The 72,089-nt window shown below is 29.2% G+C and overlaps 3 protein-coding genes across 4 annotated transcripts; 2 read left to right on the top strand and 1 right to left on the bottom strand.

The window, feature by feature from the left end:
- The first annotated feature begins 1,377 nt into the window (after positions 1-1,377).
- Positions 1,378-3,385, top strand: LOC122505445. 2 transcript variants are annotated; one of them, XM_043617056.1, is made up of 3 exons: positions 1,378-1,613; positions 2,203-2,336; positions 2,586-3,385. In XM_043617056.1, the coding sequence occupies exons 1-3, from the start codon at positions 1,523-1,525 to the stop codon at positions 2,820-2,822; spliced, it is 462 nt and encodes a 153-aa protein (XP_043472991.1). In that variant the 5' UTR covers positions 1,378-1,522; the 3' UTR covers positions 2,823-3,385. The 2 variants fall into 2 exon arrangements, with proteins under 2 accessions (XP_043472991.1, XP_043472992.1); XM_043617057.1 differs by having other exon boundaries at positions 2,203-2,340.
- A 31,251-nt stretch (positions 3,386-34,636) lies between these two features.
- LOC122505447 lies at positions 34,637-46,106 on the bottom strand. The gene is made up of 4 exons (XM_043617060.1): positions 45,662-46,106; positions 39,084-39,758; positions 34,957-35,076; positions 34,637-34,808 (listed from the first exon to the last, which is right to left on the bottom strand). Exons 2-3 carry the CDS (start codon positions 39,649-39,651, stop codon positions 34,958-34,960), a joined length of 687 nt encoding a protein of 228 aa, XP_043472995.1. The 5' UTR covers positions 39,652-39,758; positions 45,662-46,106; the 3' UTR covers positions 34,637-34,808; position 34,957.
- Positions 46,107-46,265: 159 nt separating this feature from the next.
- LOC122505446 lies at positions 46,266-50,505 on the top strand. The gene is made up of 8 exons (XM_043617058.1): positions 46,266-46,388; positions 47,711-47,954; positions 48,498-48,635; positions 48,811-49,014; positions 49,231-49,466; positions 49,823-49,982; positions 50,180-50,285; positions 50,362-50,505. The coding sequence occupies exons 1-6, from the start codon at positions 46,368-46,370 to the stop codon at positions 49,952-49,954; spliced, it is 975 nt and encodes a 324-aa protein (XP_043472993.1). The 5' UTR covers positions 46,266-46,367; the 3' UTR covers positions 49,955-49,982; positions 50,180-50,285; positions 50,362-50,505.
- The last annotated feature ends 21,584 nt before the right edge of the window (positions 50,506-72,089 follow it).

Genomic DNA, 72,089 nt, shown 5'->3' with positions numbered 1-72,089 from the left:
ATTAAAAATTAGTTAGGAAGCAAAAAAGCAAACAACTGAAGTTATTAGTTCAAATATGATTCTTGTCAAAAAATCTTTTCAAAGTAAAATTCAGTGCAAGAATTAAATTATTTTTTATAAATAATAAAATTCTCCTGAGGAATTCAATTATTTTCAATACAATTTTGATAAATTTTAAAAATCACATATTTCATTTTAGTTCTTAACAGACACGAGCAATTTACAAAAATAAAAAAATGATTTGTTTAATTTAATTATTTTTAAAATCTTCATTTAAAATTGTAAAAAAACTACATTATTTTCAAAAAAATTTAAACAAAATTCTTGCAAATAATTTAATCACTCACAAAAACTCTAATAAAATTGTTTTAAAGAGATTTCTATTAATAATCTTAAACCTTTAGTAGTATTTATTCTTCGAAAGAATTAAATTATTTTTTAAAAATGTTAATAAAATTTAATAATTAAATGTTTGATTTTAATTATTGAAAAACACGGTTATTTTAAAATCTTTAAAAAATTGTTCATAGAATTCAATAACTTTCGAAAATTTCAATCAGAATTATTAAAGAAACTCCATTATTTAAAAAAATCCAAAGAAATTAATCAATAAGTCTTTTTAAAAATTTTAATAAACATCTTCCCAAAATTTCAATTATTATTTTTATTAAAATATATATTCAATTTTAATATTTACCATTAGATATCACGTTACATATAATATTCTGACCGTTAATATTTTCGACGATTGCATTTTTTTCATTTAAATATATACTTTGAAAAATAATGTTTTCCTGGTTTGCCATAATTTCAACTGCAAAAACTTTTTGAAACAAAATTTCACTGCACTTCAATTTACTTTCGCGGAATTAACAAAACTGAAAACTCCTTTGCGTAGGAGGTTTTCGAAGCAAAGAACATGAGGGGAAATTTTTGAAAATGGAAGGGATACAAAAAACGGGGTAAAAATAGGTGAAAAATAGTAGGGATTGGATATATTATCTATTAAATTAAATATTAAAATATTTATTTATTAAAAAATTTTGAATTTAAATAAATTTATAGGCGCATAATACGGTAATATTAAAAAAATATTGTGCAATATACCTATATTATTATTCATTATTATTTGTGACAATTTGAAATAATACTTCAAATATAACAAAATTTTAAACTATAACAATATTTTTCTAACTTTAGGTTAAAAGTTGGATAATTTTTTATTAATAATTTTAAATTTCGGTGCCATTTGCTTGGATTTATAACGCTCGACTCGTGGGCAGAGTGCTTATATTTTGTTACGTCACAAACCAAATTCTCACACAGAGCGAAGCATGAAAACGTCTATCGTGACGTCACAAATTGCTCTTGCTCGGAACCTGAACTGCTTTGGAGCAAGTTAACAGCCACTCTTTCTCGGAGTAAGAGTATTCTCAGAGCAACATACCCGAATGTGCTATAAGAGGTTTTGTTATAGTTTTGGAATAAGTTATATTAATGTTTTAAAATTGATGAAATAATTATGTTTAATAATAAAAATAGTTCATTATATATAATTAATACAATTAATTTAATTGCATCGACGAATTTTAAAAATATCGGCTCAAAAGAAGGTAAGTTTACTTATATTTTGTAGAAAAAGTATCGCTTATTTACTTTATGTGTTTCACAAATATTGTAATTCAAAAAGTATTTGCAAATGCGTTGAGTAACAAGTTTGTTAATTGGAATATTGAGAGTATCTTTGTAACTTTCTATGAATTCTCCATACTTTTGCGGAGGTGTAAATGTTTTAAGAATATCAAGTTGTTTTGCTTTATTATATAATTGTTTTGGAAAAAAAGTGTCGATACTTAGCCAACGTAATAACAAATAAAATTATATATAATTTTCTTTATTATTATTCAGACAATTAAAAATAACCAAAATTTTAACAAAAAGTTTATCGCGGCATTATTGAAGGTGTGCGATTAAAGACGCTTCAAGATCGCGTGTCTTATTATTATTTTTAATCAAAGCAATATACTCTTTGGGTCAAATAACATGAAATTGTATCAAGTAATAGCAATCTGAAATTTTGTGATAAAAAATATTCGTCCTTCACATAAGGAGCAAAATTAATACTTTAAAAAAACAAATTTCCAATTTCTTTAGTTTACTTTTAAGTTGATTATTTATTAAAAATTTACATTTTGTTTATAGATTTTTATGCAGTCAATTGTCGTGTTTTTAATTCGGCTTGTAATTCACATGTTAAAACTATAAAAGAACACAAGAAGATACTGGAAAAGGGAGAAATAAGGAATATCACCAATCATCCACTTTTTAGAAAAAGAGGGAGTAAAATTTTTTTCAGATATTTTTAATTGAAATTTTTCAATTATTTCAATTTTTTAAACATTTTTATAAAAATAATTGAAAATAATTGAATGTTTTAAAATTCAATTAAAATTTTGGATTCAATTTTTTACAAAACAATTAAATTGTCCAGATATTTGATTTTTTCAATAAGCCCAAAAAATTCAGGAATTTAAAGAATGAAATGTAATAAACACTGGAATTAATTAATTATAATTTCTTTACAGTTTGGTGAAGCACGACTCATATTTACAAGGCGTCTCAAAAAGTGTAAAAGCTGTGGCGAAAGCAAAATTATGATGCGTTTGAGTTGGATTGGATCCGGAGGAAATGTATCGACTCGCTTCCAAGGACCTGATAATCTTAACAAGTTTTTTCTTGAACGAAGCGATCGCCACGTTTTATCGCTGTCAAAAATACGTGCATCCATTTATTTTCAGCCTGTCAAAAATTATCAGAATTGACATATTGGTTTACTTTTTAAAAATAAATTTAAAAAACATTTCTTGAAATAGTCATTTCAGTTTATTTTAAAGGTTTGAGCTAATTTAGCAATTAAGATTTTAGATTCAGAATTAGGAGGAAGAATCGCATAGAATTATACTTGTCTAGTGCAATCTGACAATTCTGAGTTCAGATTCAGATTCAACAGAAAAAATACATGGAAATAGACTAGTTTAGTAACACTTTTTTTCATTTTTGATTTTAATTCATGCTTTTTCAGCATTATTTAAAGTATATCTTAAAAATAAGAGCCAATCTGGCAATTCTGTCTTTGGATTCGGATTCAGTGTGGTAAAATACATGGGAATATACTAGTGTATTGTCTTGGCCAAAACAAAAATTTTTTTTGTGTGCCTGTGTTATTTATCCAAGTAAACAGGAAGCCAAATTAAGAGGTCTATCTACTTAAGACGCGCCAAAAAAGGATATTTTCATAAATTATTTTTTAAGATTTAAATTATGAATATTTACATAATAAAAAATGAGCGTCCTTTTTCGAATCCGTTGTCAAAAATAATTTTTATGCAACCCAAAATTAAATATGTTGATTTAATTTAAAAAATTACAAATGAATTTCAATTTTTTTCAAGTTTGATTTTTTTTTATCCTGAAAAATAATTATAAATGTTTATAAGATTTTAGTATAATGTTTCTAGATATGTAAACTGTCGACAAAAGTAATAAAAATAAAATTGATTTTTTTTTAAATTCTAAAGTTGTTAGAGCCTTCAAAGAAATGGACCGCGTGCGGACACCTTGTAGATTAAGAAACTTAAGTTGGCGGCCACGTCAAGGCCCACGAATACAATGTTTTTCGGTCCAAAATATCGAAAATATTCAAAATTGTTCCAAGTACAGTGGAAAATTAAGCTTTTAAAGACTGCTGAGGATTAACTGTTTCAGATTGAGAAACCAGCGATTTATCATTCGGACGTTGGTGCGATGTATCTGAATATTATTTTGAAAAATCGTTTGAAAATGCCAATGTTACTTAAAAAGTCAAAGCTTCCACTCATATTAGATATTATTCAATACAAATATTTTTAAATAAGGTGAAATTTTAGGGTTTCTCTTCTCTCATATAGAGCAACAATTTACTAAACTTAATTGGTTCAATAGTTTGTCACTTCTGTCCTAGATAGTTTGGGCTTTTTGGCCCGTATGTGACCGGATCTGAAAAAAGGGACCTACTTACCAAAAAATTGATTTTTTATGATGGTTCCTTATAGTTTAAGGTCCTAGAAATACAATGCAATCAGTCCTGATTGTTAAAAAAATTTTTTTTGGAATTGTTTAAACAAATTAAAAAAAAATTTTTTTTTGAAAATATAAGTAATTTTAAGACAAAAATTACACTTGGTTGTCTAAGTGTCAAAAATATTTCCCCTAAATCTTAAATTGAATGCCTAAACCATTTACAAAAAATTCGACTTAATTCCTCGAAGATGATCCCCAAGTATACCCGTCATCGGCAACCTGGTTGTGCAAGACAAAAAATAACTATGAATTATTGTAGAGTTCAAAATTATTCATTATTGTATCAGTTCTTTGCATAAAAAATTTCAGACCTCTAAGACATCCGGAAGTCTTTTAAATTAATTTTGAAAATTCTACAATTTGACTTTTGCAAAGTAAATTGTTTATAACAATTACAGGGTTGTTTGAATAATTATTTAACCATGAAAATTGGATTCAGCATAAAAAAATACATAAAGATCACTCATCATGTTAATTTAAGATGTAAAATGTTTCAAGAAATCTAATTTATTTGGATAGAAAACTTTAAACGCGTTTTTCTCGAAAAGTTGATTTTGGTAAGTAGGTCCCTTTTCTCAGACCCGGTCACATATGTGTAAGAATTTAAATTTAAAATTTTTGCAACATAAATTAATTAATATTATGGATTTTTTAAAATTTTAATAGATTAATAAGTCAACTTTCATTTTATTATGAAACTTATTATTTTATATTTTATTAAATTGTAAATAATAAAATTTTTAATTGTTATAAATAATTAATTATTTAAACCATTTGTTTTGACAAATATTTAAAAATAAAATTTGTAATATTGAATTGTTAAAGTAATTTATTATAATCATGATTTTAATTTTACTTTATAAATTATTTTTAACTACATAATGAACAGTCTCACAAAAAATTGCATATTCATTTTGTAGTCTATTAAAAGATTTTCAAAATGATAATTTATTACAATAAAAATAAAAATTAATATTATTTCATATTTATTTGATATATATTTCGATACACAACATTTTGCAAGTCTGATTATTTACTGTTCTGTAATAGTAAAAAAAATAAATAATAAAATTAAAAATATTTTATAATCAATTCTTATTTATTGACATAAAAAAAATTGCAAAATTCAATTAAAAATTTTGAATTTTTATTTGGCTTATATAATAACTTTTTGTTTTTTAAAACTTTTTTAAACTGTTAACAATTGAAAAATATATTAAATTCGATATTGGAAATTTTAACTAGAATTAGTACTTCATCCATGCATCATTATTGTCGAGTACGCAACGTAACCGTTGTAGCATCGATGAAATACAGTTGGCCACTATTTGATTAACGTGTCAGTCTCGTTCAGCCTTCTCCTGATCTTTATAATCGAACCATGTAATCTCACGTGTTTTTTTAATGGAGTTTAAATCCAGTGATTTGGGTTGTTGTGGCAAAAGAGTTAAATTAATAATTTTAAATGAAATTAAATAAATTAGACAAAATCGTTGAACTACTTTATTGCCATTTTCCCTCCGCTTTAAGAATCCTGAAAAATACAGATATTTATTAAAATTATTATTAATTATTTTATTATATTATTATTAAATTATTATAAAAATTATTATTTATTAAAATTTTATCCTCTTTGTGTATTTTTATTTTTAAATTTCACAACATAACTTATAATTCTTTGCATCTAAGGTCCCTTTCCTCAGAACGCATCACAATAAACAATTTCCTGTTAAATTATTAATCAAAAAATCTCAATAAGGGTGAAAAAAATTGAATAATTTAATTTTTATACATAACTCCATAAAAGGAACTCGATAATGTTGTTATACAGAAGCGAAAAACGATATATTTTACGTTTTATCATTAAATTTCAATTATATTTAAAGAAAATATAAATTTTTTCGGGTTCTGTACACCCTTTTACACGCAGATTACAGAAAATATACAGTTAACACGATTGGAGGTCATGGTTATGAGTGAGAAGTAAAGGAAATCGATTTTTTTAAAAATCCAAATAAATAATCCTGTCCTAACTCCTTTATTTTTAAAAATTGAGACCCGATAAGCTATTAGTATACAGTACCGGCCAAAATTGTCAGTCCACACATTTTTGAAGGAATGAAAAAAATTTTTTAACATAAAATGTATAAAAACTCAAATTTTTTTGGTTTATATTTTGAAAGACGATAAAATTTTGAAAAGAATAAGACCTCACAGAAGTCATTTGGCAAATATTTTTTCAAGATATTCTTAAAAAATCGTCATTTTCAATGTTTTACAAAAATTTAAATAACTTCTAAAATAATGAACGCTTTTTAATAATCTTAGGCTTATTTTAAAGGTCATTTTCTACAGAATAAGAATTACTTATAGGCATTAACCTGTAATTTTTTTCTTGGAATAAGCATGACGTCAAAGTTGGACAAAAAAATTAGAAAAATTTGAAATAAATTTTTTGTACTAAAAACTATTCTAGAACATATATAAAACATGATATGGTGTAGATTCTTCAAGAAAATTTAATAAAAAAATATGTTTGAATTTCAAAAATTATTTTTCTTTTAATAATATTGTTTCAAATTTTTTGAATTTTTTTGTCCAACTTTGACGGCATGCTTATTCCAAGTAAAAAATTACAGGTAAATGCCTATAAGTAATTCTTATTCCGTAGAAAATGACCTTTAAAATAAGCCTAAGATTATTAAAAAGCGTTCATTATTTTAGAAGTTATTCAAATTTTTGTGAAACATTGAAAATGACGATTTTTAAGAATATCTTCTACAAATTTTGGCCAAATGACTTCTGTAAGGTCTTATTCTCTTCAAAATTTGATCGTCTTTTAAAATATAAACCAAAAAAAAATTTAGTTTTCATGAATTTTATGTTAACAAATTTTTTTCATTCCTTTAAAAATGGGTGGACTGACAATTTCGGACGGTACTGTATATATATATACACGTATTTTTACGCGTACTTTACTGGGTCTAAATGCACGAAAAAATGTCAAATTTAACTTTATTTCCCAAAATGTAAATTATTTAAATAAAAGAAAAAAAAATTTTATTTATTCAAAAAAAAAAAAAAATTTCTCACACGATTCATATTCAGATCTGAATAAAAAAAATTAAACAAAAAGTTTAATTTTGAAAAAATCAAAAACTTCGTGTTGAAAAAGTAAGTGTAAAAACATATAAATTGACAATTTTGATTCATCATTATCTACCATTTGTGAAAAATTCTGGTTTTTTGATTCAGAATTAAAAACTTTAATTTTTTATTTAGAAAATTTGTATATTAGAATATATAGTTAAATAAGCGATAAATTTAAGTTTTGTCTAATGTTAAATGTTCCGTTATTTACGGCAAATAAAAAATTTAATTTCCTTAAATATTAGACTTATTTGAAAAAATATATGAAATGATAAAATTTAACAGTCATTGCTATTTTTAATGTCTAGGATGTGAATAATTAATTTTACCTCGAAAGAGAAAAGTTAGAATTTTTTTAAATATTAAATCTGGAAAAAAACTGAAAAACGACATATTCAATGTTTTTTTAATCATTTTCAGCTCTAGGATGTGAAAAATTTGTTTTGTCTAAAAAAATAAACATATAGATTTTTTTCTAAAAAATTGAATTCGAAAAAAGTGAAAAAACAATAAATTTAATGTTTTTTACTCCATTTCTTGAAAAAACTTTACATGTTTTGTTCTGCTGCTTCGTTTTAACTATAATATTTCATTGTTTCAATATAAATTTTTGTCCTACAAGTAAAAAATCAAATTTCTTTAATTATAATAATTTTTTTTTAAAAGTTGATAAATCATATAATCTAATATTCTTTTCGCTAATTCTTATTATATGACAACATTTATTTTCCCTCGAAAAAAATGTGGAATTTTCTTTGGAAAAATCGAGATTGAACAAAAGCTGAAAAACACCAGATTTGATGGATTTCCCTCGTTTTCATCTCTAGGTTGTAAAAAATTACTTGTGGAGATAAATATAGTAGAAAAATTTCAAAGTTGACGTATTTTAAAATCTTTTTTTTTAAATAGTTTTTTTTTTATTTTGGTGTAAACTTAAATTTTTCAAAAAAATGTAAAATTTAAAGTTTTCTTTTTAATTTTAATTATTTAAACAAATTTTTTTTATAAAAATTTTTTTCCTAATAAAATTTAAATTTTTTTATGTTTATAAAGTGAACACAATAAATTATACTATAGATTTGCAACTCTTTTTTTATTTGAATTTACCTTTTATAATAGTGCTGCATTTAAATTGTCCAGGTCTACTTCCGATAAGAAATCAACTAAATAAAATATGCAGTCATAGTTCAAGCCAGTTTTTTCCAGATTTGAAACAGCGGTTTTTATTTTCGTGTCTAATTGTTCAGCTCTTTCGAAGTGGTTGGTGAAAAGGCAACCGAAAATTTTAAGACCGGGCAGTTTCAACTTTAGAGCATCTTTAAATTTTTTGTTTTGAAAAATATGCGCAACTTTTCGAAAATTTAATTTTAAAAGTGAGCATATTGTGTGTTCACTACCTTCGAAAAAAATTTTATTTGCATCATTTTTCATTCTAAGAGTAAGGGTTTTAAAAATGACCGAGTTTTCCTTCAAAGTTTCCAATTGTTTTTGCAAACCTTGTCCAAATAGAAGTTCTTCATTTCTAAAAAATGTGAACGCTAAGTACGTCATATCCTTGATGCTTGGTTCTGTTTTAATGCTCAGAAGATATTCGATTACATCAAGGCAATTGTCTCTTCTATTTTGGGAGTTATTCATATTCCATAGTTGAGTACATGTAAAGGCAAATATTTGATCGCCCGTCAAAGTAGAATGTCCAAAAGTACTGATGCCGGCTTCGACTGCAGATTTGATGAATTCTATTGGCTTATCGTAAAGTATCATTGTTTGCAATAAGGTGTATCCATTTACGCAAATAGCAAAATCTCCCCAAAATGACCGCAGTAATGTTTGAATATTTGAAATTGACGAATCAAATTTTATAGCATAGTAGATAGCCAAAGTAACTATATATAAAATTCACCAGTTATATGGTCGACATTTGCCATTAAATAATTGTTAATCATGTTGAAGTTATTCTATTGGGCTAATCGGAACAAATTTTTCACATGAATATCATGAATTTCATTTGGGCAGATGATGTTCATCTTCGTTATCCTACAAACGACAAATAAAATTATAGAAAAAAGTACATATTTTCAAGATATTAACATAATAATAATTAGCGTGTCTAACGACCCGATAAATCAGAAAAAGCCTGTGAATTTTTAATTTTTAAGATTTTTCTTGTATTATTTAAAAATTATAATTTTTTTAATTCTTTTCGACCCTTTCTTAAAAAATTAAAAGTATTTAAATTTTTTTTTCATAAATGGTATACACGTAAACGGTAGAATTGATTTTATTTTATTAGGAACTACTTACAAATTTCAAGCTATAAATAATTAAAAAACAGATAATTTTTAATTGAAAAATGCTATAAATAATAAATCCTTAAAAAAATTTATTATTAATACTGCAAATGATTAATTTAAAATTTAATTGTAGATCACGATTTCAGAAATAATTGAATTTTCAAGAATTAAAGTCAAAATGGATTTAACGCGACAAAAATATAAATTTTGCTTTTTTGTGTTAATTAATAAAAATTGTGTTAACTCCCCGCCAGTTCCCTGAGGACAACGCGGAGCACACCCTCATCTCATGCAAGAAATGGGACTTGGAGAGGCAAGCCATGTATGAAGGTGTAAACAGTCAGGTTACACCGGAGAACATGGTATCGCTGATGACCCAGTCAGAAGACAATTGGCGGCAAGTCGAGAACTTCATAAACTCGGTTATGTCGAGGAAGGATCTCGACGGCCGCCAAAAAGCGTAATTTAAACAGCTTTTAATTCGTTTGTTTGTTTTTATTAATTTATTTTGTGACTTCTTTGTCCTTATACATTTTTTAATTGTTTGTGTTTTTTATTCATCTTTGTACAGTTTTATGTTTTCAATATTTTATACGCGTTTATTTCTTCTTTTTTTTATATATCCGTTTATAATTTTATCTTTTGACTTTTTACACTTTTTAGCATTTGCTTTTTTATTGTTGTGCTGTAAATTCCGCTTATACTTTGAAATAGTTTAAATTTTTTGTAACAGTGGACGCAGGATAACCGCAGAGAAAAGCAGAAAGTCGCACTAGCGACAGAGTTGGAGCGCCGCCCTCGAAGGCTAAAGTCTTACGACAGTTTCGAGGGAGGGTAAAGGGCTCCAGAAAAAGGGTTACGGGTTTTAGTGGGTCGGGCTGGTAGTAGGTCGCCAGTGTATTAAATTTAATTTTTTATAGATTTATTTTCTTTTGTTTTATCATACCAACCCCACATAACCTTGGAGCGCGGAGTCCAAGGTATCTGTAGGCAGATTTCCCAAAAGTCCCTAAGCAAAAAAAAAAAAATAATAATAATAATAATAATGAGGGTAAACTCTGAAGAGACACCAGGATGCACTCCCTTTTCGGAAACTTCCTGCTATCTTGGAGAGACACATCGACCTCCACGTCCGAACATACATGTTCACGTGCCCTTGGATATCATAGACGTCGCATCAATGCTCCGGCAATGCTATAACGTTTATGTAACTAACGGAGGCGGTTCAGGGCCCATCCTGGCCAGATGGTAGTACCCTGATTAGGCCCGATTGTCCCTCGACACGGGACAAAGAAATAAACAAAAATGAATGAAATGGACAAAATTTTAAATGAAATACTCCAAGTGGGTACCTCGAAAGAGGGTAATCCCACCACCGATTCTGATCGGGTGCAAGCCCCGATAGTCGGTGCAGATGGCTCCAAGGATTTTGGAGGGAGCCAAATAGATAGCCAGCTGACATGCTACGAATCAAATGTCGCAAATCAGTTCCTGGCTATTCCCGGGATTTTTAAGAGCGTGCACTAGGCATTCAAGCGCCAAAAGAACGTCAGTCGCGACATCCAGGATGGCGTGGCGGTTTTGGAGAGTGCGTTCTTAACAATTTGTAGGAATCCTCGTTTTATCCCTGAACCGTTCAGGGATCAGGAGCCACGGACATCAACTGTGGGAACTCCAAGGCAAAAGAGGAGTGCTGCTGCAACTCTTGATAGTGCAGCAGCTACAGATTCTAATAAGGGAAAGAACGTAAATAAGCGCCCCAGAGAAGGTATTAGCCCGGATAAGAGTCCCCAACAAGTGACTCAGAGCGAAAAGAGGAAACAGAGCTCTCAAAACGCCCTTTGAAGCTTAGAACCACAGAAGCGGTAAAGATCACGGCAAGAGACCCAAAATCTTATGAGGGTATCTTGCCGCTGATAAAATCAAAGGTTAAACCAGAAGACACTGGTACCGTGATTTATAAAATCAGGAGAACCTTTAAACAGGAGGTTCTTGTGATAGTGAAAAAGGGTGGAGATACCTTGAAGTTTGCGGAAGCACTATCCTCGGCTCTGCATGGCGCCTTGCCATGCGAGGTCACTGCTCTCGTAAATAAAAGCTCTCTTGAGATCAAGGAGCTGGATGAAACCACGACGGAGGATGAGGTGATTTCAGTTCTGAGAGATAAGCTGGGCAAACCTGATCTGAAGATAGAGTGCCACCTTTTGACGCGCTTTAGAAGTACTAAGGTGGCTCTAATCCGCTTAGCAGAAGCAGAAAGTGACATTCTGCTTAAACTTGGCCGAATCAAAATCGGCTGGATAAATGCTCAAATTCGCGAGCATGTTGAAGTAGCTAGGTGTCAAAAGTGCCTAGGTTACGGACACAGAACCCTATCTTGCAAAGGCCCCGACAGAAGTAAAAACTGTCGGAGATGCGGCGGTGAGGGACACCTCGCGAAGAGCTGTAACGTTAAGCCGAAGTGCCTTACTTGCTTGGACCTGGGGAAGCCGGAAACAGATTATGAGTCCGGAAAGAGAGCCTGCCCGGTTTACAGGGAAGAACTGCAAAAGATTAAAAGGGCAAATCCTTAAAATTTTTGCAAGTCAACCTGCATACAAGTAAGGATGAACAGTTGCTCCTAATGCAAACAGCAAGGGAAAATGAGGTCGATATCCTGTTCTGCAGTGAGCAGTATCAAGGAAGCGACCTCGCCCCTTGGTATCAGGATAAGGCAAAGAGAACCGCCATAAAGCTGTGCAACCCAGAATTGCGAGTTGACAAGTTTCTGGAGACAAGCAGTGGGTTCGTGTGGATAGAGGTAGCTAATATACGTATGTATAGCTGCTACTTCTTACCCAACGACCCACTGACAAACTTCGAAGCCAATATCGAAGACCTAGAAGCGAGCCTCACAGAATCCAGGCTGGATGTCATCATAACTGGCGATTTTAACGCAAAGTCGCCAGAGTGGGGTGAGACGAGACTCGACAAGAGAGGAATTCGTATTGGAGAAAAGATCTCCAGAAACGACTTATTGGTTGTAAACCAAAGCAATACATGTACTTTTAGACGAGGTGCGATCGGATCAATTATAGATCTAACGATCGCATCGTCTAAACTATTTAGCCGCATAAGCGACTGGCGGGTCTCTGAGGAATATACCGCAAGTGACTACCAGTACATTGAGTTCTCAGTCTCGATGGGAGACACACAAGGAGGAAAGAGACAGGATGTTCCTAGTCGCAAGACCTCCTCGTGGAATATAAAGAGACTCGACAAGGAAAAGTTTGGCCGGTCCCTAAGAGAAGCCCTTTTAATTGAGGACTTGGGATGGGTGAAGAGGCTGAGCAGTCTGGATGGGGAGGTGCGAGCGGTGAGGAACGTGATAGTCACCGCTTGCAATGCGTCAATGCCACGCAAAGGCGCCACTCCCGTAAGAAAATCCTTGCACTTGTGGTCAGAGGAGCTAGCCTCCTTCAGAAAGGAATGCCTCAAAGCAAGAAGGACATATACCCGATCTAAGGGAGATCCTTTGCTGAAAGAGGCTTTCGAAGGGGCGAAAAAGGACCTCAAAAAAGAGATCCGCAAGTCGCGACGCCGTAGCTAGAAGGACCTAATCGAGGAAGTCGATAAGGACCCATGGGGTCTGGCTTTTAAAATCGTTACTAAGAAATTAGCGACGAGGCAAAAGACAATCCCGATTGGGTCAGAAAGATAAAAAATTCTTTGTTTCCTCCTGCGGAACCATACCTTAGAAGGGACTGGAGTTTTTGCAAAGTCGAAGAGGAAGAACTTTTTACACTTAGTGAACTGCAAAAAGCAGGCAAAAGATTGAAAACAGGCAAGGCGCCTGGAATCGATGGGATAAGTAACGAGATCCTAAAGTTGGTAATCGACACTTCACCCCAGATTCTGCTTCGATGCTTCAATCTTTGCCTTGAGAGAGGAGAGTTCTTCAGCGACTGGAAGCGACAGAGGTTAGTCCTCCTAAGGAAAGGTGAAAAACCTCTAGATAAGGTTTTATCGTACAGGCCTATATGCCTGTTCACGGTGGTCTTCAAGCACTTTTAGGTTTACCTAAAATGAGTCAAAATTGTGCTAACGCAGTTTTATCGGGAATCGGCCCAAGATTCCAAATTTTCATTTCCGAAAATCGTAGCTGATTCTTTTTTCGAAAAAAACCAAAAAAACATATATATATGGGCAATTCCACGTGAGATTTTAGTCGACGTCTTGAAATCGACCAAAAATATTTTTTTTCTATTCTGTATTGAAAAAAACAGATACTTTTTTTTTTATTTTTGTTTAATTGTCCAAATTTTAGAGTTATGAATTTTCGAAATTTTGGACTTGTAATTGTAGACCTATATTTAGTAGCTTATAAGTCCGAAATTATTCAGTTTAGGAAAAAGTTGTCAAATAATGAAACTTTTAGTTTTCTTTCGACTTTTAAGAAATGTGAACAAAAAAATTTTTTGTTAATTTTTTAAAATTTTTTATTAAAAAAATTTTTTTTTTATAAACAAAATAATTTTTTTTAACTTTAGCCCGAATTTTTTTAATTTTTTTTAAATTTATTTATTCCTTATAATATATGGAAGATTTTTCAAAAAATCCCGAGGTGGGACTGATGTGTTGAATGAGTTTTAAAACATTTTCAAAAATCACTTGCAAGCATCACAGTGGGATTTTTTTACAATTAACTTTTTAAAACTGTCTACAGTGTATAATTTTAATCTATTTGAGAGTTCTTTTTTTAAATTAAAGGATCTACGCTGTATAGACAATTTTAGAAGTTAATTGTAAAAAAAAATCCCACTGTGATGATTGCAAGTAATTTTTGAAAATGTTTTAAAACTCATTCAACACATCAGTCCCACCTCGGGATTTTTTGGAAAATCTTCTTTATATTATAAGGAATAAATAAATTTTAAAAAAATAAAAAAAATCCGGGCTAAAGTTAATAAAAATTAATTTGTTTATAAAAAAAAAAAATTTTTGAATAAAAAAAAAATTTTTTAATAAAAAATTTAAAAAAAAATTTTTTTTAATAAAAAATTTAAAAAAAATTTTTTGTTTACATTTCTTAAAAGTCGAAAGAAAACTAAAACTTTCATTCTGTGACAAATTTTTCCTAAACTCAATATTTTCGGACTTATAAGCTACTAAATATAGGTCTACAATTACAAGTCCAAAATTTCGAAAATTCATAACTCGAGAATTTGGACAATTAAACAAAAATAAAAAAATACGTATCTGTTTTTTTTCAATACAGAATAGAAAAAAAATATTTTTGGCCGATTTTAAGAGGTCGACTAAAATCTCACGTGGAATTGCCCATATATATATGTTTTTTTGGTTTTTTTCGAAAAAAGAATCAGCTACGATTTTCGGAAATGAAAATTTGGAATCTTGCGCCGATTCCAGATAAAACTGCGTTAGCACAATTTTGACTCATTTTAGGTAAACCTAAAAGTGCTTGAAGACAACCGTGTGTTGGATACGATGGGTAAACTTCTAGAGGATTTGGTTCTGCAGAGAATGCAAAGCCACTTGACCGGAGAGAATAGTCTATCCGATCACCAATTTGGTTTCCGTAAAGGAAAGTGCACAGTTGATGCCATCCAGGCAGTTGTGGACATAGCCAAAGCAGGAAAAAACAAGTTGGGACCTGGAAAAAAGAAGAGCTTCTGCGCGTTGGTAGCAATTGACATACGCAACGCGTTTAATTCCGCAAGATGGAAAGATCTCATCGAGTCGATGAAAAAGAAAAACATGCCGCCCTACTTGTTGCGGATAATGGATAATTATCTTAGCGACAGGTAGGTTATATATGAGGGAGACACCTGCACTCTCAGGGAAGAGATGCAGCGTGGGGCTCCTTAAGGCTCGAGGGTGGGTCCATTTGTATGGAATGTATCTTATGATGATTTTCTGAGAATGGATCTGCCCGAAGGTGCGGTGATCATCTGCTTTGCGGACGACGCGTTGTTCGTGTGCACTGCCGAAAGTGAGAAGGCTCTTGGGACATTAATGAACGAATGTCTGCGACTAGCAAAAAGCTGGCTGGATATCAGAGGTCTTGAAATGGCCCTGGAAAAGACCGAGGCACTGCTGGTCACAGACAGACGTGGTTATGAGCTCCCACGAATCGTGATAGACGGATTCGAGGTCAAGTGGAGTAAACAAATTAAATACCTTGGTGTGGAGTTGGATGGAAGGTTAAACTTCCACCACTACATGGCTACGGCGTCAAATAAGGCGATCGAGTGTGCGGCTAATCTTTCACGGTTAATGCCAAATGTAGGCGGACCCCGTGAACAAAAAAGAAGACTGGTGGCGAGTGTCGCCCACGCTAAAATGCTCTATGCAGCACCAGCGTGGGTCCCATCCCTAAGGAGTAAAAGATGTGTAACCATCTGTGAAAATGTACTGTCTGCGCAGAGATCGATAACAACGCGTATCATCTCTGCATATAAGACGGTATCTACGAGTGCTGTGCAGGTCCTTGCAAGTGTCCCGCCAGCAGTTTTTTTGGCGAGGGAAAGAGAAGAAATGTTTCTCTTTTCTAAAGAAAGCAGTTCCTTAGATGAGGAAATAAGACCAAGCAAGGGCCTGATCCGCAAAGAAGCGAGGCACAGGCTCATAGAAAGATGGCAGGAAAGATGGGATGGTGAGGAAAAAGGTCGATGGACTTATCGCCTTATCCCGGCACTCGCCACCTGGATAAATAGGAAACACGGTCAGGTTTCCTATTATATGACTCAGGCGCTCACAGGTCACGGGTGTTTTAACTCGTACCTGTGTCGCTTTAAATTACGCGAGGACGAGGTGTGTGCATATTGCCAGTTCCCTGAGGACAACGCGGAGCACACCCTCTTCTCATGCAAGAAATGGGACTTGGAGAGGCGGGCCATGTTTGAAGGTGTAAACAGTCAAGTTACACCGGAGAACATGGTATCGCTGATGACCCAGTCAGAAGACAATTGGCGGCAAGTCGAGAACTTCATAATCTCGGATATGTCGAGGAAGGATCTCGACGGCCGCCAAAAAGCGTAATTTAAACAGCTTTTAAATTTGTACGTTTGTTTTTTATTAATTTATTTTGTGATTTATTTGTCCTTATACATTTTTTAATTGTTTGTGTTTTTTATTCATCTTTGTACAGTTTTATGTTTTCAATATTTTAAACGCGTTTATTTTTTCTTTTTTTTATATATCCGTTTGTAATTTTATCTTTTGACTTTTTAAACTTCTTAAAAAATTTTTTTAAGAAAAAAACCCTCGAAGGCTAAAGTCTTACGACAGTTCCGAGGGAGGGTAAAGGGCTCCAGAAGAAGGGTTACGGGTTTTAGTGAGTCGGGCTGGTAGTAGGTCGCCAGTGTATTAAATTTAATTTTTTATAGATTTCTTTTTCTTTTTTTTTATTTCCTTTTGTTTTATTATACCAACCCCACATAACCTTGGTGCGCGGAATCCAAGGTATCTGTAGGCAGATTTCCCAAAATTCCCTAAGCAAAAGAAAAAAAAAATTTGTCAAATGTTTGAAAATAAAAATCAACCCCTTGACTGTGGATGACGTGTATACACGTCATGAAAAAAACTGGCCCAAACAGTGGATGATGTGTATACACGTCATGGCCCAAACAAGGAAACATCTTAACGTATATTCGCAAAAATTTTAACTCGGGGGTTTTTGGGGTCGCTGATCACGATTCTGAAGTCAGATTTTCAAAATAAATAATTTTATACAAAACAAGTATGTAATCTCCGCTTTCTCGGCGCGTTTTTGAGACGCAAAGGATGCCTTTACTTTAAGCAGCAGTTTTACGGTCCTAGGACCGTAAAACTACTACTTGAAGCAAAGCCATGCATTACCTCTCAAAACGCACCGAGTAACCGCGGATTACATTATCGTTTTGTATAAAATATCCTGTGTACCTCGGACGCACGCATTTCTTGTCCTCGCTTGTTTACAGTACTCGGCTTCGCCTCGTACTGCAAAATCGAGCTCGGACGAGAAACTTGCGCTTTGCGTCCTCGTTGCACAATGTACTATTTCATCCAAAATGGCCGCCAAAAATTTTGAAAAATTTTAAAAGTGGATAAATTCTTTTAATAATTCTTACTCGGGGGTTTTTAGGGTCGCTGATCACGATTCTGAAGTAAGATTTTAAAAACAAATAATTTTTCATCCAAAATGGCCGCCAAAAATTTTGAAAAATTTCAAAAGTGGATAAATTCTTTTAATAATTCTTACCATTTAAACTTTGACAATTATTCGACAATTATTTTAAAAGTTGTAATGTAAATTATATTGAACGGAGATTCGATTTTGATGATTTTCAAAATAAAAACATTATTTTTAACTAGGAAGTATAATTTTCATTATAACTTTTAAAATATCTGTCGCTCCAATATTTTCTCAACAGATTTTGATTTCTTATAGTTTTAAGTGTATGTTAATATTTTTTTCAAATTTTTAAAAGGCGCAGAACATTAAAAAAATTAATTGTTTATAAAAAATTTATTAAATAATTATTAAAAAATAAACTTTTTAAAAATTTTCTAATTCTGAACGAAAGAAAATTTTTCACCTTTACATTCCCGCTTGGTTCATTTAAATCGGTTCATTCATTTAGGAGAAATCAAATTTTGTTTAAAAAGTTGCAAAAAAATTAATTTTGCAATAACTTTTATAAAAAATAATTTTTTCTTCTGTTTTTTGGTGGACACATTCTTAAGACCAAATAAAAATGTTTTTTCAACATTTCGATTTAAAAAAAATACTTTTTATTTTCTGTAAAAATTTCAAGAATTCTGACCCCATTGAAAGAATTTGAATACCTTTTTATTAACAGACATTTATTGCCTGTTACCGTAAAGGAATGACTGGAAATACAATATTTGAGATAAATCCGGTAAGAAAATATTTCCAGGGAAATAAAAAAATAAATAATAAATTTAATATAATAATATATAATAATAAATATTTCTAGGGAGTTGATTTTCATGAAATTCTCAAGAAATATGCTTGAAATTTAAGGAAATTTCCTAGGAATGAATTTTTCAGAGAATTTTCTGGGAATTAAATTCAAAGAAATTCACGAAAATTTTTCAGGAATTTTTTGTGTGATCAGCGCCACAAAAAAAACCCAGAGTAACAATTTTCATGCAAATTGATCAGATTAAAAAAATCAGTTTGCCATACTGAATCCGCCATATTAAATTTTGGAAATCTAACTTCAAATTTGTAATCAGCGACCCTAAAAACCACCGAGCAACAAGCTTCAATTCAAATTGATCGAATTTAAAGAAATTCTCTATCCATATTGGATCTGCCATATTGAATTTTGAAAATGTAACTTTAGATTCGTAATCGGCGACCCCAAAACCCCGTGAGTAACAAGTTTGAAGCGAATCCATTACTTTTTTATAAATTTGTCCGCCATATTGGATCTAACTTCAGATTCGTAATAGGCGACCCTGAAAACTCCCGAGTAACAAATTTCAAGTGAATTCTTTACATTTTTAAAAATATTTCCGTCATATTGGATCCGCCATTTTGAATTTTCAAAAACGTACACTCGGCATTTGAAAGTATTCCTTCTTAACTAAATTTTATGCGTATAGCTGGTATTTCTATCGCAAACCATTTTTGGAGAGCAGGTGGGTCAGAATGACAAAGAATGCCTCTATTTTGTTACAATATACTTACTTACGAAGGTTTAAATTTGACCTAGTTAATGACTATGTCTTTTCCACAGTGTTGCCAGACATGAATGATATGGTAACTGGTAATATAAAAAATTAGAATAATAATTAATTTTAAAATAACTAGGAACTATCTTTTGACAAAAATTTTGACAAAAATTATTGAAACATCTGCTATTTTTATATTTTAGTCGATTTTTCATTATTGGAGGTAGATTTCTATGCAAGACACCTTCTTTTTAAAAAGGAATTTGGATTTTTTGTTTCCGATTTTTCAATCTTGAGATAAACTGTCCGCAATTGAACAACTAACTTTTTGAAGTTTCGATCTGAATGCTGTCTGCAGATTATGATATTAAATAAAAATTAAAAACAAACCATTATTTTTATTCTCCAAATATGTACTAATATAGGCAAAAAAGTTTTTTAAATATTTATAATAAAAGACCTAAGAAATTTTTTTTTAAATTTGGTCTTTTAAGAGCCTTCTAAAGTGTAGTAGTACCTTAAAGTAAAACGCTCTACATAGACAGAATCGAAAACATAATCATTCATTGAGAAAGACAGGGTATGGAAACCTAATACTAAATATGTACCATAAGGGTACGTTTACATCTCTGTAAATGACGGCTAGAAAGAATACTAGATCAGGATGTTTAAGACTAGGTTCAAATGACTGCGCTTTTTAAACCGATTTAACTGAAAGGTTCTGGCACCTGGAATTTTCTTCTTGATTTTGATTCTAGATCATAAGTACATCATTTTCTAACAAAAACGAAAATCTTCTGTGGAGCCGTTTTTAAGAAAAGTTGATTTAAAAATTCAAAACAACGAAAATTCATCTTTTCTTCAAGAAATATATATTTGAGAAAGAATATCATGAGAAAAAACTTGTAGATATTAAAAAAAGCAATTTTTTATGGTTACTAATTCAGATTTTAAAAATGAAAAATGCTGGATCCAATATGGCAGACAAGTTTTTAAAATTTTTTGGATTTTTACTTTACTTGGTATCTAGGGGGTTTTCGGAGTCGCTGATTACAAATCAGAAATCAGCATTTAAGAATTCAAAATGGTAAATTCAATATGACGAACAAGTTCTTCAAAAATTTCCCGAATTCACACGAAACGTGATAATTGGGGGGTTTCAAATTGCGGATATTAGGGACTAATATTGCAAACAAGTCATTAAGAACCCTAAAAAAACACAGAGTAACAGGCTTTTTGTGAATTCGAAAGATTTTTTTAAAACTTGTTTGCAATATTGGATTCGCAATTTGGAATTCTGAAATCCTGACTTCAGACTCATTATATGAAATCACTAAAACCCCTGAGTAACAGGTTTCGTGTGAATTCGATAGATTTTTTAAGAACTTGCTTGTCATATTGGATCCTGCATTTTGAATTCTAAAATTCTGATTTGTAATCAGGGACTTAAAAAACTCCTGAGCAACATATTTTGAGTTTTCTCGGATGTACCGTAACTTTAAACTACTGTAGATAAAAACTGTACATTTTACCCATTTTAAATCATAATAAAACAATTTTTGAAAAAATGACCGCCATATTAGATTTTGAAATTCTGACTACAAATTTGAAATCAGCGACCCCGAAAACCACTAAATTCCAAGTAAAGTGATAATCCAAAAAAATTAAAAAATTTGTCTGCCATATTGGATCCGCTATTTTGCATTTTTAAAATCTGACACCAGATGCGTAATCAGCGACCTTAAAAAACGCCGACAAACAAGTTTGAAACGAATCTAATCAATTTTAAAAAATTTGTATGTTACCAAAATTATTACATAAAATCTGACATGTTTTTTGATGTTAGAAAAAAATCCTGACAGGAAGAAGCAAATCTGACTTCGGATTCGTGATCAGCCCACCAAAATACATGGAGTTATGGTACTATGATCTTTTGCGCAGGATACTTTTTTTGGGGTTGTGTTATATTTTATATTATATTATATTATATTTATACATGTTTACATAATTATAAATTACATAATATGTTACATAATATATAACTGTATTGTAACATTTTCCTAGATTATAAAATGTTATATTTCATTATTATTAAAAACTGTGTGAAAATAAAATTCTTAAAGCAAGTTGTTTCATTTTAACTAGTTTTTAATAAAGAAAAACTGAAAGCACATGCAAAAGGTTAGTTTTCTTCGTCTCTGACGTAAACTTTTATAATTTTATAGGTATAGGTAATCATATAATCATATATATCATATATATATATCATATATCATATAATCATTTATAGGAAATCATATAAAAATTGCTTTTTTATATATACAAGTTTTTTCTGATGATATTCTTTCTTAAATGTGTATCTGAATTTTCGTTTTTTTGAATTTTTAAATCAACTTTTTTAAAAAACGGCTCCACAGAAGATTTTCGTTTTTGTTAGAAAATGATGTACTTGTGATCTAGAATCGAAATCGAGAAGAAAATTTCAGGTGCCAGAACCTTTCAGTTAAATTGGTTTAAAAAGCACCGTATTCCACTACCAAATTAAATGAGAAATATGACAAATTACTCATTAGATAGTATACTTTAACTCACATATGCTCCTTTTTGCCCATTTTGATTTTAACAAGAAAAAAAGGAAAAAAAAATTTGTTGTAAATATTTTGTATGACCATACAATTTTAATTTTTTGAAAGACGTAATCTTAGACATAAATGCAATTCTTTAACATTGATTTTTGTTTAAAACAGCTTTGATTAAGCATGTTGAATGTGTTATTTTTTATTTTATTAAATATAAATGAGATGTTTTAAAGAGGTAGATTTAGGGAAAAAATAATATAATATAAAAATATTATAATATATAATATAATATATTATATATTAATATAATAATATATATATGGGGCATTCTTTCTGAACGGGAGACCCCTATCCATCCAAAAATAAATTTGACCTAGAGAGTTCTATTTGGTATTAAAATTTAGCTCTTTGTGTCTACTTTTGAATGCAAAGTGGCCAAACACGAAATTCAAGATGGCTGACATAATATGGCTGAAAATGTAATTAGAATTCATAAAATTCATTTTAAATTCCTATGCCAAAAAGATTTATTTTGACGGAAAAAGTTGTACGAGGTCTCAAAATTTAGCTGTTAATGTCTACTTCAAAATACAAAATGAAAAATTAAAATATTCAAGATGGCGGCCACAATATAGCGGCTAATTTTTTAAAATTGCTTAAATTCACTCAAAACTTATTACTCGGGGGTTTTTTTGGTCGCTGATTACGAATCTTGAGTTAGTTTTCAAAAAATGCTATATGGAGGATCCAATATGGTAGACGAATTTCTGAAAAAACTCACGAATTCGCAAAAAAACTCGTAATTCGAAAGTTTTTTAGGTCGCTGATCACGAATCTGCTCATTAATATCAAACACTAAAAACAGCGGATCTAATATGGATAGTTAAGTTCAGGTTTGTTAAGACAAGACTAGTTTTGGGCCAATAAGCTAAGGTAAATTAAGATCAGTGTCCAGGCAGTCAAATTAAGACTAGTATGGGTCCAACCAGCCAAGGTAACACAAGGTCAGTGCCTAGGCAGTCAAGTCAATTCTAGTTTAGGTCCAACCAGCCAAGGTTAGACAAGATCAGTGCCCAGGCAGTCAAGCCAAGACTAGTTTAGGTTCAACCAGCCAAGGTGAGACAAGATCAGTGCCTAGGCAGTCAAGCCAAGACTAGTTTAGGTCTAACCAGCCAAGGTTAGACAAGATCAGTGACCAGGCAGTCAAGCCAAGACTAGTTTTAGTCCAACCAGCCGAGGTGAGACAAGATCAGTGCCCAGGCAGTCAAATGAAGACTAGTATGGGTCCAACCAGCTAAGGTAAGACAAGGTCAGTGCCTAGACAGTCAAGTCAATTTTAGTTTAAGTCCACCCAGACAAGGTAAGTCAAGATCAGTGCACATGCAGTCAAGCCAAGACTAGTTTAGGTCCAACCAGCCAAGGTAAGACAAGATTAGTGCCCAGGCAGTCAAGCCAAGACTAGATTAGGTCTAACCAGCCAAGGTAAGACAAGATCAGTGCCCAGGCAGTCTAGCCAAGACTAGTTTAGGAACAACCAGCCAAGGTTAGACAAGATCAGTGCCTAGGCAGTCAAGCCAAGACTAGTTCAGGTCCAATAGGCCAAGGTTAGACAAGATCATTGCCCAGGCAGCCGAGTTTGTCAAGCCATTTTGTTACCCATCAAAAAATGAAAAAATGGCTTGACTGCCTGATCACTGATCTTGTCTAACCTTGGCTGGTTGGACCTAAACTAGTCTTGGCTTGACTGCCTGGGCACTGATCTTGTCTCACTCGGCTGGTTGGACCTAAACTAGTCTTGGTTTGACTGCCTGGGCACTGATCTTGTCTAACCTTGGCTGGTTGGACCTAAACTAGAATTGACTTGACTGCCTAGGCACTGACCTTGTCTTACCTTGGCTGGTTGGACCCATACTAGTCTTGATTTGACTGCCTGGACACTGATCTTAATTTACCTTAGCTTATTGGCCCAAAACTAGTCTTGTCTTAACAAACCTGAACTTAACTATCCATATTAGATCCGCTGTTTTTAGTGTTTGATATTAATGAGCAGATTCGTGATCAGCGACCTAAAAACTTTCGAATTACGAGTTTTTTTGCGAATTCGTGAGTTTTTTCAGAAATTCGTCTACCATATTGGATCCTCCATATTCCATTTTTTGAAAACTAACTCAAGATTCGTAATCAGCGACCAAAAAAACCCCCGAGTAATAAGTTTTGAGTGAATTTAAGCAATTTTGAAAAATTAGCCGCTATATTGTGGCCGCCATCTTGAATATTTTAATTTTTTATTTTGTATTTTGAAGTAGACATTAACAGCTAAATTTTGAGACCTCGTACAACTTTTTCCGTCAAAATAAATCTTTTTGGCATAGGAATTTAAAATGAATTTTATGAATTCTAATTACATTTTCAGCCATATTATGTCAGCCATCTTGAATTTCGTGTTTGGACACTTTGCATTCAAAAGTAGACACAAAGAGCTAAATTTTAATACCAAATAGAACACTCTAGGTCAAATTTATTTTTGGATGAATAGGGGTCTCCCGTTCAGAAAGAATGCCCCATATATATATATATATTATATTATTATTATTATTATTATTATTATTATATATAATATAATATATTTATTTTTTTTTGAAAGTTTTACCTGCAACGCAATAAACTCATTTTACGCTTTTTGTTTGTTGTGAAAACTACATTAATCGAATTTAAGTATAGAAATTCCTTTTCAGACGTGAACCAATCAGAGAACTTCATTACTAAAAGTAGCCAAGAGTCAATTTTTTTATTTAACTCAAATGATTTTTTTTCTTATTTTATACATATGCAAGTATGTAAGGAATCATTTTCAGAAACATTTAAAGAGAAGTTTTAGGTTGTTGGATCCCTAAAAGTATAAAATAGCTTAAAGTGAGATATTTACAGGGAAAAATAGTTTGTTAAATATTTTAAAATAATTATATGATCCAATATGGCGGACATAAAATTAAAAAAATTATTTAAATTTCATGAAACTTTATATCAGGGGATTTTCGGAGTGGCTAATTCCGAATATAAAGTCAGATTTTAAAAATTAAAAATGGCAGATTTATTCATGTTAATTTTATGCTTCGAAGCATAATAATAAATAAATATACCATTTTCAATTTTTTAAATGTGACTTTACATTTGTAATCAGCGACTCCGAAAACTCCTGATATCGTGTTTTAAAAGAATTGAAAAAAAAATTTAATATAATGTTTGCCATATTAAATACGCCATTTTGAATTTCTTTAAAATCTGACTTAATATTTGTAATCAGCGATTTCGAAAACCCCCTGATATAAAGTTTCATGAAAATTGATTAATTTTTTAAATTCGATGTCTGCCATATTGAATCCGCCATTTTGAATTTCTTTAAAATCTGACTTAATATTTGTAATCAGCGTCCCCAAAAACCTCCATGATATAAAGTTTATTGAAAATTGAATAATTTTTTTAATTTTATATCTGACATAATTACCCGCTATTTTGAATTTTAAAATCTTACTTTATATTCGTAATCAGCGACTCCGAAAACGCTCTGATATAATGTTATATGAAAATAAAATAATTTTTTTATCCCACATGGAAAAAATGGCGCTTTCTGATAGCAGACGACAGGGAGGAAAGTCATTCATTTCTACGACCGTATGAAAATGGCAGCCGTGTTCTCTCATGGGCAAGAAAATCAGCTGATCCCATGTATTTTTCTTGCCCATGGGAGAAAACGGCCGCCATTTTCATACAAGTTGAACAAGTGAATGACTTTTACTCCCTGTCGTCTGCTATCTGAAATCGACACTTTTGTGCATTAGGAATAAAAAATATCGTAAGTAACACGAGAATAAAGGCAGCTAATTTCTTTACGATGATTGTTATATGAAAATTAAATAATTTTTTTAATTTGATGTCCGCCATATTAGATCCGCCATTTTAAATTTTTTTATAATCTGGCTACATATTCGTAATTAGCAACCCCTACAACCCCCTCTAGTCAACAGTTCCGATTAAACGGTACTTACTTGAATATAAAGGAAGGAAAATATTTTGTAATAGGTATAAGATTTCAATGATACGCTATTACATCTAGTTAAAATAATATATGATTTATTATTAACAATTGTATATATTTAAACCAAAATACAATTTTAATTTTATATGCTTGTTATCAATTATAAAAAAACAATAATTTATTCTTTTGCACAATATCATGTAGTATGAAAATGAATGTGTAATTGTATAAATTGTGTACTGTGATGGACAATATTAAATAAACTCACCAAAACAATTTCATTTTATTCAACTTATTTCAGAAAAGTATCTTATTACTTCCTCAGGTGGAATGTTTAGTATACACCTGTTTTGAGATAAGTATTTCTGTACTCCAATTTTATTTCCTTGGTCACTTTTTTATTTTCAATATTAATCCTCATATATATTTATACTATTTGAAAACTCACGATGAAATAAATTCCTTTTTCTCTTTCACTGATTCGATACAATTGAATAAATATTCAAAACTCGGGGTCACCGGACTTAAACTTTATTCAATTGATCTATTTTACTTTTTGTTTAAATGCACTATATTTTTAATAATTAATCACTTTAAATTGTAATGCAAATTCCTTTCTATCAAAATAATGGACAAGACAAAATCAAAATATCAAATCGAAAAAATAAAATATCGCAGAAACTTCACAAAATATATATCTATATTATTTTATATAATCAGAAAAAAAACTCTCAATTCCCGAGAGCAACAAAGTAAATATACACAACTTTGTTGAGGGAGGAACCAAGTCAAACTCAATCGTTAATCTGCTCAAGTCTTGGATCACACCCTGAATTTCGTTAAATTATTAATAGTGGGGATACTATTACACATAGCTCATTGAACTTCTTGTTGCGAGGCAAGCTTTTCGCAAGCTTGCAAATTCCTTAAATGGCATGACATGAGTTCAATGACTTCTCACCACAGTAGTTTCACTTGTATGTGTCTTTTATTTAAAATATTTGACATCAATACATCTGAGTTTTTCGATGAAAAACAAGCTCTTTGGAAACTGTAATGAAATTCATTTTGAAATATGGGTGTTGTCCGTGACTTTCGCAATAATTTTATAAAATTGACATATCTAAATAATAATGAAACCAAGGGAGTTAAATGAGAGTTACTAATTTAATAGAATTGAAATTAATAATCTTGTAACGATGATAGGTTGTTTTGTCTGCCCTTTTAGTGTTTGTTGTATATGTGTACTTAACCTAATTACAAGATTCCCAATTTTAATGAAGCTATATAATATAAATAATTTTTAATTAATAAAAAAATTAAAAATAGTTACGAAGTCATACGTAACACTTGAAATTTTAAAAATGCAAAACTTTTGAGCAATAAAAATTAAGTTAGAAACCCGAACCTCGTAACAATAGACCATACTATTGTGAAAAAGGACTACGCACAAATTTCAAGTTTTAACGATACTTTAAATTTACCGACTATATTTCGGTGAGGGGCTGCAAATAAAAAAAAAGATTACAATACTCAATAATCACAATCCATAAACATCAGGATTCAACAGGAGCATAAAAAACCCTTTAGTCAGAATTAACCAAAAGCTTCACGAAACGTCGAAGTAGTCACAAAATTTCAAAAGTTTTCTCTTTATTCCTGTTTTTATTTGTAGCAGGGAAAAACAAAAGAATGTTTCAAAAATATTAAAATAATGTCACATTTCTATAAATTCTGGTCATTTCTGTCCAGTAATAATTAAAATTTTTTACCCTCGGAGAACACACATCTTTTTAAGATCATTTTTCAAAGTTCAATTTTAAACTGTTCATCTAGTCAAACTGACAATTTTTTTAAATATAATTTAACCTCTGTAAAATAAGTCTGTATACATGAAAATCCTTATTAAAAATATTAAAAAATAGATTAGATGCTTTTTGTCAAATAACGTGGGTTCAAAAAGAACCCATGTGTTCTCCGAGGGTTTAATTATAATTTCCACTGTACTTGTTTTAACCGAAAAAATTCAAAATCGCCATGAGTTGCATAAGAAATTCTTTTTTCTTATGTTTTAAATGAGTTAATTATAAAAATAATGTATAAAATAATAGAGTTTTTGAAGAATTAATTGTCACTTATTACATTTAATAAAGATTTTCTTTTTATTCATTTTACAGTGAAAACAAAAGCAACTAAAAAAAGGGGAAGACCTCCCAAATCAAAGTGGTTGAGGAAACCTGACAAAAATAATAAAGTAGAAAATCCGAAGACAGGTAAAGAAAATTTAATAAATAAAGATCGAGAGAAATGTGAAAAAAGAAGACAAGATAAATCAAAAATGAGAAGGTGGAAAAAGAGCGAGAAGAGAGACAGAGGAAAATGCAACATGAAAGAGAGAAAAAAGAGAAAGAAGAAAGACAAAAAAAGAACGAGTTGAGAGAGAAAGGAAGAAACAAAATGAGAAAGAGCGAGAAGAGATAGAAAAGAGAATGCAATAAGAAAGAGGAAAACAAGAATAGGAGGAGAGGGAAAAAATAAATCAAAATGAGAGAGAGAAAAGAGAATAAATGATGAAAGAGAAAAGAGAATGCATGAAGAAAGAGAAAGAAAGGAATGGGAGAAGAAGAAAAAACAAATCATGAGAGAGAGAGAAAAGAGAATGCAAGAAGAAAGATAAAAAAGAATGGGAGGAGAAAGAAAAGAGAAAGCAGAATGAAAGAGAGATAAAAGAGCGCCAAGAGAGAGAAAAGAAAATGCAAGAAGAAAGAGAAAAAACAGAACGGGCTGAAAGAGGAAATAAAAGACGAGAATGTTATGAAACAGAAAGAAGAGAGAGGGAGAAAAAGGAAAAAGAAGAAGGAAGAGATAATAAAAAAATAAAAAATTTGCTTTGGTGAAATACCCAAAAAATATGTAGATTTAATAAAATCTCAATTATCAGTTGCATAGAATCTTCAGCAAAGACTGGAAAAAGAGTTTGAGAAAGACGTAGGAAAATCTGAAATCACCGAGAGACAGGAAAAGAAGAAAAAGAAAGACAAAGAGAGAAAAAAGAAAGAGGAGCAGAAAGGAGAGAGTTCAATTTAAATCAAAGAATTGGAAATGAAAGTTGACTTATTGGAGAAACAGCTTCTTGAGCAGGTATCCAAACCTTCGAAGGAGGAGTACCTTCGGATGAGCGAGTCTCTTGTCAGTATGCGAGAACAGCAACTTCTTTCATCACAAAAAGTACCTATTGCTCAACCATCTTCTTTTTTGGTAAGATACATTTTGTATAATATATTGACTATATAATTAAATAATAAATATTAATAAATGAAATAAATAATAATAAATTTTTTTAGTATCGAAAAAACAACCTAGGACCACATTGGAAAAGAGGAAATTATCGGGAAGGTTACTGAGGAGGTTACAGACAAGAAACGAGGAGCCAACCTCTTCCACCACCACCACCACCTTCTCAGCCTTCTCGGTTTACATCGAGGCAATATCGATCACAACATTACATCGATACTTTTCCTCCTCCTCGTTATACAGCAAAACAAAATCGACAACACCCTTACAGCGATTTTTATTATAATAAAGGGCAATATAATAATAAAGGATATTATTATCAAAGTCGATACTGAAATTGTAAGTTTTCTAGAATAATATTTCTGACCATCACTGAGAAAATTTTAGGCAGACTGCAGGCTTTTCATGGCTAAAACTGGAGGCAACCGGAGGTTTCTGTTTCAGGACTCACAGTTCTTCGTGAAAAGGCGAGAATCTACTCCTCAGAAGCTGATGCTGTCCCTTTGGGACTAGAATCTCGTCTTTTCATGGCGAACTGCGAGTCCTGAAACAGAGACATTCGGTGGCTTCTAGTTTTGTCCATGAAAAGCGTGTAGTCTGCCCAAAATTTTCTCAGCGAAGATTCAAAATATTAGAAACTATTATTAGTAGAAAACTAACACTTGTTTTTCCAGTATTTTTGTTATTAAAATTTCACGTTTATTTTAAAATAATATTTATTTTCAAATTAAAGAAGCATCATCACTTAAATAATGTGAATCAGTTTTTTCGAAGAAAATGTAAATTTTGTGATGAAATAAAAATTTTCTACATTTATAATAGTTTATGCATGTTTTATTAAATATTTCACTATCTTCTTGCGTTATGCAACTTTTATAAATAATGGATTAACTAGAATATTATAAATATGAATTAATACAGAACATTTATTTTTAGTGTCTTTATATTTACAATAATTTTAAATTTATACGAAATACTGAAATCTCTGCATAAATTTCTAAGTTATGAGTAAATAATTTTACTTATGCACGAAAGATATTCAATGCATTAATTCAAGTGTTTCGACAAAAGTTTCGCGTTTTACTTAAAAAAGTGCTCATTTTATTTATGTTAATAATATAAAAAAATATGAGTTGAAAATTAGACAAATAATTATCTAATTACTGACATTTTCTTTTATTATTGGTTTATCCACCTATCTTCAGCCTTACATACTTGGCTTTACAAGTGTTTCTCTTAGAATTTTCTCTTACAAATATTTCTTATATACATTTCCTAATACTAAGTTTTCCGCCTGCAGAGCGACTTGAAAATTAGGAGTACTCGCATTTGCCTGGACCACCCGTCTAATAGGTTTTCTCGACAGTAGAGAGGGAAACTCTCCTGAGTACAACCGGTTTATCGACAGTCGAGTTCTAATGGTGTGTACCGGCCAATAATCGACAGTGCACATCATTATACCTCAACGTCAAACCTCCCGCTCAGTTTATCTCACGTGCCGGAAAAATACCAAGCCAAATGGGCGCGAATCAAGGGTACTTACCCTTGGTCCTTAAACGACCGCCAAGCGAGGCATCTATCCGACTGAGCTAATCTGTCGGTTTTAATTACTGATAATTTAAATTATTTAGAGATATTATACATGTGATTTTAAAATAATAAAAATTAAAATACAAGCGCCAGATAAGCGAACAATTGAAACACTGCATTTGAAATCTTTTGTCAGGGTTGCCACGATTTTGCTCATTTCAAAATTTCCTGACTTTTCCAGGTTTTCTAGGTTAAAAAACAAAATTTTTCCAGGTTTTTATAACTACACTTATTATTTACCAAATTAAATCTATTACATTTATTTAAGAATTTCTGTAATTTTAAAATTAATTGAAAAAGTGAATTATTATTTTTTCATAGGAAACATTTTGTAAATAATTAAATTCCAGTGGAATTTTTATCATATTTAAAAAAAATTAAATATTTACGTAGAATTTTGTTAAAATTTTTTTAAAATGATTATTTTAAAAAAATTCCACTCAAACATTTAATTATTATTTTAGAAAATTTTATTAAATTAACTGATATTGAAAATAATTATATTTAGAATTTTGGAATATAATTGAAATTTTTGAAAAAAATTTTATTAACATTTTGGAAAATAATTTAACTTTGGAAAAGCATTTTGTTATTTTTAAAGACAATTGAAATTTTAAAATTTTTGGAGAAGAATTTTATTATTTTTAATGATAATTGAATTTTTGAACATAATTGAATTTTTGCGAAGAATTTGATTATTTTTGAAAATAATTGAATTTCTGCTATCATTTTTAACTTTTCTAAAAAAATTTAATTATTTTAGTGTTTTTAACTAAAATTCATATTTAAATTTATTTTTGATTCATTTATATTTATTCATAATAATTTATTTAAATATTAAATTAATTTATTTATATTTAAATTCATTAAACATTGAAATTTAATAAAATTTCATATTAAAACTTTTTGAAGCTCATCTATTTATGAAAATTATAAACGCGTACTCTTTAAAATTGTTTAATAAAACATTGAATTTAACAATCACTCCGAATCAGTAAAATTAAAAGAAATTTAAATTCTTTCATTTAATTCATTCTTTCAAAATTGAATTAATTTTTAAATACTTAAGTAAAATTGTTCATTAAATAATTTATGAATAATAATTTTATGACAGTTGTTAAAGATAATTAAATTATTTTCAGAAATGGAACAAATGACAGGTTTTGTATTAGAATTCGTGGTAATTTCCTAGCTTTAACAAAAAAACACTAAAAATTCAAAATTTTCTTAAGAATTCTAAAAATTAATTAAGAATAATCACAATAACTTGAGAAAATAATAATTTTCAAGGATTTCGATAAAATTCCCTGACTTTTCCAGGTTTTTTCAAGGTTTATAAAATTCCTTGACATTTCCAGGTTTATTTCCAAGTTTCCAGATTGCGTGGTAACCCTGTTCGTGTATGACTAAAATAATTTACTAATAATCAGAAGGCTAATTATCCAGCTACTATCTATAACCCATAATTTTAGGCGATCGTCTACTGTTACCCAAAATTTTATTAAAATACTAGAAACTTGTAGACACCCTAAATAATGTCATACATATGTTTAAGAAAGAAAAAAGATTAATCGGTAAATACAATACATATTATTAAGACTTTTTTTGTGATACAGGGACAGTTAAAGAAGAAAAAAGAAAACTAAAATGTATTTCTTAAAAGACATGTTTTTTTAAATAACCCTGGTAGGAGTTTTATTATTTTTATTTTCAAATTTTTTTGTGTCAATTGGAAGACAAAAAGCCGATTTTCTCTATAAAAAATCGGCTAATTTGTTATTGTAAAATAAGTATTTTTTTTTAAAAAGCTTTTAGAAATATCTGAGCAATTATGTAAAGAAATAATTTCAGAAAAACGGTTTAACCTGTAAGGATCAGACTCACAGTACTTGAAAGTTTGGCATTATTTTTAAACATTAAAACGCAATTTTATGTATTTGAAATTTTAAATGTTTGATTACTACATCCCACTTCAGTTTTCCACTTTGTTATTAATTGCATCATATCTGCAAAGTAATTGATAGCAATTTTCCTCGGAAAATCCTGCTACAAAGTCAGTCAAATTTCGTCAAAAAATAAGTGTTAAATTAAATCTCCGACATTTGTCAATGCTTTGTTGAAACATGAAATTAAAATCGCTTCTTAAAAATTAAATAAGTGAATTTCTGATGACTGAATTAGTAGTATAGCTAGGGGGCTTCTGGCACAGGTTCTGATCTCGACTAAAGTACCTACAGTCGTTAATGCAGATTCCTATATAATCAACAGTCAGTATGATAGGTATCTGTCATGAATTCAAACTCGGTTGGTAATTGATGGATCTGTTTTACCGACAGAGGTGTTGGCGGGAGATTTAAATTTTATTGGATAATTTACAATTGCTTGGACGCCATCCTGTTTCTTGAGATTACACTCTCTACAATATAGTATAATGCGGTCGTGAATTATAAGGCAATATGCATCTGTATTGGCTGAAAAGTTTTCATTTGCTTCAAATTCCAATCGCACATCTACATATGTTTGTTTTAGAAATTCGTTTTGTTTTGAGCAATCAATAACAGCCAATTGTGCATAATATTGAAAGTTATTTTTAGTTAATAAAGGTTCAGATTCTTCTCCATAGTAGGACGGTTGAAAATTACAATACATTTTATATAGTATGCAAAATTTGTTTTGAGTAAAATTTAAATTTAAATTTCCATAAGCATAGTACTGTGAGTTTAATAAAAGTTTAACATTGATAAGATTAGAGATATCAAATAAATTTGCATACCTTTCTTGATCTTCTTTTCGATTTGTTTGAAAACCAAGAATAACATATCGAAGTTTTTCAACTTGTGTTGAAGTTTTCACAGTCCACACATGCTTTTGAGTGTCATGAATCATATGATACTCATACAAATCTCATTGTTATAAGTGATTTTTTTAAATGTATTTTAATAATTCAATTTTTTGTCTATCATTTACCGTTAAATGTGGAATTAACCATTCAACTTTAATAATTATAATTATAAATTCTTTACGCTTAGCTACACCAATGTTTACTACAGCATTTAGATCAGTACGAGATCTTGTTAAACTAAGTTAATGTTTTGAATTTACAACCATCTTTCGATAGTCTTCAGCAAAACCAATAATCATACTTAGTGGAATATTTACATCAAAATATCCAGGATTATTTGTTACTCTGCTATCATTATCATAAGGTAGATAACCAGCACTTTCAGAGTAAATCATTTGATTGGGTGTTTGAGAAATTATATTTTTCATTGTGGTTGTAATACCAACATTTTTAGAGCGATTAATTTCAACACCATTTAATTCATAACGAATCTCATTAAACAGGTAGGAAATACCATTGCTAATTAACTTTGTATTAGTTACAAGCGTATTGTTAGGCGTAACAATTCTTCCAGTGACGTGTAGAGTACTTTTAGAGCTGGAAGAATGAACAAGTCTTGATGTTGAACTGCAATTCGAATCTCGTCACTGTTATTAAATGCTGATGACACGTATGGTTGATGTGCATGAATCTCATAGTGTGTCACAGAATTATCAAATTTAACTGGACTTAGAATGTTTAAAATTTCTTCCATTTTTATTACAACAACAAATAAAAAGTATGTGTACAATTAATTTTTTCCTTTGTTTTTCTGATAAAATGAATGACTTCTGACATGGCAACTCTTTTATATAGCTTCCACCAGTTTTTCTATGAAATAAAATTTCCATTACGTTGATTTAACGTGTAATCGAATTGTTATAGTTTCACCTCTAAAATTTATTAAATCTCCGTCTTGATCAACGATTTTTATTTAAATATTATGTATTATCTTCACGGCGATTGGAAGATAAATAACGTGAGATGGAACTTCCACAATCTTATTTCAGCTTGAACGATTGGAAAAAACTCGTGAATTGTGTGTACCTTTTTATTATTTATGTATGCACCAGTAGTAATGTTACATTCAATTCTGAATCCTATAGGATTCACATTATTATAATAATTCACCAATTGAATCGTTTTGTTTAAAACTCACTTCAAAGCTGCTTGTTATTTCACTACGAAAAGTATTATTGTTAGGTTTGATTTTCACAATTTCAGACCCATTTTCAATAGAGTTTTGAATATATTTTTCAATATCTTCAATTTCATAACTTTTAGGGGGAATAGTAATCACTTTATCACCAATATAAAATTTATTTTTACCTTAATCAATATTAGGAATTGAATTGGAAGTTAGTAATTCAACTAAGCCAAGTACATATTTTTTATTAGATAATAATTCCATCGGAGGAAAATATTCTGCCTCCAGTGTAGATGAATTGCCTGAAATAGTCAGAGTAAAGGATTCTTCCATGTTAATGCCTTTTCGTAAACTGATTAGGTGGAATGACTTACAATAATTTATATAGAATATATTTTTGAGTTATTTCAAGCTATCCACATAAGAATTTTAGACATAAATGACCACAATTAAAGCTATTATAATGTTGATAATTTTGATGATTATATTGTATTAAACTATTGTAACCTAAGTAATTGACAAGACTACTTTATTATTAACTTTTTTATATGCAATCCAATACGTTCCAGAACCATCTTTATCATGTAACTTAATAATGGCTGATTCATTTTTTCGAGGTCCTCTTCCCAGCAAACACTGTTACGTAACTGTTATGTAACGGTTACGTAACAAAGAGAAACTTGTGATTTTTTTTATTTGTAACGTGTGAGTAACGTGTTAGTAAAAATGTCTACCACACATTAATCACAATGTTCTGTATCAATTATGTAACATTTACGTAACAAAGTTACACACATATAAGCAACATTTACGTAACAAAGTTACACACATATAAGTAACATTTACGTAACAAAGTTACACACATATAAGTCACTTTTACGTAACAGAGTATACACATATAAGTAACATTTACATAACAAAGTTACATACATGTAAGTAACATTTACGTAACAAAGTTACACACATATACGTAACAATGTTGTAACATTTAAGTAACATTTACGTAACAATGCTACAAACATGTTAGTAACAATTTTGTAACATTGTTATAAGCAGGTGAGTAATCAGTGTGTTACAATGTTACATTAAAGGAAGGAGTATGAGATGTCATTATTATATTATATGAATAGACTTTAAATACAATATTTTTTTATATTTAATATCAAACAATTATTTACAGCGTACACAGGTGATTTAAAATATAACTTTTTAAAGTATATACAGAAAGCAAACCTCAAACAATATATAAATAATTACAATTACAATCGGTTTATCATTTAATTTTTATAGAATAGTCAGAATATTTATTTTATACAAAAAATAGACAACGGAGAACAGTAATCATGGAAATATTACAAATGATTACCTATGATATTATGCCATTCGTAGTAGATAGAAATTAAAAAAACGGGAAATTGTTTTTAGTTTAAATTTCAAGGCTCAAACCAGTGAAAGTATCTAAAAATACGGACTTTACGGACCAAAAATAAAAAATTATTAACCAATTGCTGACAAAATTATAAAATTATTGTTTTGAAGAATTTTTAACTAAAACTCTTCTTAAAATCTATTATTTTTAATAATTTTCGAAAAAGTTCTATGACAATTTTCAAATCCATTTTTTTGCAATTTTCAATTTTACGAAATTTCAATTATTCATAAATTCTTCAATTAAATATATATATATATATTACAAAATAAAAACTTCAAATAATATTTAAAAATCTTCAATTAAACTTTCTTTAAAAAAATTAATTCCACAGAATTGTTAGAAATATAAAAAATTGAAATTTTCAAAGATTTTATTATGAAATAACCTAAACCTATTCAAAATTCTATTATTTCTAAAAATTTACGCTCTACTGCTTTTAATATTCAATTATAATCTAAAATTTTAACTGAAATCCAATAATAAATTAATTTTTATAAGAAAATTCTACTACAATTCAATTATTTAGTACAAGAAAAAACTATTGCATGTTATAAAAAATAATTGCATCTTTCTTAAAATTGAATTCTCATAAAGAATTGTATCAACACATTTTTAAATAATTGAATTCTTTTGACGAATTTTAATAAAATTTTATTTTTTCGAGGAATTTCATTAAAATTGTATTAAAAATAATTGAGATTCTGCAATGAGTTTGATTATTTATCAAAATAATTATGAATTCTTAATAAGAATTTTATAATTTACCAAAATAATGAAATCCCTGTAAGAATTTTATTATTTGTGAAAATAATTAAATGATTGCGAAGAAATTTATAAAGACAAATTCTAAATAATGAAATTCCTGTAATATTTTTATTTTTTAAAAATAATTCAAGGATTGTGTAGAATGTTATTACATTTTTTTATAAGTAATTGAATTCTCTTGGAAAATTTTATTTGAATACTAGGTAGCTATTAAAAATCTCTTACTTGAGGACAATTTTTGAATTTAATTGAAATTTTGACAAGAATTTTATTAAAATTTTTAAAAATAATTTAATTTCGGAGAAGAATTTAATAATTTCTAAAGATAATTTAAATTTTGACGAGAATTTAAAAAAAACTTTGAACATAATTGAATTTTTGTGAAGAATTTTATTACTATTGAAAGTAATTGAATTCCTACAATCATTTGTAATTTCTCTAAAATTATCCAAATTATATTGTACAATTTACGGACTTTACGAACGTTTTTCAATCAAATTACTGACATTACGGACCTTTTTTCAAAAAGACGGACTTTTACGGTCTTCAAGCAAAATTACGAAATTATTATGTAGTAAAATACTATTTTCGTGCAATAGTGGAATAATGACAAAAGTGATATTTTTTGCTGAATTTTAAGACATTTTCTTTTGATCTCTGAAGGAGTAATTTGTTTGCTAACTGAAAGAGATGCTTTCTCAACTTCAACAATTGAAAATTTTTTGGAATTGCATGGTCTGGGAAAAATGGTTCGCTTTTTTCAAAGTATTTTATTGATAAAAGTATGTTATCGCGTTCATTATGAATTTTTTATATAATTGCAATTGTACCATCTTTCAACAAACAGCAATTTTCAATTTTTTTTGAAGAAACACGAAATCCTGAAAACTGTAAATACAGTTCGCCGGCTACATTTGACTTTAAAACAGGATAAACTTTTTGATAAGAAGAGACAGGCCTTTTATTATCTCTTTCGGAAATTCAATTGACCAATTGATGTAACGGTCTGCTACTGGTTTTTACAAGTCCCTTCACCTTTTGCAAGTGGTTTTCAAAACTGAAAGCACTGAATTTGTCTAATGGACCGAAAATTTCGCAGCATTGAGGTAAGTGACTTGTTACATGAAAATTGTAAGTGACATATTCTGGACCGTAAAGAATGGAAACATTTTCAACAAACCATTTAATAAGTTTATCCGCATAAGCCCTTAACGCTGGGTTCAAATTTAATTCCTCATCAATTAAAATCCGCATAGAAATACTAAGCGATAAAAAATGTGCGTAAACATCTTCTGAAAGGATTTGTTTTAAAACAACTATTCCCGTATATAAAAGGAACTGACGACACTCAGTAGCTTTCCACCTTTCAATGTCATTAAACTGACCTTGGTTTACGAGCGAATTCACAAGGTATAAACAGTTTCATATTTATTAAAGTCTCTGAAAGAGTTTTAATCCTATCATCTTCTAATCGCACGTTCCTTTTACCCTTAATCCAAAACCACACTAATCTTCGGACAATACCAAGGCAAACACAGTGCATATGATCGATAGGTACTTGATCAATTACATCTTCAAACAATTCTTCTAAACAAGAATACCCAGTGTGATGTTCCGGCTGAAACCTTTGTCGAAAAGAAGTGTGAAATCTTAAACTCGATTGAGTTTCAGGAAATGTCATTTGATTATTAATATATTCACCCTCTTGAATACACTTTGGACAAGCAAAGTGGCCAGTATGACCCTTAGTGCATGTTACAAAAGCTTTCGCTGGTGCATCACAAATTAGAGCATTCAGAGTAACTTGTACTATTTTACCATCTACTTTAACACCTAATTCTCTACACTGAAGGAAATCATTAACAAACGGTCTAAGAAATTGATTAACATCTTTTGGTTTCGTTAAACCATGGTAAACTCCAATTTCAAATGGTTCTGTGTAAAAATCAGCTGCTATGGAGCCCAATATTGTCCAAAAATTACTGTTCGAACTTTTCACTAAAGGTACCCCATCAATATTTACATTTATTTGTACCTTATCTGGAGTTAATTTAAAATACTTTTTTATTGAACGTACGACACAAGATTCAAGCCCAAAATGGTAATACTGACCTTCACCAAGTGGATCTAGCTCAAATGAGATATTCTTGGGAGTTTTCATCAGTGTCCGTCTATCTTTCGGAAGTTCGCCATGACCATACTTTCGTAAAACTCGGAGTAAATTATTTGTAATTTTTTGACTTAAATGACCTTCTGAAACAATGTCTTGTAATTCACTAGCTAAATCATTTTCGCTGTTACAACTACTATCAGACTCATAATTACTGTTATATACGTCTTCGTCGGACAAATCACTATAAACAACATCGCTGTCAAAATCATCTAAATGGTCCAAAATAGCATTCTCATTAACACTCTCATTTATTTCAGGTAAGACATCATTTGAATTACTTGGTACTTCGGAACAGGCATCAATAGAATATTCAAAATTCCCAGTTTCTACATCTGACATATCGCAATCATTAACAAAAAAATTTGTTGCAGTAGAGGCATCGTTACATACTTCTGTTTCTTCATTTCCGTCGATTTCTAGAGCTAAAAAAGTTGACAAATTTGAAACTTCTTCTCTAATCAAACGAGATTTATGTCGTTTTGATAACTGGCTGAACTCCTTAGACATTGTTTTTATATACTCTTCATGTAGATGAAAGATATTTCATGAAAGTAAATTAACTCGGAGAATATCGAGTTTTACGAGACCGAGACTCTCAGCGATATTTTTAAAAACTAGAAAAAAAAGTAAAAAATATTATTACGAGACTTAATTTATTATATTATTCAACTTAATTTATTCATTTATAATTTTAATTAACAAACTAATAGTTTTTAATGAACACTTTTGTTATATCCATTAATTACACAATTTTCTGGAATTTAAAAGTTGTGCTGGATACGAGTAATCAATTTTGTCTAGTTTTAAATGTTTAGTTATGTTTACTCTCTAAATCAGAATTAGTAAAAAGTTCTAAACAAACGACGATAAGTATTCCACCAAATAATGTATTAATAGTCGATAAAACAGTTTCAATAATTAATAATAATAAAGTACATGTTCCGGTAATGTGTTTACAGTTTAAAGTTGAAAATAATTTCTAATGGCTTCTAATATTAGTATCTATAATAAATGTGAAAAAAAATTGGATCTGAGGCGGGGAAATTGTTACGTATTATATTTTTCGTCGAAAAAACGTTGGTAACTTCAGTTTCATTTTTTTTATTAACTTTTTAATAATTTTTCTTTTCAAATATTTTCAATTTTAAAATTAATGTACTAAAAAATCATTGAATTGTTCCAAAGAATTTTGTCAAAAAATTTGATAATAATAGAATTCCTTCAAAGAAGTCTATATTATTTAGAAAAATAACTGAATTCTCGCAAAGAATTGAAAATTGAAATTGAAAATTTTGAAAGCAATTGAAATGTATGAAGAATAATTTTATTAGTATAGAGATGTGCAAAAAGCTCGAAGTGCCGAGCCGAGCCGAATTTTTTCAAACCGAGTCCGAGCCGGCTCAATGTATCGAGTACTCGAAAAATTTGAGTACTCAAATAAAATCGAGTACTCACAATATATATAAGTACTTGAAATTATTCAAGCTTTTTGCCCAGCTCAACTCGAGCTCAAACTGATTGGGCTCGGCTCGGCTCGAAAATTTAAAAGCTCGAAAAGATTATTATATTATAAAAGATAACTTTATTAAAACTGAATTGAAAATAATTGAATTCTTGCAAAGAATTTTACTATTCATAAAAATAGTTTAATTGTTTCGAAGAATTTATTAAAATTTTAAAAAATAATTGAAATTTATGGAAAAATTTAAAAATATTTGAATTCATCAGAGGAATTCAATTAAAATTGTTTTGAAAATAATTGAATTCCTGCAAAGTATTTTACTATTTATAAAAATAATTTATATTATATTAATTTTAACATTTATAAAAATAATTGAAAATTTTCGAAGAATTTATAAAAATTTTAAGAAATAATTAAATTGTTATGAAGAATTTTATAGAAATATTTGAAAATAATGAAATATTTTCAAGAAATTCAATTAAAGTTCTTTCGAAAATAATTCAATTTCTTTGAAGAATTTTATTAAAATTAAGTATATTGAAAATAATTACATTCTTGCAAAGAATTTTACTATCTTTAAAATTAATATAATTCTTGCAAAGAATTTTACTATTTATAAAAGTAATTGGATTTTTTCCAAATGTGTTAAAAAATTTTTTAAAATTGAATTCTTCTGAGGAATTCAATTAAAATTGTCTTGAAAATCATTGAATTTCTGTAAAGATTTTAATATTTAAAAAAATAATTGAATTTGTTTAGAATAATTTATTAAAATGTTAGAAATTGAATTCTTTCGTGAAATTTTATTAAAATTTTTGAAAATATGAACAGTTATAACAATAATAATTAATTTTGTACCAAATAAGTAAATTTTTTAAATTTATGAAATTGGTTAAAAAAATTATATTTGACAATAATAAATAGAACATCACGTTCCACGCACTAGCGCGTGTAACATTTGCTAAGAATTAGTTTTATTCACCAATTGCTACTTATCAAAAAGAAGAAAAGTCGTGCATAAAAACAATTAACAATTAGTAAAATTTTACTGTTTGTTAGTAGAATTTTACTAATTCAAAATGTGGAGAGTAAGTTTCTAGACTAAATGTAGTCTGGAAAAAAGATTGGGGTACAGAAGTGCCAAAAAAGTACCAATCCAAGTATTCCAGGATGTTATTTTCTTCAAGATAATTTTCATTGAAATGTTTGTAATACAAAAAACCATCAGCATGTAAATAAGTTTTTTTTACCAACGAGCAATAAGTCTGACATTTTTACATAAAAATTTAATATGTACTGTTACGTCAAAACGATAGGCCTTTTTAAATATACCTAGCGTTCCTCGTTTTAAATTAGTTTCATAAATAAATCTAATTTGGGATGAGGATAAGTCAATGAGCCTACTAAATGTGAGAGAATAATTTATTTAAAAACCAACAAGAAAGAAAAGAGTTGACAAAATTACAATGAGTACAAAATTATGAATCTTACTTAAAGAATAACGATTACTGGTGGTGTGATGATAATCTCCTGTCTAATCTCAATGGTGTTGAGCGCTAGACGAAAAGGGGCCTTTTGCTTGTTGTCCTTAATGGTTGGGTATTAATCCTCTTGTTTACACTAATGATATAGTGTATTGTATTTTGAAAATATCTGCTTTCTTCCAGACGGTTGTCGCCTCTTGAGCAAATTTCGATGGTTCGAAATTTGGAATGTGTTGTTTAAATATTAGATCTTCTTTGATTGTTGAGATTATTTCCAATTTAATAATTTTGGAAATTGTTTAAAAATTTATATTTTGCAAATTGATGTATAATAAAAGGTTGATTTACAGTTCACTTCAAATTTAACACTTGGGGATATATTGTTCACTTTCGAACAATGCACTTTAAAAAGAATACTTGGAGATATACTGTTCACTTTCAAAGATGTACTTTGAATTCACTTGTAAATTATGTGATGTGTTAACGTTGACTGAACGATGTAAACTGGTTGATTCCCAAAAAATTACTCTCTAGTCTCTTGTACAGAACGATGTGTTCAGGTTGATTTCTAAATAGTTACTCTCTGATCTGAGTAGAACTCATATCCCCTTTTATATAAAACTGTCTTCATCAATTCTTTGGAATCATACACGTGTCGATGTTGCTTGGATTTTAAGGGGGGTTGGAGCGACTGGCTGCAATGCTGTGAAGACTGTCTAAGAGGCGTGAGGAGTGATTATTTTCTCTCTCAGTTGTGACTGCTAGGCGACTGTTGTCTCTCTCTTTTGTGGCTGGTAGGTTGCAATCCAGAGCGATAGTTTAAGGGGGGTTGAGGGGCGACCGTTGTACCTCTCAGTTCAGATTCCAGAAATTAGACACCTGCCTGCTTGTTTTATACACTCCAATGATTATGGGATTATATTAATCTGCCTGATGGATTATCGTTATTCTTTTTACATGAAAAGTATTACCCATCTTTCTTGGATTTGTTATAATTTATAAGTTTGTTTAAATACATATAAAATTTATAATAACAATTACCTTCTTATAAAATATATTGAATATAATGCAATAATATGAAGAGATTGTATGAATACGTATTTCAAATACGTTAGTATAATATATATGTATAATTCAATATGTTTAAAAGAAATACACACCTAAATATTATAGATAATTTAAGTATATTAAGAAGTTACGGACGTAACAGTACTAACAATTATTAACAGTTTAATGAAATAAACCGAAAATTAAATTTACTGTTAACCAAAAAGAATTTTTGGAAAAGATATCCATTGAAAAAATAATAATTTTAGAAATTTGGCATTAGCACTTATGTTTTGGCACTTTTGACTCTCTACCCTGGAAAAGAATTGGATTATAAATTATTAAATAATAAATTTTATAATATCAAAGAATTTGATAATTGAATTTACATTTTACAACTATATATATTTTGTAAACAGTTTTCTCTAAGGCAACTCTAAATTTCTCAAATTAAGGTAAGTAGATTTATCGAGACCGAGATCGAGACCACTTTTTTCGAGACTGACATATTAAATTTTAATATTTAACGAGATCGAGACGATGCTATATAAAATCTCGTCTCGTTTCGTGGGAAGCACTATTTTCGCGTAATAAAAAGTAATTCTTTTAAATAAAAATAACGAAACATACATAAAAATAGAATTTTGGTAGTTTATTTACTTGTGCATTAACACAATTAAGGCATTTAATAAAATTTAGTTATTTTTGAAATTTTCAATTAAATTTGCAAAAAATATAATATTTTCCATAATAAAGGAGTCGTATCTTAAAATGGCACATGCTCCAATTTCTGATTTTTTATGGCCTCATTTTTAAATTGTTCAATAATAAATTTGAAAAATCTCTTTCTATTCTTAAAATTTTAAATTAAATAATTGAAACATTTACTAAAAATGCGTGCCATTTTAAGATCCAAGATGCCTCTATTATTTAAATAATAAATAAATAAACTTTTTGAATTCAATAATTTTGTAAATTTATTTATAACTTTTTATTATACAGAACTACTGACAGTTTTTTGAGTAAGTTAAGTATTTTATATTTAGTATATTGCAAAAAAAGAAATTGAAATTATCACAACTTTTTACAAAAATTCTTTTGTAACAGCAAATAAAACATTTTGATTCGAATTACAAATAAAATTATTTTTTAACAGAGCTTTCTACTGTAAAATAATCGATATATTAAATAGGTTATGCTTAATATATCTATGTTTTAATATGTGTTTAATATGTTAAAATATGTGTTTTTATTGTTATACATATATTTCGTGATACTTATTCGTGAAATTACAGATGAAGGAAAACAAGCGAAAACATTCGAAATCGGTTAACCACTTCACTGGCGGGGCGTTCCAAATGGCGTTCCACGCGCCGAGGCCCAGACTGGCAAAAACACCGAAATGGCGTTCCTAATAAAACATTATTTTTAAAGAGTGTACACTACTTTTAACTTATACAAAGCAATATTTCTATAGTTTAGACATCATGGAACAAGATTATCACAATAAAAATTTCAGTTTTTGGGATTTTCAATGTTTTTTCAAACAATGAAATAGTCAATTTTTACCACTTTTCACCAAATGGCGTTCCACTTTTTTTCAATTTTTACACAGTAAAACTCATATTTTTTATTTAAAAAATATATTTACATACAAAACATTATAATATAATAATGTAATAAGTAAAAAATAAATATAAATAATTAATAAATAAAATTTAATAATTATTAATAATAACAAAAGTGGAACGCCATTTGTTAAAAAGTGTTAAAAATCGACTATTTCAACGTTCAAAGAAACATTAAAAATCTCAAAAACTGAAATTTTCATTGTGATAATCTTGTTCCCTGATGTCTAAACTATAGAAATATTGCTTTGTAGTAGTAAAAAGTAGTGTACACTCTTTAAAAATAAAGTTTTATTAGGAACGCCATTTCGGTGTTTTTGCCAGTCTGGGCCTCGGCGCGTGGAACGCCATTTGGAACGCCCCGCCAGTGAAGTGGTTAATAGATTTCGAAACAGTGGAGTAAACCAATTTTCTAAAAATTTATTTTCCGAATATTTTTGTTTATCTATAATTGATATAATTGAATTTATTAACATATACGATTGTATAGAAAAAAACCTGCAAGAATTTTAGTCCTTTTTGCAATATATAAATGAAAAAACATTTCGGCTACCCACAATAACCACTGCGGTAGTCCACGTACAAAAAAATACTTGTCAGCGCAGAAGTTATAGTCTTTAAAATTATACTTATAAAATTATTTAAAAACAATTTCTATATTTGTCTTGTAATACTTTTCTAGTTTATTCTCCACAAAATATTATGTCAAAATTGTAACGCAAACAGAATTTTCTATTGTTTAAAATAATCGAGACATTAAATAGGTTATGTTCAGAATGTTGAATTTGAAAACAAAAAATATATTATTATATTCATAAATATTGTAAATTAATATATTAATTTTTATTCGTTTTAAAAATTGGAAACGTTTGAGAATACATAATGAGTATGCTTACCTGAGTTTTCAATTTAATTTCAACGTTTACATCAACGTCAAATTGTCATGAAAAGAAGGATGAGAATTAACATACAAACAGTGTGGACGTATTTATTATTACTTCCAGCAAAGGCCACATAAAAACATGACTATGGTTTTACTTGATAAATTCCATACAACGTGTATATTCAATATTATAAAGTTTTAGGTTATTAAATGGTCCTGTCCCCAATCGTTGAAATCAAACCATGAATCAAACATGACCTACTGTAATATTTTTACTATTGAGACGATACACGTGTGAAACCGTATATAAAGGTTAAGGTTAGGTTAGATATGGAACTGCCTGTCTTTGTCCAACTGCTTATCAGAGAATATATATAGATATCAAAGACTTGTCCTCTCTGTTTAAGTGTTTACTGTCGTTTGGTAGCTTTGGTAGCAAGTGTTGATATTATGTTCAGATCTTTAAGACGGTTCTACAATGGGCACGTCGGACGTGGTCGTCTGACGACATCCATGCTATTCAAATGGGTGACGTCAGTACGGCACGTCAGACGTTCACGTCCAACGTGCCCATTGTAGAACCGACTTTACATATACATATCGTAAACAAAGTCATGCTTTAACCTACTCTTGCCGCTCGACAAATCTTTCTTTCATTTATCTAAACGTGTCGATGTGTATTTGCTACAATTTGTTTAATAGACGTGAATAGTGTTAAAATGGATTTGGATTACGATTTGGTAAGCAAAATAATTTCAAATAATATAGAAATAAATGTAAATGTAATAAATCAGGGTTGACACGCAACCTGAAAACCTGGAAATGTCAGGAAATTTTATATACTTCGAAAAAACCTGGAAAAGTCTCAATTTTGGTTGTAATCCTGGAAAATTATTGTTTTCTTAAGTTATTGTGCTTATTCTTGAAATCTAATTTTTCTTTAATTCAAATTTCTTAATTTAATTTTAAAAGAGTTGTCTTCACAATTTTTCTTCGCAATAATTTAATTATTTTCATAAATAATCAAATGTTTTTTACAGAGATTTAATTATTTTCATAAATAATAAAAAACTTTATAAATTAACTATTATTTTCACAAATAATAAAACTCATTGCTGAATTTCAATTATTTTTAATACAATTTTAATCGAATTTCTCAAAAAATGTAATTATTCTGAAAATTTTTATTAAAATTCGTTGATAGAATTCAATTACTTGAAAATTTGTTGATAACGATTCTTTATGGGAATTAAATTTTAAGAAACATTCAATTATTCAATAAATTACTTATTTTTGTATTTAAATATTTAAATTGTCGTAGAATTTTCTAATTATAATTGATTCAAATATAAATTTCAGTTAAAATTGTAGATAATTGAATTTTGATCTTTGAATGTTTTTTCATACTTTAGCTAAAAGTTGTGTAGATTTAATTTTTTTTTAAAGTTCAATTGAATTTTTTTTAAGTTATTTGAAGTTTGTATTTTCTAATATTTGATTGAAGAATTTTCGACTAATCGATGAAATTTCGTAAAATTGAATTGTAAACAAAAGGATTTGAAAATGTTCAAAGAAATGTTTTAAAAATTATTAATAATAATTAATTTAAAGAAGAATTTTAGTTACAAATTTTGGAAAAGAGTTATTGAATTAAAATGATGAAAGTAATTTTGAACAAGTGACAGTACCAGTAATGGTCAATTGTGTCATTGATAATGAACAGTAAAATTCTACTAAGTAATTATAAAAATCTAAATTATCATAAATGTATGTTATTTATAAAATATGTATTTAAAATTAGTAAAAGAATATCAAATTAATTTTTTTTACAAAAATGTAAATTATTTTGCTGGTATTGTACAAATCCCCGTAATATAAAAAATATGTTATTTTCTGTTTTTCAATTTATTGTTTTCTATAAAGGTATATTCAGTAAAAAGATGTAAACTCTGACTAAAGAAAGATATAACTAATATAAAATAACGTTTAATATTAATTAAATTTTAGTATGTAATATAATTTTATATTACATTACAATTAACTTTTAAGTTTTTCTTTCTAGAGACCAGTGGAAAGCCTTAAAGAATTTGCTGTTGTTAAGTTCTTACAATCGGAAAATGAATTGGATCAATATTCAGAAGTGCTGGTAAAATGGCTACGATACTTTAAAGATATAAATGATAAAATCATTTATAAATGTTGGTGGCCTCCTACTATTATGAATGTTACATCGTTGCTTTTAAAGAGAAGTGACCACGATTCTGCAACTTGGTTCTTATTGGAAGTAGAAATTGATAAATTCTGTTGTAAGTATTTTTCAATTTAACTATAAATATATGTTTATCAAATATAGGAAACTTTTAATTTTAACTTATTTTCTCAATTTCTTAATTTGAATTTAAATTTTGTTTGGAGTAACATGTATGCACGGAAAAACTTTGTTCAATAATAAATGATTCCAGAATTTATTCAAGAATTAAGGATATGAACTGTTTGAAATATTATTTTAAGCTGTTAGAAAATAACTGAAGTTAATTTCTTATAAACTCGTTGAACTTTCATGAAGAATTCTGGAATTTGTTTTAGAATCGAAAAATATGAACATAAAGAAAGAAATTTGCCTGCTTGAGTACTTGAACTTAAGGTCCAAGATTACAAGATCTTCTCATACCGCTCGACTACGGAAACAAATTACGATATTACAGATCCTCAATTCTTGAATATATTCTGGAATAATTCTCGAACAAGGTTTTTCCAAGTACTTTAAAAAGAATTGGAAATGACAAAATTTCATATTTTATAATTCATTATTTGTAACATAAATGTACAGCACTATTTTTTTATTACAGCTTCAATGACGTCGGCTAGAAAAAGAGCAGGCAATGGAAACTACAGTTCTACAGATCATGAAACCCTAGGCAAAGGCTATCGTTCTAAAATTTCAAGAAACCTGTCGGTTGATGAAGATATGGAAAATTATACGCAAGGTTAGGTGTTATACAATTTTTAATATTGAAGAAAAATTATATTTCTACATGCAGTAATAGGATACATAAATGCATCACCATCGAAAAGAGAAAAAAAATTTTTTGAACAAGAGTATAAAAATAATATAAGAGAATAAAAAAGGAAGATTTTGTTTAGATTTTGTATGTTTTTCAGCTCCAAAAAAGAAAAAAGTGCGACATAATAGTTCTAATTCAATGAATTTTCATAATACTGATGATGATGAGCAACTTAGTACCATCCTTGCACCTCTACCAGAAGAACCTGACTTTGGTGATAAAGATTTATTAACACAGGCTGATACATCAAAACATGCAAGCTATCGTTCTGAAGATGTCTTTGAACATAAGAATATTGATGGTTTGTACTTTATATGAAGATTTATATTTAATTATTATTTTACGATCATTGCTTTCCATAAAATATTGAAATTTGCAAGAAACAGGAAAAGTCAGACCTCAGTCAATTCAAATTTTTTTAAAAATTACATTAACTGAGAATCAAAATTTAATGAACTTATAATAAAATTATTTTTTGTATTTATTGATTAATTCTAATTTTATATGATATTTTTAGATAATAATGGAAAAATACAATCACACATAGAGAAAGTAGTTCGACTATGTGCACACATGAGATTAGAGCTCAAAGATGTAAAAAACCGTCTGTCGCTGGTAGAAAAAGGAAATAATGAGAAGTCGATTCTTAATGAAATGGAAAACATTAAAGCGTTGCTACCACTAAGGAAAGTCGCATATGTGGATGAATTCAATAAGAAATTGAAAACTTCTCAAGAAACTAAATTGCTTTTTGTAAGTATTTTTAATGTAGGAAAAATTTTAATGTTCTTCTTTATTTGATACACAGATAAACGAAATAAAGTAACTAAAAGTAATTTTATTGTAAAACTTAAACTGTCAGGAACTTCTGCGCTTTTTTGACAACTTTTACTATCTTCGGAGTAAATTTTTCTAAGTTTAAAGTACAATTTTGTAAAAAATTAGTAAAATTTACTTCGTCAATAGGAAAAGCCAGAAATGCGCAAAGAAGTTCCTGACAGTCTATAGGTTTTACTATGAAAGTAGTAAAAGTTATATTATTTTTCTCCGTGTACATCTCAAAAAGTAAAGAATTTGACATGCTAGATATTTCATAATATTTTGTTTAGGAAAAATACATTCTTCGAATTGGTGGACCCTCTGCAAAGGAAAACATATACAACGTTTTAAAAACTGTTTTTTCGAATAAATGTTGCAAATATTACACATGGAAAGAAAGAAAACAAAAACCAGCAGCTTAAAAATTACGACTAGTTAATCATGTTAGAAGTATGTATAAGAATTTTTTGTTTTTTTATAACTAAATTTCTGATCGTAAAATTTTGTTCAATTATTCTATTATTTACAGTGAACAATATTTTCTCAATACAATTATCTGCAACTTTATAGTTATAGTACGGATTGAAATTTTCTTTTCATTTATTTAATAAAATAATTTTCTAAAGCATTATTCATATTTGTTATAGCGCTACTCTGCACTACTCACGCGTCTCTAAAAGAGTCGGAGTTCGACAACATTGCCAAAGAGTGGTTTCGCGTATCTATTCAACGCTACAAGAGGGAAAAAGCCAAGTACATTTACCATACTTCCAATTTGTCTAATCTACTTTCTTCAATTTTAATTAACTTTTAATTTTTATATTTTTAGGAATCATAGAAATACACGCAGTGAAAAGGAAGCTGAAGAATAACGATTATACTTACTATAATTACTTATATTATACTTCATTATGATAAAATGTTGTTGGCTCCGCATTCAGCGAGACTCTGCTATTATACATTTTTATTTCACTTTGACAAATCCATTTTTCTTTACGAGTTTAAATAAATTTTTTCTTATTTTTCAAATTAAAATTTCTTTTATTTATTTCTAGAAAATTTTATAGAAAAAATTACAATGTTCTGGAAATTAACGGACTACATTTTCAAAGAACGTTAAAAAATTTAAAATAAAATTAAAGATTATATCGATATTATATTAAATATCTTAAAAAGTTTCAAGATAGCTTATTTTCACCCTACTTCATTTTTACTTTTTAACCCTTCATCCATCACAGGTGAGGGAAATTCTCACCCTCATAAATTAGTTCAAACTTGTTATGAAATGCCCAATTTTTTTTAATGTTTATTAGAATTTATAAACAACATATTGGCAGTAAAATTAACCTTTATTTTCTTTTAATTATTAAAATAAAAAAATAATGACAAATGAAATCAACTATACGCGATCAGTCGCACGGTGAGAAGTTTCGTCACTTTGCGTCAAAAATTCCCGACATTTGTTACTTTCAAATTCAATAACAAAAAAATTAAAATATAAAAAAACACAAAAATTGTTATAATATAAGAAAAAAGAGTACTGTGAAAGGTACTGAAAATATGGAATTATAATTTTTCGTATTTTAAGAGTTATGTACAAATAAAAAAACAAACTGGACAGTTACAGAACATTGTTACTTTCATGTTACATAACAGTTATGTAACAGTTACGTAACAGTTATGTAACAATTACATAACAGTCATGTAATAATAACATAACAGTTATGTAACAATTACATAATTTTGTTACGCAACAGAGAGACTACACTTTGACACAACAGGTTTGTAACGACATTTGATGATGATGAAAATTACAAAAGAAGATATTTTTAAAACTTTAATAAATCAAATATAACTTATTTTTTAGTCATAACTATATAGTAAATTCAAATATCGTAAATATGATATTTGAACAAACTGTATACTTATAAGTAAAAATAACATATGTTTTGATGATTTATTCAAATTTTGGAAGTAATGATGATAAAAATAAATTATGATGATGACAAAAATGGTGCTTTTTAAATTTTAATGAATAAAATATAACTTATTTTTTAGTCATAACTATATAGTAAATTCAAATACAGCAAATATGATATTTGAACAAACTGTATACTTATAAGTAAGAATAACTTATGTTTTGAGGATTTATTCAAATTTTGGAAGTAATGATGATAAAAATAAATTACGATGAAGACCAAAATGATGCTTTTTTATTTATTACTAATATCTATGTAGTAAATTCAAATACTGGAAATACGCTATTTGAAAAAACTGTATACTTATAAATACAAAAAAAATTATATTTTTAAATGGTTTATTAAAATTTTGAAGTAGTGATCATAATAAAAATAGTGCTTTTTAAATTTTGATTAATTAAAAATAACTTATTCCTTACTTGTAAATGTATAGCATATTCCAATATAGTGAATATATACGATTTTATTATATTATAAAATATTTAAAATTAAGTTTGAATTACACTGTGATGATTTTTAAAAATTTATAAAGTAATGATAATTCTTATATTATCTTTATAGTTATTAATGTCTATTTGTATTAATATTTTTTTAATTTTCTTTTTTTAAGGTCATAAATTATTTTCAATTTTTATAATATATAAATATATTTCATTAATTTATTATTATTGGTGTTACTAAACTTTTTATTTTTGCAGGATATTAACCCCTTCAGTGTGTAGCTAAAATATAACAAAATGGTCCCAAAATGTGTAAGATCTTCTTGTACATAAATTTTCATGACAATAGGTACTAAGGGGTTTTTGGGGTCGCTGATTACGATTCCGGTGTTAGTTTTCAAAAATTCAAAATGGCGGATCCAAAATGGCGGACACGATTTTGAAAAATTCATTGGATTCGCTTAAAAATCGTTACTCGGGGGTTTTCGTGGTCGCTGATTACGAATCTAACATTAGTTTTTTAAAATTCAAAATGGCGGATTCCAAATAGCGGTCACGATTTTGAAAAATTCATTCCATACGCTTAAAATTCGTTATTCGGTGGTTTTTGGGGTTGCTGATTACGAATCTGTTATTAGCTTTTCAAAGTTTAAATGGTAAAAATTATTAAAAGAATTTATCCACTTTTGAAATTTGTCAAAATTTTTGGCGGCCATTTTGGATGAAAAATTATATGTTCTTAAAATCTTACTTAAAATCTTACTTCAGAATCGTGATCAGCGACCCCAAAAACCCCCGAGTAAAAATTTTTAAAAGGATTTATCCACTTTTGAAATTTTTCAAAATTTTTGGCGGCCATTTTGGATGAAAAATTATGTATTCTGAAAATATGACTTCAGAATCGTGATCAGCGACCCCAAAAATCCCCGAGTAAGAATTTTTAAAAGAATTTATCCACTTTTGAAATTTTTCAAAATTTTTGGCGGCCATTTTGGATGAAAAATTATTTATTTTGAAAATCTGACTTCAGAATCGTGATCAGCGACCCCAAAAACCCCTGAGTAAAAATTTTTGCGAATATACGTTAAGATGTTTTCTTGTTCGGGCCATGACGTGTATACACGTCATCCACTGTTTGGGCCAGTTTTTTTCATGACGTGTATACACGTCATCCACAGTCAAGGGGTTAATATTTCAAATCATTGTTTGAATTTATTAATTCGAGAGGATTGCTAATTGATAATTTGATAAAAGTTGCTGTAAATTAATTAAAAGTAAGTAAAATATATTTTTTTTAAATTACAGTGAATAATTTCAATTATCATAAAAAAATATTATTTTCATTACAGATTGTTTCTATGGCATTGGAAAGCGAAGAAATGTGGATTAAAAATGCATCAATACTACTAATTATATTTGACTTGATGTGAAAGATATTCACCTTTTGATAAACGTTGCAATATTCCAATTAATGAATGGAATGAAAAGATGTTCGAGTCTCAATTGTATCATTGGTAAGATTTATTTTTACTCTTTCATTACAGTAAAAAAATGTATTATTATAAAGGTTAATTATTTTTTAAATAATTTCCAACGGTAATGTATTAATATAAAATTTTTTTATTATGTAGATTTTGCTTTGTGGTCCGGATAACAAACACTTCGCTTACCAGGATGACAGTACTACTACAAAAAACAAAATTATTTTTATCTTCATTTTGCATTTTTGGAATATTAAAGCCGTACTTGGAAGATTCTTATTTGACATTTTTCGGATAAACTGTCGATTATTAATATCGATAAGAGTAACTGTTCTACAAAAAATTTTGGAATCATTAAAATTTTCTGCATTATTGTACATTTTTTAAAATATTAATTAAATATTTTATTATGTATTATTGTAATTTTTAATAATATCACAAATAATTTATATTTTTAATATAGAAATGTTATTATTATTAATAAATTTTTGTAACTCTTAAAATTTAGAAATACTAAATGTACAAAAAAGTTTGCCCCGTTTTATATGTTCTAAATAAATAAATTATTTTATTAAATACAAATAGCTGTTTGAAAATAATTTTTAAATTAATCGATCTTACAGTTTTACTATATATTTAAAATTATTTTAAAAACTTGTTGTATTTAAAAACTTTTATTTGAAAAATTAAATAAAATTTTATATTTGCATTTTAATAAAAATAAAAATACTTATAAATTATAATTTTTTAATTAATAATTAAATTTCAGTTTTTCAAATTAATATAAATAAAAATAAATAAAAAATAAATAGATGTAGCATATATTATTATTAAAATAAAAATAATTTTTTGACACTTACGAATTTTACCGGTTACTTTTCCAATTTGATTAAAAGATATAAGCGGTACATCTTCCAAAATCCTTTCAGGCACTTGAGACACGTGAATTCCAAAAGTAGTTATTCTTGTATGCGATTGGCATAATAATTCTACAGGTATCGTTCCTTTATTAAAAATTGCTGGTGACGGTCTTGGAGATACTCCATCTATATACAAAATCTGAAAAAAACAATTAATGAGGAAACGAAAAATATTTATTATAATTAATTATAATATAATAATATAAATATATAAAATAAATACCGCATTTAATTTTATTTCTGAAAAAATGTCGTTAATTTCTTCATTCCAAACTGAAAATTGAATTCGTGTTCCTTTATAATTGTTCAAGTAAAAGCGAAATACTTTTCGATTACTTTTTCCAACACTTTCCACATCCCGAATTTCGTCCACGGCACCAATAATACCACTGAAAAAAAGTTTTTTTAAGTAAATTTTATGCATTAAAAAATATTTTTGATTACATTTTAAGAAAGTATGGTTTACTTACACGGTCGAATCGTAAGCTATCAAATTCTTGCACATTTCGTTTGAAAAATATTCTAAAGGTTTTATTTCAACCTTAAATTTATTTCTTAGAATATTTAAATCCATTTTTTTCTCGTTGATTATGTGTATGCTGAAATCTTTGTAAAGATAAAACTGAAAAGTAAACTGGTAAACGGAAAATCCAAAACAAAAGAGTGTTGTCACTATGACAACCAACCGGCACATATTTTTTTTAAATATCACGTTCATTACCCAAAAGAAAAAAATTGTTTTTTGGGCGAGTTTAATTTTAAAATCAAAATTAGAATTCCACGTATAATTTACATTCATTTTATTTTTCACACAATAAGTAATCTACTAAAAAATTGAATTCAAGTCTCTAGATATTTGATTTAATTATTTTAGCGAAAAAAAGTAAACACAAACATATGAACTGTTTTACTGTACGTCGATAATGTAGATTTAAAATATTTAATTTTCAGCAGACAGCAAATTTTTTTTCAATTATTCAACTTCATCATTTTTTATAAATTTCAGAGTAAAATATTTATATGTAACATTATATTACGTGGGGGGAAAGGAATTTCATAATTTTCAAAAATTAACGTTAAGGTGCAATCCCATGTGAGTAATTTGTATTTTTAAAATTTCCACTATACCTATATTTTAATAGTTTGAAAGGTAAAATATTAGAATTGATTAAGTGTTTGGTTTGAATTTAGTAAAAACGTATTTATCAAAAGTTACAGTGCCAATTGTAAAGAATTTTTATTTATAAGAAGTGTAATTTTTAAAATTTCATTGAAATCGAATTTTGATAATTGCGAAACGTTGTTTTGTAGAATTATAATTTTACAAAATATCAATTTAGCGGAAAGAAAAATAAAACGAATTTTGTTTACTACAATATTTAATTATTTGAATTATAATTTGGCAAAATGTCAATTTGATCGAATTTGTATTTAATAAAAGTTTAATTAAATTGAATGTCAATTTATAATTCTAACAGAGACATTGTTAAATTTCGATGATAAAAAGTTTAAAACTATTATTTTTTTAAATATTACTGTGATTATATTATTATTATTATTATTAATATTTTAAAAGTTATAAACATTGTGGTAATTTTGTTTAAATATTAATTTTTCTAATAAGAAATAAATAATATTATAAATAAATATCGATAATTATTATATTAAATACAATTTTTTTAAAAATGTCATTTTCCTGGACTTAAACCACTTCTTTTGGACATGACCAATATGCGTTTTTTATATATTAGTATAATTTAATATTAGTGACATTACAGTAATATTATGTGTAGTTATATACTTGAGTGTATACATGTATTTATTTATTATTATAATAATTTTTTTTTCAATATATAATTTAATATGTAAATATTATAGTTAATGACAAATGTTATTAACTATGTTTATGAACCATACAAAAAGAAGCCACACGCGCGCTTTGGCGCGCGTTATTTTAGCTAGTTAACTATAATAATCTTCGTATTCTTTCATTCAGTCTGTCCAGAGCGTGTACATTCTGTCCGCAGTGAGAGAGAAAGGTTGATAGAGAGAAAGAGAGGTAAGTATCGCCTGTCCTTTTAGGGTGCGATCCCATGTGAGCAGAATACGTCGACCGAAAGCAGAAAATTATGAGAGTGAAAAGAACAACAATATCTACCTATCTCTTTTGCACTCATGATTTTCTGCTTTCGGTCGACGTATTCTGCTCACATGGGATTGCACCCTTAGTTTAGAGTATGAGCGAAAGAGAGGCGAATATTATTATTATATCTATATATATTAAGTTAGTCTTTCCTTATACAGTAAGAAAAGCTATCCGTCAGTCATAGGAAAGTATGGGAATCGCATAAGTCTGTCTCACTCCCACTCATGGGATATGACTGACGTGGTAGGTTTTCGTACTGTATACTCTGTTCACAGTGAGAGAGGAAGAGAGGGAGGGAGGTATTGTCTCTCCTTTTAGTTTAGAGTAGGAGAGAAAGAGAGACGAATAGTTAAGAAAGTAATTCCCACTTTTTGGGTTTAGAAGGGGGTACCATGTTTTCTCCATTTTACGTGTCAGGTAGAAAGAGAGGAACAGAATTTGATAGGGGAAGGAAAAGTGGGGAATTTTACTTTCAAGCCAAAATACGAAATGGGCGTCTTATTTCCTTATTGGCTAATTATTTTTCTTTTTTCACTCACAGATAGATTAAGGAGTAAAAGAAAGGCAGATCGAGAACGAAGTATGAGTGAGAGGTATAAATTTTATCGTTGTTCCATAAACCAAATGGACAATTTTTTATCAATTTTTGACTCCCACCCCGCCTCCAGTTGTGAACAATCGCAAATATTTTAAAAAACTAATTCGTATAATTATTTAAGATTCAATTATCTTCGAACAATTGGTAAGGCTTTCTGAAGTGTACCGATGGTTTTTTAAGCCTGTTACGCGCTGCACGGAAAGAAAAAGTCCGTCAACCATTAATGGATTAGTATATTACTTTGAGACGGGACCCTTTTTCCGTTGATGGTTACTTAACTTTACTTAACGATTGAAAACGAGTCATGGATTGATTAGAATGCCAGTATGTGACCAATTGTTTTAGATTTAATGCTGAATTGTTATTAATGGCTGTTTGAATGTTTACGAATCATTAGTGAAAGTTTGTGAAACGTTAGTTGACTCGTATTCTAAATCGGCGCTCTTTACTAGCGCATTGTTGCGCAGTGTACCGATGCGCATTTTTTCCGGTTTCTCTATAGTTCATGTGTTTTTGCTGTCTGCTATACATATCCCTATATACTATTATGTGTAATGTGAATATTTAACTTAACTAATAATTTGCAGTTGAATTGCGTCTAGAAATTGACCTCGATGAAAATATATTTTCTTTTATATTTCTCGCTAATTAAAAAGTAGTTATTAGTGCAAAATCATTTCTCACAAGTTGTGAAAATTTTTGAAATTTGGTATATAAGAACAGTTCGCTTCTAAACTTAAAGTGTTATAAGTGTGCGTTTCTACGTGTAGTTATTATAAGTGCGAAAATGTGTTGGTCTAAAGCGTCTAAGAGTGTAAATAAAATATCGGAACTGTGCAACGAAAAAAATGTGTTCATTCTGTATCAAATAGTGTCTAAAATTAGGGATAATTCTGAAAGAAGTTGAATTTTTTGAATGCTTTTGATAGTCATAGAAAATTTAATAGACAGTTTTCTAAATTTTAGTGAACGAGTTTTATATATTGATGACAGTTTTCTAAATTTTAGCAAGCAACTCGTCACTGATTGTGACTCAAAGTATGTTATCCATTCAAGGATTTTGTGTCCCGTCTCAAAGTAATATACTAGTCTATTAATGATTGACGGACTTTTTCTTTCCGTGTGTAAAAAAGACATGGAGCGTGCAGTTTCACGGGCGGTTGCACTGCCGCGTTACATGCGTTGAATTGGTTTCAATTTGTTAGTTAATGCTTTATTTATTAAGCATTTGACACATAATTTCGAAAATTTTAATTAAAATTAAATTCAAAATAGCGGATCCAATATGGCGAATAATATGGCGCTTAACAAAAATATAGCTTTATTTTGTAAATAAAATGCGGGCCCAGAAATTTTTTTTTGTTTTTATTTTCGGATTTTTTATAGTGTCAAAAATACTCTCCTAAAATAATATTGCAAAATTCGAAGTAAAACAAAAATTATACATCCTTATTCTTCGCCATGTCAAAGATGTTTTTGTATGCGGATAAGCAATCGTATGATTTAAATGTTTTCTCATTTGCATTTTTTAAAAAAGACAAACAAAAATGTATTTGGTGTTGCTGATAAAAAATTAGATATCAAATTTTCAAAATTGAAAATGGGGGATCCAACATGGCGGAAAAGAAAATTTTTTTATTTTAATTTTTTTTTTCGTTTAATTTTTTTTTCGTCCACCATATTGTATCCGCCATTTTTAATTTTTAAAAAATTATGTCATTCGTAATCAGCGACCCCAAAACCCCCCGTAACGATTTTCAAGCAAATCCAATGATTTAAAAAGAAAAGAATGTCCGCCATATTGGATTCGCCATTTTTAATTTTAAAAATTTGATTCAATATTCGTAATTAGCGACCTCGAAAACCCCCGAGTACCGATTTTCAAGCAAATCCGATGATTTTTTTTTTAAATTTCAAAACTTATGAACAAAGACTTAAAATGCGTTTTTCTCAAAATGTCTTTTATTGATCTGGAAAGAGTGATATCTCGAGTTCTTCTAAAGCGACTTTAAAAAATCAAACGGCTTTTGATTCAGCGTCATCATGCCTATAAGTGGAACCTCAAAAACTGGAAAATTTCCAACTCTCTTTATTTTATAAGGGAAATTCTGAATAAAAACACCTTTTTTTGCATATTTTAGAGAAAAAGTACTCTAAAAGGGTGGCGCTCCAACTCTGTTGCTAATGCGACCTTCTCCCTTTCTCTGCGGTCCTTCTGCGTCCGTAGTTAAAAAAATGATTAAAACTATTACAAAGTCCAAGCGGAATTCACAGCACAAAAATAATAAAAAAAAACAAATATTTTAAGAAGTGTAAAAAGTCAAAAGATAAAATTGTAAACGGATATAAAAAAGAAAAGAAAAAAAAAAAAAGAAAAAAAAAAGTAAACACGTATATAATGTTGAAAAGATAAAACTGTTTAAAGACGAATAAAAAACACAAAACAAATTAAACAAAAAAATGTATAAGGACAAATAAATCACAAAATAAATTAATAAAAAACCAACAAACAAATAAAAAGCTGTTTAAATCACGCTTTTTGGCTCCTCTTACCACTGAGAATGGGCATTTTCGAAAATGGCGTATATCGCCGCCATTTTGAAATAAAAATGAAAAATTTTTTTTTACAAATTCTTAAATAAATTATTTTTTACATGTAAAAGAAATTTTTAAAATAAATGTCATAGTTATTTTAATAATATATACTAAAAAGCCTTCTTTTTGCCTGTTTTGAACAGTCATTTATTTGTTCGACCGTATGAAAATAGCGATTTTTTTCCAAGGGCAAAAAAACAGTTGGTCCCATGCTTTTTTTGCCCAAGGTAAAAAAGGCCGCCATTTTCATACAAGTCAAACAAGTGAATGACTTTTACTCCCCGTCGTCTGCTATCTGAAATCGACACTTTTGTGCATTAGAAATAAAAAATATCGTATGTAATACGGGAATAATGGCAGCCAATTTGTTCACGATGATTTTTGTGACACGAGTGGAGGTTTATGATGAGATTAATGATTAGGTACAATTTTATTGTGTCATTTGAAAAAAAAGAATAGATATTAATCTTATTTAAAATTTTTTGACAGTCTTTATTGTGAAAAAATTGATGCAATATCCAAATTTTCATTTCGACAATTACACAATTACACCTCCATTTTTAAAATAAGGATTTTTTTGCAAATGACCGACAAAATCGCCAGTTGTGGGTACAAGGCGGCAAGATTGGGAAACTTCCTTGTCGAATCTGAGTATATTTCATAAGGAAATTGGATAGAAAGAAAATAATTTTCCTTTCTATCCTGTGACACTCAGAAGCGCTGTTGTAAGTACTGATCTTCCCGCCTAGGAGAGCTTCCGCGCTGAATTTGTTAAACTTATCACACTATTTAATCCTAATAAAAGCAAAATTTTCTTTTATCATTCTAAATATCAATTTACAAAATTTCCGTTAAAATTGCTAACCATAACGTTTCACAGAAAAAGAAAATTCTGCTAAAAAAAATGTTAATTACTAAAAAAAAAAGAAACTATAAAATAAACAATATTCTGTTACAATAAATTATACACTTTTCAAACTAAAGTGAAAACAAAAATGCTAAAATAAAATCAGAAGATTTATTGTCATATTAAAATAAAAAATTATTCCGTTTCACTTATTTACTTTATTTTATCTCGAATTAGTAAAATTGAAATTTTAGTTGACACAGGAGAAATAAGTTAATTTTTTCTCTTTACTTAAAATTGAATTTCTCGTCTGTCTAGAAAAGAGGCACCAATACTGTCTGTTATGAATTCTAACTAATTTATTTTTATAGAGTTTTAAACAAATAACTAATTTCAAGAATGACAGTATCGTTATTCTGACCTGATAAGTTTTCCTGCGATGTATCAATAACTTCTCTTCAAGTAATAGTACTAAATTATAATAATAGCTATAATGTACTAATAATTATTATTATAAAGATGATAATTGTGTAATATAGTTATATAATAATGATAATAACATAAATCTTCTATAACATTGAATTATATTGCTTAAAGTGGATATTAAAAAAATTAATAAATAAATATCTAACTTAGCATGATAGAAAAAGTTCTATTATTTTCAAAACATTAATTAGTAGATTAATTGATTTTTAATTGCTTGCTTTATGTTAAATTGATTTATATTTTTGTAAACTACGTAGGCCTTTTAGTTTACAAAAATATATTAACCTTGTTTAATCTAAGGTTGTTCTTTATGGTCCGTTATCACCTTGAAGTTTCAGGAGTTTTAAATTTTAGGTAACTTTCAAATTTAAGTAGAAATGAACTTTTGCTTGCCTTTCTATTTCTATTTTCCAAATTAATAACAATAATCGGAACACCTACTGGAATTTACATTACTATCAATTGCAGGCTTTTCTTTAATGCTTTTAATAAATAAAAATTCTTTTTTTGTTTAATCAGTTTCTATAATTGCCATATTCTTTCTAAGAATATTGTCCCTGATCATATTTCATGTGTCTTGCTGACTATAGTATTACTCTTCATTGTCTTACAATTTTTTTTATTAACTTAATTTTAATTGCATTGAAAGACACATAAAAAAATAAATAAATAAAAAAAAATAAATAAATTAATTAAAAAAAAATATAGCAAAATTCGAAAAGAAACAAAAAAAATGGAAACAAAAAAATTAAGAAATTAAAAAACAAATAAAAAAAACTGGAAGCAAAAAAAATTAAGAAATTAAAAAAAAATAAACAAATAAAAAAAATATAAAAACTATATTTTAAAAAATGAAAGTAAAAAAAAATTTTTGAGAGGATATTCTTGGGATATCTTTGGGATGTTATGCGAATATTTTTTAAAAATATAATTGTTATTTCCTAATAACTTATTTCAAAATATATACCATTTTGTTAAAATAACTTTTAGGTAATATCTTTGGTAGATTGAAGGACAACCGTCGGATATTTCTAGGATATTGAATAGTTGTAACTGAGATTTTCCGTTAATATTTAAAATAAAAATTTTTTTGCTGACTAATTTTAGATGCACAAATTACATCCTCGAGATATCCAAGTGATGACCTGACAATATGTCAATGAGTTATTTTCCTTAAAGTAAGGAATATCCATGGGATATCCTAGATTACCTGTGTGGGATGTCATGGAGTCTAGTTTGGATGTTTGGGCAAAATCTTATCTTATGACTATTAGAAAATGGTTTTGGTATGAACATGGATATTCTTTGCAGCGAAAGTTTCATTGATTTGTCAATTAATCAATGAATCAATAAGATGATTTCTAAACTCTTTAACTTTCTTTTCTTATTGTTTGTCCCAATTTTCAGTAATAAAATTGTAATATGCGAATCCTATGTGAATTGCTCATATCTTAATCTTACGTATCAGAATTCTATAAGTTTATGACACCTGGTCTACGCGTCTAATGAGACGAACGACGAACTATGATTCGCATATTACAAAACTTGTATCTTATGAAGTTCTTTCTACCCTACAATTTATTATAAAAAAATTTTTTAAATATGTTTTCTTATCTTTACTAAAATTTCCTTTACAAGTATCAGAAAATTTCCGTGGTGGTGAAATTTTGATACTCTATTCACAAATACACTGTCTATTTTATAAAAAAAGAATGTGCAATGTGTGCACATACACGAATTTGTATCCAGAAAACTATTTGATGCATTTTCAAAGTAGTTTTGTAAGGTCACTCTTCTTAAGTGAAGAGTAAAAAGAATCTTACTCGTCTACTACTATTAGAGTTGCTTTTAAGTAAAAAAAAATTATGACAAATATAAAAAACGATTGACGTTATAATCCAATTTTTATATGATTATTTATTCTCTTATCTCATTTAAACATTAAAAAAATATTAATTATAAGAAATAATTAATATCTTCTATTTCATTTTTGCAATATTTAACCAAAATTTCTGCTAAAAAAATGTAATTCGAAATTGTGAAATTTTAATTGAATGGTCTAATGTTGTTTTGTAATAATGACTAGATAATTTCAACACTAGAGAATAACATAAACAAGATTCTAAAAATCACCTTAAATATTATTATCAAAAGTTATTAAGATTCAAACTTAATTGTTATTTTAGTTCTCAGGATTAAAAAAATGTATAAATTAACCCTTAGCAAACTATCACAAGTATTATATTGAAACTAGTATGAAACAAAATAAACTTTCGAAAGAAATAAATATTTAGAATTTTATATTTAATATAATAAACATAAATTTCATATCTATGTCAGTAACATTTATTTATTAAAATAATAATATTCAAATACGATTTCGATTAAAAAAAAATATAAAAGAATTAAAAAAAATCTGTACAAATAATAAAAAAAAACCAAAATAGAATATCATTGAAGAATGTATCTGCAACAAAAAAAATTAACTTAAAAAAAAACAAAATTTTCAAACTTGTCTACTCCCACCTGGCATCAAGTTGTAGAAAATTTTCCGTGGTGGAGAAAATTATCTGCTCACTGCGGTAATGTGAATCCCGCTTCAAATGTTTAAATATTTGACTATTTAAATTTTTAACCTTTTGCCAAAAAGCAAATATATTAATTTGACAAAAAATTATAATTTTTCTACACTTCTTTATCTTAAAAATTTTTCTTATTTTCAAAATTAATTAATACCTTGCTCTTTTACTTTTCTGGAACTATTTATGTTTTTAAATTTACTAGTTCCTTATACTATAAAATCTTAGTTCCAAAATTCTGATACTCTCAATTTTATTCATTCATCGTATTTATTATACTGTCATAATTAACTATAAACATTTTCTCTTTCTTAAAAAAAAATTTTTTATGGCTCAATTTTTATTACATTGAATTTAATGTTTTATAAGAACTTTTTCTGCTTATTTGTGAACAGCTCAGGAGAACTCTAATCAATTGTTTGGTGTAATGTTAAAATTATGCTAACGTCAAACAATTGCCTCTTTTAATTTTAAGCTTGTAAATTCGAAAAAATAAATAACATAAATTTTTAGTTAAAAATAATTTTTCCATATAAAAGTTACAGAAGTAATTATTAATAAAATAATTATAAAAATAGTCAGAAAAACATGTTTTCTAAAAAAAATCTCCTTTCTTCAGAAATCACTTTTGGTAAATGGAATTTAATATTATTTAAAAATAAAAGGTAACCACCTACCAATAAACGTCACAAAGTTGAACGACGATCTCGAATTTGAATAATAAAACGATTTTTCTTTATACATATACTAACAACAATATACTAGGCGAAAAGAAATAATTATTTTTCAAATTTTACTTATAATTCTTAAAAAAAATAATATTAGAACAAAATATAATTTTTAAAATGAGAAAATAGAATTTTTCTGAAACTAATTTTGTTTAAATTCAATACATATCAAAAGTTATATAAAAATTCAATGATTTGAATAGAAAAATAATCGATAAAATATTTAACTGTTAATAAGAAATTGCAACTGGACCTCTACTTATGGACTCTTTTGAGAAGGAAAATTCAAACCAAGCTTTTAATAATTTGATTTTTGTATAATTTATAATGTGTGTTGTAATATAATTATCAAATAAATTAAAATGAGTAAAGATAAATTTAAAAAAAAGATAAGGCTTAGAAAAACAAAATTTTACTATTATGGTACCTAAAAAATATCGATTTTCCGGCGCCCAACTTTGGAGCCAATTTTGAGGTATTTGCGATAAAAATTCGTAACAATTGACCTTACAGAGAAAATTGTAGCTGTGGCTCTAGAGAACAATTATCTAGGTCCTAAGAAAAAATTGCATTTATTTTGGGGGACTTATTAACAATTTCTCAGTAGCACCACTCGCCGAGCGCACGAATGCGCAACGAAGGTAGCCGCCACCGTCGCAGACCATAGCAGCCGCCTGACGGACAGCCTTCGCGCGGTGGTTGAGAAAGTAAACCTATACACTTTACCAATCTTACGCAGGACGTAAATTTTATCACTAACAATAATTGCTTTAGTTATTATTATTCTACTTTATAGTTAAAATATGTATCCACACGTTCACTGTCAAAAATGTCGTTTCCGGAGCGCCCCAACTTTAGAGTCATTTTTGAGGCATTTCCGTTGAAAATTCGCGACAGTCGAGAATCAGGGAAAAATGTTGAAACTATGATTCCGAGGAATAATATAGTACTTGCTAAATAAAAATCGGTTTATTTTTGTGGTGTTTACGATCTATTTTCCCGATCGTGTCGTTTCCGAGGGCACGAAATACTTGCCAGCGGCCGCCGCCGAGCATGGCAGTGACCGCCGACCACGCGAGAACGCCGCCGACCGCATGATTGCCACTCATCTTTAAAAGATTGTCTAAGTATAAACAAAGCATTCTGTTTAAGAAAGAATTATTTTATTAATTGAATCAACAAAAGTCAGTAGGTCAAGAAAAACAAAATTTTACTAGCAGGGTACCTAAAAAGTCGTTTCCGGAGCGCCCAACTTTAGTTACATTTTTCAATAAATAATTTTTGCAATCTCCAAATAAAATTTTTCAAGTCACAATGAGTTTTGTTAATTAAATATTTAAACATTTCTTTTGATACCCTTGTGCATATGAATTAAATTTTCAACATGCATTAAATGTGAAACCTTTTGAAATTCAACTATTCACAAAAAAATTTCAAACAAAAGCAGAATTAAAATATTATAGATTAGAGAAATTGAAACGAAGAGTCATTATTATTTATAGAAGAAAGTAATTCCATGAATACCTAAACACTCCTTAAAACGTTTCAATTTTGTATAATTATTTATTATAAGAAATTAATTTTGTTATTTCTAACAAAATCGAATAAACAAAAATCATGAGCATTTTATTTGTTAACCTATCACAGTGGGTCTCAATTCACTTCAACCCAAAAGTGCTTGTACATCTCGTTTTTTTTTATATTGTTTCTGGGATGCCTCCTGATGATTTTAAGGCAAAAATGAAAAAAATCGGTTGGGCCCTTTTTGAAAAAACTAATTTTTTGATTTTTTTAAAGAGGTTAATCAACATATTTTAAGAAAAATACATTTAAATAGAAGGTATATCGATTTGAGCAATTAGAAATGACATAACAAAGAAGGCCCTAGGTGCTGAATATCTTGCGGTAACTTTATCACATCTAAATTCACGAAATTTCGTGAAAAATCGGCACAAAATTTAGTTTTTTGAAGATTACTCTTTTCTCGTGCATATCAGGTCTTAAATGTCTATAGAGAAATTAAAGCTTATAAAATTTGCAAGAAAATGAAGAAAAAAAAAGTACTGTATCTTCAAAATTGTCGGATATATGACCTTTTAAATTCAGATTTTAACAGAAAATTCCTTTAAAAAAAATTTTTATTTTAGTTTTTGCAAAATAAATAATTTTTTGTTCATCTGAGGCAAATATGTTATCAGAGATCAATTATAGCAGACTTAATTTCGAGTAAATCTGTCATAGGGTCAGCTTTCTATCTTCAATAGAATCAAAGTTATGATATTTTAAAAATTACTCTTTTTTATAAGCTTTTATTAAAATTCACTTTTTTTTAATTTTCTCGTTTCTGGAGAGTATTAATTTTAAAAATATCCTAATTTTTTTATTTTATTATGTAACTGAAAGAAATAAAAGTACAATTAAATTTCCTCAGAACAAAAACATTTTATTGAACATAATGAAACAATTATTACTTTTAAAATGAGTGAAGACTATTGTATTCACATAAGGCGCGATGCAATCTGTTTGCATATTCTGGATGATTGTTAGCAACCTTATATTTTGTCCAGGTTGTTTGAAAATCTGAATGAACAGACTCCATCGCCTGCTCACTAAAAAATCCTAGACCTAGCTCTGAAGTCTTCGTAAACTCTTACGTATTTTAAGCACCCTAATTGATTGCTCGCACGTAATAAGTCTACTTTGTCCAGAAGTTTCTTGCACGCATTTCCGTTAAATCCGGGACTGCCATTTGTTATCTGCCGTTGAACGTGGCATGACTCTGCCCATTTAGTCGCTTCATCTTCAAATTCAACTAACAAATGAGTAAATAATTTATTAGCAACACCTAACATCAAATGTAGTTCAGGTGGTGGAAGAATCTGAAGAAAGGTTTTGTCTTCACAGGAATTAAAAAGAGGAGGATGGATACAATTGTAATAATTTTTGGCCTTTTGCTTCAAAGACCCTTCGTCGTACCAAGATAAATAATTTTCCATGGTGTTGCTCAAAGTTCTGTAAAGACCACGTTCATTGAGTTTTTCTTTCTTCGCATAACACCACGTACATGGATATGCGCTGCTGTGGGACATTATTCCTACCATGATGTTTGCGAGTTTTAGATCTGTTGCTATTGTTCCCTGAAAGTTATTAATTTTTATTATCGACCACAGCTGCAATACATTTTCGTAATTTTCCTGAACATACGGTGCTAATGCGAGTATAAGCAACTTATTGACGCCAGAATCTTTAAAACGTTTAGCGGAAATTCCTTGATCATAGTTTTGACGATGTCCATCCAATTCGCTCTTTTTTGTTGTAGATTGGATGGTTAGACACACTTTCAAAAACCCTCCCCCTCCATCAATTCCAAACTTTAAGTGATATTCCGATAACTGGCGCTGTTGTTTAACACATTCAATCAAGCCCTCTAAATCAGTACAGTAAGCTACAGTTTGTACTTCTTCGGAAACAACACCAGACTTAACTTTACACATATCAAATGTTTTAAATCCAAAATATTGATCAACGACATGACTTTTGTTCGATAATTTCTTCTTTAAATAGGGCTCAACAATTTTCTTATCTTTTGCAGCCACGCGAATAGCCTCAGCGATTCCAATTACTTTGTTCTGGCTTAAGTGAAACCTAGTTTGGATTTTTAAAAAATCTTCAGCAGAAAAAAGTGCATGTTTCAAGGAATTTTCATTTGCATTTTTGCCAACAGTTATATGAAGTGTCTGACCACCTTTAGGTTGAATTAATGTAAGTTTCTCAGTCTCTCCACCTTCTCTAAACAATTTTCTTTTTAACAGTGACGACGCTACTTGTTCTTCAACCTTTGATCCGGAATCTTCAATACACTTAGTTAAATTTTCCAAACGAGTGGTCAAATTGCATTTATGCGACAGTCCTCGAGCAATCAACGAAAAACAATAGCTACAACGGTTTTCAATAACAGGCGTCTTCACCCTTTCATCTGAAAAAGAAAGTGTAGGATAGGTAATGGACGAATAGGAAATACCTCATACAAATTAGGTGAAACTATTGCTTATTCATAGAGGAAGGAATATATTTGAAAAATAAAAAATTAGAAAATTTCAATTTAAAAAAGAATAGCCGTTAATTCTATTAATTTCCTGAAAAATATATACTTCATATAAATCAATTGATTCCCTTTTCAATATAGAATATTTTTTCCAAAAGAACTGTGCTTATAAAATTAAAATTTAAGAAGTTATAGAAAGAAGAATTTTAAATGTAAAAAAATTTGCAAAATCATGATTTATTATACATATTTTTGGTAAATTATATACTTTATATAGATCAATCGATTTGTTTGGAGACAAGTATTATGATTTTTGTATTTGTTAGTTTGCATTTCCAACACCAAAAAAATTTTGGTCGAAAAACGATATTTTTAAGTGAACAAAGGTGAAAAAATTCGATTGGGTATTTTCAAAAATCCCTGTGTCCTAATTTAGAAATTTATAAGCTTAATATGTCTACAAAATTTTATTGAAATCGGTTAAAACGTTCCTGAGATATTTTGGCAACAAAAATGGATACATACACACACACATACATAATCTGGACATTCGCATAAAAATAAGAAAATTCGCTTTTTAAATTAAAATGAGTCGAAAAACATATTTTTTGGAAATTGAAAATTTTAACGATCACAAAGCTTCCTCATGAGGAAGCAAAAAAGTTCTAAAGATTAGAACGTCTCGGAGTATAACAGTTAAATTCATGAAAAAGGAAATGTAAATTAAAACAATATTTTATTATTATTATTATTATTATTATTTATTTTTTTTTTTTTTGCTTAGGGACTTTTGGGAAATCTGCCTACAGATACCTTGGATTCCGCACTCCAAGGTTATGTGGGGTTGGTAAAATAAATAAAAAAGGGAATATAAAAAAAAATAAATAAATAAATAAATGTTATAATAAATTTAATAAACTGGCGACCTACTACCTGCCCGACCCACTAAAACCCGTAACCCTTCTTTTGAAGCCCTTTACCCTTCCTCGGAACTGTCGTAAGACTTTAGCCTTCGAGGGAGGCGCTCCAACTCTATCGCTGCTGCGACTTTGTTCTGTGTCTTCTATATTGGCTTCGAAGGTGGTCAGCGGGTCGTTGGGTGAGAAGTAGCAGCTATACATACGTATATTAGCCACCTCTATCCACACAAACCCGCTGCTTGTCTCCAAGAACTTGTCAACCCGCAATTCTGGGTTGCACAGCTTGATGGCGGCTCTCTTCGCCTTATCCTGATACCAAGGTGCGAGGTCGCTTCCTTGATACTGCTCACTGCAGAACAGGATATCGACCTCATTTTCCCTAGCTGTTTGCATCAGGAGCACCTGTGCATCCTTACTTGTATGCAGGTTGACTTGAAGGAGCTTTAGGGATTTGCCCTTTTAAGTTTCCCCAGTTCCTCCTTGTAAACCGGGCAGGAAATTCTTCCAGGGATATGGTTGACTACCGTTTTTCCCAAACCTGTACACGTAATGCACTTTGGCTTGTCGCCAGTACAACTCTTGGCGAAATGTCCCGCTTCGCCGCATCACCGACAGTTTTTTGTTCTGTCGGGGCCCTTGCAAATTCGGGTCACGTGTCCATAGGCCAGGCACTTTTGACATCTTGTCACTTCTAAGTGCGTTCGGATGGATGCGTTTATCCAACCAATACGCACTTTGCCTAGCTTAAGCAGACTCTCGCTGTCCGTTTCACTCAAGCGTACTAGTGCTACTTTCGTACCACCAAAACGTGTCAGAACTCTGCAAGTCACATCTAACTCGGGCTTTTGCAACTTCTGCTTTAAGACGGTTAAAACGTCCTCTTCTGAAGTTGTTTCGTCAAGTTCCCGAATTTCGAGGGTCTTTTTACTGACAAGAGCCGTAACCTCGGCCTTGTCCTAAAGAACGGAGGTAAGATTCTGAGCGAACTTTGAAGTTTCACCCCCCTTTTTTACCACAACGAGAACCTCCTTTTTAAGAGTTCTCCTAATTTTCACAATCTCTGTGCCAGTTTCCTCTGGATTTACCGAAGTTGTTGCCAGCTTTATAAGATCATGGTAGGTCTCTGGATTCCGGGCCGAAATTTTTATTGCCTCCGTTGTTCTAATTTTGAGGGGGGCGCTTCTGAAGTCGCTCCCTCTCCTCCGCTTTCTTCAAGGCCTTTCTCTTACGGGCATCCCGTTTCCTATTGGAGACGGTTTCAAAGTCTTTTTCGTTTTCAGGCTTATTTTCCACAGTTGCCTCCGAATAAGAAGCAACCTTGGCCGAAGCAGCCTTACTCACCTCCGTCTCCATAACAGTAGGGTTTGGCTTGGTCTCCTTGCTCTTAACCCTCTTACCCTTGGGAGTGGTCACAGTAGAATCAGTCTCCGGACCTTCATACTCTCTAGGGCGCTTCTTTGGGTCGATGGGCTTGCTCTCGCCAGATGTGGCGTGAGACATCGATCTAGGAATTTCAGGATTCGACTCTGGTTTGCTTGGGCTAATGAAGGGCCTAGGTATAAAACGCAGGTTACTGCGAAGCACCTCGTGCACCTTCCCCAATTCCACCATTCCATCCTGAACATCCTTGCTAATGTTTCTTTGTTTCCTGCAAGCACGCCACATGCTGTCAAGTATTTTTGGGATCAGATCGACCTGTTCTAAAACATTTTCTTCGAATCTGCTAAGTCCCACATCCTCAGAATTTTTGCTTTGGCTCCCTCCAAAATCCTTGGAGCCGTCTGCACCGACTACCGGGGCTTCAACCCGATCAGAATCGGTGGTGGGATTACCCTCTACAGAGGTACCCACTTGGAGTAATTTAATTGATTCTTTATCCATCTCATCATTTTTTTTAATTGTAACGAAGCGAATCGTTACTTATTAAAATCTTAGCGACCGAGAGTATTTCGTCTATTTTGCTATAGTGAGAGAGAGTTCCGTCTCTGTCTTCATTCATCGCTCCGTCGCAGTTTTTCCAAATTTGGTATAGTGTCGTTCCGAGCTTCGTTTTCGTCTCTCGCGAAGTCCAGCAGAGAATGAATTGCGCATGATCGATTTGACGTATGTAGTCATGTGATGTTTAGCGACCCTTTCCCCTTTTTCTTATAGGTTTTTCCATTGATTGAAGGGAGAAGGATGTATGGAAATTAAGTACGGAAAGGACTGAGATGGTTTCTCCGAATTTGAATGCAGGTTTCCAGGAAGGCGTTGGAACCATTCATCATTCATTATTCGCTTACCTTGATTTCGAGTCGGTCGAGTTTTCGTTTTACTCCCTGAGTGGAGATTTCGTTTATTAATTTATTTTGTTAATTTACCTATTTTTCTTTTTTTTAATTCTAGTTGTGTATAATTCGGTTTTATTGTTAATAAATTTTAGTATTTTATCGTTAATTCCTTGTTGTTTAATTTGGGAGAGAAACCTTAATTTACATTTCGAAATTAACGCAAAACCGTTGGAGTAGAGACGCCGCTGGTCGCAAGCAGAGTTCGACAACGAAGGTTTGGAAATTTAATTAAATCTGGAGATCGATGCATCGTCGATTCTTTCTCAGCAGTTCCCCCCCTTTGAGACTATTATTTGGTTGAATTGGTTTGATTTGAGATTATTAATTTGTTGTTTAAAATAGAGATGAAATTTGAAGTTGTAAACGCGAAATATTGAGACTAAGGGTTCGAGAAATTTCTAAGTATCGGGTAAACGATGCAATAGTTTATTAAAATTATTTCTTTAACTAACTATCAAATTGT

The sequence above is a fragment of the Leptopilina heterotoma genome, unplaced genomic scaffold (assembly GCF_015476425.1).
Source record: "Leptopilina heterotoma isolate Lh14 unplaced genomic scaffold, ASM1547642v1 Lhet_359, whole genome shotgun sequence".
NCBI lineage: Eukaryota > Metazoa > Arthropoda > Insecta > Hymenoptera > Figitidae > Leptopilina > Leptopilina heterotoma.
Note: the sequence above shows the minus strand (reverse complement) of the source record. Positions and strands in the feature narration are given on the sequence as shown.

What these genes read in the sequence shown, in the direction of transcription:
- LOC122505445 (XM_043617056.1), top strand. Translation starts at nt 1,523, where the DNA reads ATGTTTAATAATAAAAATAGTTCATTATATATAATTAATACAATTAAT. An exon ending in AAATATCGGCTCAAAAGAAG is followed by an intron (nt 1,614 to 2,202) that starts GTAAGTTTACTT and finishes TTTTGTTTATAG; the next exon opens with ATTTTTATGCAGTCAATTGT. An exon ending in ATCCACTTTTTAGAAAAAGA is followed by an intron (nt 2,337 to 2,585) that starts GGGAGTAAAATT and finishes ATTTCTTTACAG; the next exon opens with TTTGGTGAAGCACGACTCAT.
- LOC122505447 (XM_043617060.1), bottom strand. Translation starts at nt 39,651, where the DNA reads ATGTCTAAGGAGTTCAGCCAGTTATCAAAACGACATAAATCTCGTTTG. An exon ending in GCTAGATCCACTTGGTGAAG is followed by an intron (nt 35,077 to 39,083) that starts GTCAGTATTACC and finishes TGACTATTTCAG; the next exon opens with GCAATTCATCTACACTGGAG.
- LOC122505446 (XM_043617058.1), top strand. Translation starts at nt 46,368, where the DNA reads ATGGATTTGGATTACGATTTG. An exon ending in TGAACATAAGAATATTGATG is followed by an intron (nt 49,015 to 49,230) that starts GTTTGTACTTTA and finishes TGATATTTTTAG; the next exon opens with ATAATAATGGAAAAATACAA. An exon ending in AAGAAACTAAATTGCTTTTT is followed by an intron (nt 49,467 to 49,822) that starts GTAAGTATTTTT and finishes TATTTTGTTTAG; the next exon opens with GAAAAATACATTCTTCGAAT.